The 69,711-nt window shown below is 45.6% G+C and overlaps 6 protein-coding genes and 1 pseudogene across 8 annotated transcripts in view; 4 read left to right on the top strand and 3 right to left on the bottom strand.

Annotated features, from left to right (window-relative positions):
• Window positions 1-3,995, top strand: part of LOC146627452 (cGMP-dependent protein kinase 1-like) — a 77,359-nt gene extending 73,364 nt beyond the window's left edge. Inside the window, exons 11-18 of the mRNA XM_085361727.1 lie at window positions 615-754; window positions 1,217-1,306; window positions 1,617-1,758; window positions 1,893-2,056; window positions 2,135-2,257; window positions 2,334-2,396; window positions 2,792-2,858; window positions 3,839-3,995. Coding sequence (XP_085217853.1) covers window positions 615-754; window positions 1,217-1,306; window positions 1,617-1,758; window positions 1,893-2,056; window positions 2,135-2,257; window positions 2,334-2,396; window positions 2,792-2,858; window positions 3,839-3,937 — 888 coding nt within the window. The 3' untranslated portion in view covers window positions 3,938-3,995. The remainder of the gene's footprint in view (window positions 1-614; window positions 755-1,216; window positions 1,307-1,616; window positions 1,759-1,892; window positions 2,057-2,134; window positions 2,258-2,333; window positions 2,397-2,791; window positions 2,859-3,838) is intronic.
• Window positions 3,996-9,416: 5,421 nt separating this feature from the next.
• LOC146627451 (protein FAM13C-like) lies at window positions 9,417-17,935 on the top strand. Its single transcript, XM_085361118.1, has 11 exons — window positions 9,417-9,630; window positions 12,096-12,408; window positions 13,002-13,137; window positions 13,244-13,325; window positions 13,550-13,610; window positions 13,773-13,893; window positions 16,290-16,373; window positions 16,486-16,581; window positions 16,826-17,037; window positions 17,575-17,676; window positions 17,818-17,935. The coding sequence occupies exons 1-11, from the start codon at window positions 9,417-9,419 to the stop codon at window positions 17,933-17,935; spliced, it is 1,539 nt and encodes a 512-aa protein (XP_085217244.1).
• A 1,669-nt stretch (window positions 17,936-19,604) lies between these two features.
• asah2 (N-acylsphingosine amidohydrolase 2) lies at window positions 19,605-30,909 on the bottom strand. 2 transcript variants are annotated; one of them, XM_085361116.1, is made up of 20 exons: window positions 30,751-30,909; window positions 29,637-29,717; window positions 28,419-28,562; window positions 27,587-27,760; window positions 27,241-27,368; window positions 26,902-26,979; window positions 26,698-26,818; window positions 26,287-26,412; window positions 26,110-26,196; window positions 25,717-25,821; window positions 25,281-25,362; window positions 25,080-25,195; window positions 24,637-24,731; window positions 24,492-24,531; window positions 23,251-23,349; window positions 21,541-21,636; window positions 20,772-20,921; window positions 20,614-20,670; window positions 20,412-20,500; window positions 19,605-19,803 (listed from the first exon to the last, which is right to left on the bottom strand). In XM_085361116.1, the coding sequence occupies exons 1-20, from the start codon at window positions 30,907-30,909 to the stop codon at window positions 19,605-19,607; spliced, it is 2,226 nt and encodes a 741-aa protein (XP_085217242.1). The 2 variants fall into 2 exon arrangements, with proteins under 2 accessions (XP_085217242.1, XP_085217243.1); XM_085361117.1 differs by having other exon boundaries at window positions 29,637-29,725; window positions 30,780-30,909.
• A 10,355-nt stretch (window positions 30,910-41,264) lies between these two features.
• Window positions 41,265-44,225, top strand: LOC146627449 (neoverrucotoxin subunit alpha pseudogene; annotated as a pseudogene).
• A 4,031-nt stretch (window positions 44,226-48,256) lies between these two features.
• LOC146627447 (microfibril-associated glycoprotein 4-like) lies at window positions 48,257-61,018 on the bottom strand. 2 transcript variants are annotated; one of them, XM_085361113.1, is made up of 6 exons: window positions 61,001-61,018; window positions 53,523-53,672; window positions 50,647-50,685; window positions 49,194-49,290; window positions 48,920-49,087; window positions 48,257-48,510 (listed from the first exon to the last, which is right to left on the bottom strand). In XM_085361113.1, exons 1-6 carry the CDS (start codon window positions 61,016-61,018, stop codon window positions 48,257-48,259), a joined length of 726 nt encoding a protein of 241 aa, XP_085217239.1. The 2 variants fall into 2 exon arrangements, with proteins under 2 accessions (XP_085217239.1, XP_085217241.1); XM_085361115.1 differs by lacking the exon at window positions 61,001-61,018 and adding an exon at window positions 53,906-53,941.
• LOC146627448 (leukocyte cell-derived chemotaxin-2-like) lies at window positions 57,741-58,352 on the bottom strand (the record flags this gene model as incomplete). Its single annotated transcript, XM_085361112.1, has 3 exons — window positions 57,741-57,907; window positions 57,995-58,146; window positions 58,231-58,352. Coding segments are annotated over 3 exons (441 nt in total), but the record flags the coding sequence as incomplete, so codon positions are not given.
• A 1,455-nt stretch (window positions 61,019-62,473) lies between the features above and the next one.
• slc16a12b (solute carrier family 16 member 12b) overlaps window positions 62,474-69,711 on the top strand; it is a 7,822-nt gene continuing 584 nt past the window's right edge. Inside the window, exons 1-6 of the mRNA XM_085361111.1 lie at window positions 62,474-62,586; window positions 67,740-67,843; window positions 67,917-68,060; window positions 68,137-68,391; window positions 68,467-68,800; window positions 69,638-69,711. The exon at window positions 69,638-69,711 is cut by the window's right edge and continues 186 nt beyond it. Coding sequence (XP_085217237.1) covers window positions 62,474-62,586; window positions 67,740-67,843; window positions 67,917-68,060; window positions 68,137-68,391; window positions 68,467-68,800; window positions 69,638-69,711 — 1,024 coding nt within the window. The remainder of the gene's footprint in view (window positions 62,587-67,739; window positions 67,844-67,916; window positions 68,061-68,136; window positions 68,392-68,466; window positions 68,801-69,637) is intronic.

Here is a 69,711-nt window from a genome sequence, read left to right as displayed (position 1 = left end):
TTTTGGCGTGAAACCCCTCCAAAATGTCTGGATTCAACAAGAGGGGCCAAAGTTCCCCACAGTGATGAGAAAGACTCACACATCACAAACACTTGATTGCAGTTCTTGCTGCCGATCATGGCACAACCAGTTATTACCAGTATAAACATCCATGTGCTTCGGTAACTTTTTCCCTGAATAAATGAAAAGATCTTTTAAACACTGTTTGTTGTATTTGCTCTGTTGTCTTTGTCTGATATTGAATTTTGTGATGATCTAAAACATGAAATGAGATGTGAGAGCACAAGACTGTGGACCAGTAAGTTTTTCAAAATAAAACAAAAACAAGAGTAGCATGCTTTTTTAGCTTGGAGATATTATGAAAGTGGCGCGATACACAGCGACTGAATCGCAGTTGTTCTAACTTTAGCCACATTTTGTTAAACTTTAGCCCAGAGGGTACGTCACCATCTCTGGAAGTGTTGGACCTCCTCTAGAAAATAAAGCTTCCTGGGTTTGACTGATGCAGGTGTATCTAGCTGCGTCGCTAGCTCTTTACGCCCTGTGCTTTTAGATGTTTTTACCAGATCAGGCTGTGCGTGCATTTAAAGGAAGGACCCGTTGTGTTTGTTCAGGTGCAGCTGAAGAGCGAAGAGGCAAAGACGTTCGCCATGAAGATCCTGAAGAAGCGTCACATCGTGGACACGAGGCAGCAGGAGCACATTCGCTCTGAGAAGCACATCATGACCGAGGCGCACTCGGACTTCATCGTCAGGTCGGCACAACAACCGTCACTCGAGGCTTTGTGTTTGATGGAAACAATGAAAGATGCTTTGCAATACATACTTTAATTCAAAGATGAATTCTTAAGTAAAATATTCAAAAACACTTAATTGTTTTATGACATTTTGTATCAGGCAAAAAAACCTCATCAACCTGCCGATCAAAGTCATGTGACCAGAGTTTAACATTGGTGTAATATTGTGTAATATTTATATTCATGCTCTTTGATATATAAACTTTGTGGAAAATTTGCAGTGAGAAAAAAGTTTTACAAAATAAAATCGTTGAATCAGATTTCTTCTTTCTGTTTCTGGCTTCTAGACGAAGCCTCGTAAAAAGTAACACAGGCTGGAGTCTGGCAGGAAAAACATTCATGTTCGTGGGCTTTTTAAAAACCGACATAAACACAACGTAACCGTCAGAAAGATGAGCTGCTGTTGTTCTTTGTGCTCAGGTTGTACCGCACCTTTAAAGACAGTAAATATCTGTACATGCTGATGGAGGCGTGTCTGGGCGGAGAGCTGTGGACCATCCTGAGAGACCGGTACGCGTCACACTAAACTCTCATCATGTACAACTTTACATATTTTAATAAAATGTAGTAAAATAGTTATAGTACAAAACGGTCAAAAAATCTTCATTTAGAACAAAATCAATGAAACCGTCATTTGTGAAACATGAGACGAAACTTCTGATGATGTCACCTCAGACTGAAGGATCGTGTCTAACCTTTTATTGGCTAAAGCCCAAATAAGAAACGTGCACATTGCAGCCTTTAAAACTTGTCAGTGAGTCGTCACAGAGGCTCAGGACGTGCTGAGAGCGCCGTCACAGCTCTTTAAACTCCGTTTCAGGGGCTCCTTTGAAGATTCCACCACCAGGTTCTACACGGGCTGCGTGGTCGAAGCGTTCGCCTACCTGCACGCCAAAGGCATCATTTACAGAGACCTGAAACCCGAAAACCTCATTCTGGACAGCCGAGGATACGCCAAGCTGGTACGCACTAGCACCTCCCTTATTTTTGACAAACAATCAGACGTAAGTCGACGAATAGCGTCAGAAAGGAGGATGCTGTAAATTTGTCATCACATTCACATACTGTGAAGAGCTCTTCGGCCTGTTTTTTTCAGGTGGACTTTGGCTTTGCTAAGAAAATTGGTTTTTGTAAGAAGACGTGGACGTTCTGCGGGACGCCGGAGTACGTCGCTCCAGAGATCATCCTCAACAAGGGTCATGACGTCTCTGCTGACTACTGGTCTCTGGGTATTCTGATGTACGAGCTGCTGACCGGCAGGTGAAGATCCAACTCGGTGCTGGACGTTTTATTTTTTTGCTTTTGTGTGTGTGGTTCAGTGTCTGCTTGTGTCTCCAGCCCTCCGTTTTCAGGTCCAGATCCAATGAAAACCTACAATGTCATCCTGAGAGGCATCGACATGATCGAGTTTCCAAAGAAAATCACCAAGAATGCCGCCAGTCTCATCAAGAAGCTCTGCAGGTAGGGGGCGCTGTCTGAGCCACAATTCATTGTTTTCATCTCCAGGAAAAGTATCTAACCATAGCTGTGCTGGCAGGGATAATCCTTCAGAGAGACTCGGCAACCTCAAAAATGGAGTCAAAGACATCCAGAAACACAAGTGAGTGAGCTGCTCACAAAACATTCTCATGAGGATGACCTTTGACCTGTCAGTCTGAATATGAGACAAATCTGTGTGTGTGTGTGTGTGTGTGTGTGTGCGTGCGTGTGTGTGCGTGTGTGTGTGTGCGTGCGCGTGTGTGTGTGTGTGTGTGTGCGTGTGTGTGTGTGTGTGTGTGTGTGCGTGCGCGTGTGTGTGCGTGTGTGTGTGTGCGTGTGTGTGTGCGTGCGCGTGCGTGCGTGTGTGTGTGCGCGCGTGTGTGTGCGTGCGCGTGCGTGTGTGTGTGCGCGCGTGCGTGTGCGTACGTGTGTGCGTGCGTGTGTGTGTGCGTGCGTGCGCGTGTGTGTGTGTGTGTGCGTGTGTGTGTGCGTGTGTGTGTGCGTGTGCGTGCTCAGGTGGTTTGAAGGTTTTAACTGGGAGGGTCTGAGAAAAGGAACGCTGACTCCGCCCATCACACCAGATGTGAGTAGAAATAAAAATTCACTTTTTCTTCTTGAATCGTCAAAGCCTGAAGATTCCCTGCTGATTTTTAAAGTTTAAAACAACAAGTTATTTTGATTGTCTCCTGATGTTGGGAGTCTGCTTCATGTATATTTTATTTAGTCAATGGTAGTTTTCACTCGGACACAGAGGCACTTAATGACAAGTTGGTAGGAATCCTGATCATCAACTTCTGTCCTGCACTAAAAATCTGATTTGATGTTGTTCGTGCTGTAGACCGGCTCAGTATGTAGTGTTAAAATCAACCATTTTTATCCTCACTGAGAGAAAAACACTTTAGCAAAGACACCCTGATAATAAGTCTTATGTTTAGTTGGACATGATTTCGGTATATTCTCTAATAAATGAAAGAATCAAACTAAAACGGGGATTACCATCCCTGCTAGAACAAGTTTATAAGTGAAATTATTGAATTCCACCCATGAAAGTTAGTAAACGGACCTGTGAGTTTATCTCATCACTGTGAAACGGACAGCTCTCCATATTTACATGGACCCTCAGCCATGAGGTCAGTTTTAGTTTGGGTCTTGACATTTTGTGCACATATTACTCGTGTTTTACTCCTCTCATTTCCTGTTTCTTCGTCTCTCACAAAAAGTACCGAAGAGAATGAAGGAACGTAATCGAAGGCAAATTTATATTTGGTGCATGTCCAACCGGGAAGAACCCAGATGGAACCAGGACACGCTCCAGAGACTGAACCTCTCGGCTTTTCTGGTGTAACTTATACGTATTCAAACTGGCACAACGTTAAATCTGTTGTGAAGAGTTCCTTTAGCTTCAAACAGGTCCTCCCCATCGTCACCTCGAGCTTCTCGGTCGATTTCTCTCTCCACCCCTGTAAAGTTGTGACTTCTGTGTAAACTGTTAAAGTCATTCAAAGTTTGCTTTGATCGGTCTGCAGGTTTTAAAGGGGTTTTATTGTTTCACCTTCTGTCCAGGTCTCCTCTGCGATTGATACGAGCAACTTTGACAGTTTCCCTGAAGACACAGATGAACCACCACCAGATGACAACTCTGGGTGGGACTATGACTTCTAAAGTGGCAGCCATCAGTTTACACCAACACCCAGAGCTTGACACTTTATGAAGAAGACGATGACTTCTCAGCGGGCTGAACGAAGGCTGCGTGGGCATCTTGGTGAAATATCCTACCTGAAGTGATTGTGTTGTTCTAAGCATGGCTGTAAACTTCTAGGAGTCAAACGCTGAGGATTTGAGGACCTAGTGCATGGAAGTTCATAAAGGGAAATGGACTCCAGGCCTTTCCTTGGTCGAACTGGTCAAGCTGGTCTCTGCTAACAGGAGGAACCCACCCACCATCACACCTGAGAGCAGGAAGCTGAAGCAGTTCAGGCATCAAACAAACTGCCTCTTAACATCACACGTTTGTTCTTTTTTCATATTAAGACAATGTAGGATGATTTCTCGAGGCACTCGGGGCACGAAGTCAGTCCTACAAACATCTTTTGCTTTGAGGGTGATTTTCAGCAAATAGATAAAAGCATGTTTTTAACTTTTACAACAGAAATGATGTCAGCTTTTAGAAACCTGTCGGGACCCCGGGAGGTTAACGGTACAGCTACAAAAAAGGATCTACAGCATAGAAAAAGTCAGTGATGCCTCTGAATATCTCATGAACCCAAAGAAGCCTGATTCCTTGTTTGGCTACAGATGAACTTTGGTCATGTCCCTCCAACAGAAGTCAACGACCTGCGCAGCTCTATCTTTATGTGCCATTTACTGCTGCAAGAGTTTCTGTCCCATATGTTGCTGTAAAACAACTTCTTTCAGCCCTCTGAAATCAGGAAATGAGTTTGATTAACACATAAACAATTTCTCGTTACGTTAACCGGCTGCTCCTTCAGCCTGTATACAGCAGCCAAGACTGTGCAGTAACTTCATCCACACAATACAGAAGAAATAATTGGATGTTCCTTAGAGACAAAACAAATGCCTTGAGTTAGTGACACCGCACAGGCCTTTTTGGATCCTCATTCAACCGACACGTTTCACAGGAAGTGATGTTTACCATAGATCTGATGTCTGCTTTCATCAAAGATACCTGACATCTTGACAGTTCAACAAAATCATCCCAAAGTGTTTCTGGCAGCAATGAACAAGGCTAGATTACCAACCTACCAAAGTGGGGAACTTCTCCAAGGCCCCAGATCCTCCGTGGTTCCACAGACCGAAGGACTTATTTATGATAATTACTTTTAGTAACATCAACACAAGGTTACCCTGTGAGGACTTAAACCAGAAGCCCTCCTGCATACTTCCCCTGTGACAGCATCACTTTCACAATCCGAGAACAACGTCGAGTCATCCTTCCCATACTTCCTGAAGACACTGAAGGCATCATAGTCCTGCTTTTCCTACAAGTGGAAAACTTGTGCTTCTCTCAAGTGGCCTTGATAACTGACAGTTGAACTTTGACCCCCTCAGGGGGAGATCACTCTCCTACTGCTTGCTGTTTGATTAGGTGGTAGATTTGGAAGGTTCTGGAGACCCTCACAGAGGGCTGGAGGACGGTTATGTTCCTCTGTGGCGTGAAGAACCGCACCGAGTGAAATAAAGACAAACTGAGACCGAACACACAAACCTGAGGTCACCATGATGCCTTCACTTCCTGTTTCATTTTCTGGAACTTCAGATCCAAAGACGGATAGAAAGAAAACAATGCTGGGCGTAGTAGCGATCTTCACCCCCAAAGGATGACGGGGTAGTGATGCAAACATTTCTTTAAGCTTTCCTTTCTGTCATTCTTTATATTGTGAGTCTTTGAATTGCTGCATGAGAACTGATGTTTTGAACAATTTTCCAAGACTTCCTCCATGTTTTTTGGACATGAATTAGACAGCGTGCTTTGATTTCTTCTGAGCTGTTGGTCTGAAGACGTTTAAAACTGTGCAGGTTTCTGGAGTGTTTCCATTTTTTTGCAATGCATCAAAACCTTTTTGTTCAGAACACGTTAGGATGACGCGTCTACGACTTGGCGGTGGACAGGTGGAGAAAAAATAGCTTCCGTTACGTCTTCATGCTGACAGTAACTCCGTCACAAAGTGGACCTCTAGTATTGTTGAGTTGATGAGTCTGCAGTTTGTTTGCTTCCAAACATGAGATGAAAAGATCAAATTTGCAGTAATTTAAATTTGTACTGATGACGTGTTTTTGTGGCCTTTTGTAAAAGCAGCTAACAGTCTCCAGTTTGTTATGAAGTCTTTATCTTCAGCAGTCGGATTTCGCTGTGGTTTTTCTGTAGAATGATCAGTGATGTGACGTCTGTGAGTTCTGCATGACAACAACAGTATGTTCAGTTTTCACCGGCAGAGGGCAGCACACAGTCAGACTTCCACAAAGTAGCCTGTGCTGGGCTTTTCCAGCAAATATTCCAGTGGAAAAACATGAAGGTGGGAGTCCAGTGAGGGATGGAGACCTCACTGATGGTTTCTGGGATGTGGAGAACAACACCACCTGCGAGCCTCGCTAATTATCAGTAATTTCCTATTATATCTGAGTAGTTTGAAGTGGAGGACGACTTCATAGTCTAAAAACCTCAAACTAGAATTTTCAATCACAGGTCATACTTTACTCAAAACGGAGAAATATCTGTTTCCTCTGACTGACTGGCTCCATCTGCTGGACAGAGCTAAAATACTCCTGATGGGGACAATCAGAGTCCGACGACAATAAAATGCACAAAATAAATAAGACACGTATTTGGACCAGAAGGAGAAATATTCATGTTTATATCAAAGTCATGATGCTTTGTGTTTGTGTGATGAAGCTCAAGTGTCATTGGTTTATTTGTATATACTGGGGATATTGTGTTTTGATGATGTTTTCAGTTGTTTGTTATTATTATTATTATTGTTATTATTACCTTTGCTACAGTGGCTGTTGCAGTAGCTGAAGAAGCCTTCTGACTCTTTCCGTCTCTCAGTGGAAAAAGCTTTACGGTGATGACTGTTAACAGAAAAACTCTTTGCCAAAGCTGCTCAATCTGTTTAAAAAAATAAAAGCTGTAAAAAAACAACGTTTCTGTTTTTTATTTATAAAATGAAGCAAAAGAAGAAAATGACATTCAAAATTCTGACGTTGTTCCAGCCCACAACACAATAAAATATATTATTAACATGAAATATGGGAGTGTGAGGAGGGTGCACAGGTACTGGTGCATTTAAACACCTGAAGGAGGCGCAATGGTGCTTGTGTGTTTGTGAGTCCACACCGGGGTAAATGAGCCTTCAAGTGTAGCGCTTCATGACACCCTTAAGACGAGATTTCCAAGCGAGACGTGGCTTCATGGCAGTTATCGCCAAGTTCTCAGCATGAACAATTAAGAATACTACATGTGAATCCAGGGTTAAATTACATCTTTATTTAAAGTGAGAATTACATTCAGGTAGAGATCACATTTACAAAGCACGAGGAAGACAAAATAAAATGTATGAACAGCAAAGTTCATTAGTTAAAATACACATTTACAAATGTAGGTAACATTTATAATGTCAAGAAGCTGAACATTTGTTGCTTTGAACAATAACTAGATGGATGTTAGTGAAACAGTGCTGAATTATTGATCGCAGCCAAAATAAATTCATCATTAATTATTAAATATCATCCTAAAATCACAAGTCAGGAAAGGCAGGGCTGGAAGGACGGACTCGAACCACAGACCTCAGAAACTGAACAGCAAAGAGATGGGTTTGCAACTTTTATTTTGAAACAACCTCCGGGTGTTGTCGCCTGAGGTTGTAGATTTGTTTTCTTCCAGCAGTCACATTTCTAATCAGTATGAAATATTAAACACGTGACATGATCCAACAACCCCGCTGATCAGCGACTTTATGTCGGTAGAAAATTGAAAATTGTTGAGTTGGCGACTTTTAATTTGAAGGACAGTACCGTTCTTCCCGCCGTTTCTCCTCTGTGAGCTGATGATGGCCGTATCAGCGGAACTCCGCTCAAAAGCCGGCGTAGTGAAAGGCACGGGCGCGGGTTTCCGAGCAGATGTAAAAAATAAATGAGATTCGCGAGCTTTTCTGGAAGTATTAGGTCATATTCTGTAATTCGGCCAACAACACATCATCCATCTGAGAGCTCCTCTTTAAATACAGCTGCCATTTTATCCCCGCGTTTTCCCGCTTCTCCCGTCTACACGATGTGGACGGAGAGCGCTGCAGTACCACTCTCCGCCTGAAGTGAACAGAATGCCTGGGTGGGGGCGCTGTTTCACCAGATCATGACAAAAATAACGAGTAATACATTTTATGAATGGCATTTTAAAATGACCGATAAATAAATAATTGCGAACGCTTCACGACCGTGCGTGTATTCCTCGCGCCAGTGACCATGTTAGTCTCCTCTGTTTCGTTCCCGCGTGTGTCACAGGCAGAAACACGTCACCTGTGGGGCTACTTCTGTCATATGTAGGGGCGCAGGTGACATGCAGCCCCTACATATGACTTACTCACCGGTTTAAAGTTTGCAATTGTTGGGGGCGTGGCCTCTGTGACTGGCAGGTGTCGCCATGGATGCAGGATGATACAGGAAGAGGCTGACGAGCCTCCGTCTTTTATGTACAGTCTGTAAACGGTCGCGGTGTGAGCGCCTGACACGTCAAACTCGTACAGCATGCAGTGTTTCCATAGAAACGCTGTGGGGACGTGTCACTGCGTGTTCAGTTTTTGGATGTGTGAGGAGAAGCACGTAACTGCTCCTCCTCTCCTGTTTTTATGAATGAGAATTAAACACGTACTCACACACGATGATGTCAGCAGGAAGCCCCTCCCCCACCGATGCGGGAGAAGCCTCATGACCAGAGAGAGAGCGGCATCCTCCTGTCTTCAGATGTCTCTCACCCAGCCGTCTCCTCCTCAGGGGGAGAGAGAGGGCAGACATCCCTCTCCCCCTCCTCCTCCTGCATCCTTGCTCCCTCCTCTCCTCACGAGCCTGAGGATGAGTAATCCAAGCAGGGAGGAAGGGCGAGAGCTGCAGACGGAGTGAGTGAGGGAGGATACCAGCATCATCATCATCAGTGAACGTGCAGAGGCAGAGGATGAAGATTCAAACCCGTCCTGCAGGTCTCTCACTGCTGAGCGGCGTCGACCCGGGGATGGCTAATTCCTGGAGTGGGAGAGAATCAGCGGAGTGAATATTTCTGCATGCTGGTGGATTTCACCTGCACTGGCTAGCTCCTGGAGAGTGTGTGCATTTGTCTGTACGTGACTAATATCTGGAAGAGCTGGAGGGAGACGTGTTTTTCTGGATGGTGCTGGTGTAATTCCTGGAAGGGAGGCTCATTGACTTATGCTTTAAAACTGTGGGATAAGACTGTTTCCTGAACACTAAGCCCCCGCTCTGTGCTTCCACATGTGACGTATCAGAGATCTGGCTAATATCTGGAGTCTTTCATTGTAACAGTGCCTCACTGCCCTACATTCACCTCACACACAAACACACACAGACACACTGCGCCTGGAACCTGGTTAATCTCTGGACCAGCGTGTCTGGCATGTTCTGCTTCTGCCTGCAGAGTTCCCTGCAGAAGCTCCAGGCTCTGGAGGTGGAGGGGGGGACATCGCTGGGGTCATCCCCCGAGGAGAGCCCCCCTCCTCTGGGCAGCAAGGAGCAGAAGAGCCCCCGTGGTCGGGCCGAGCTCGGAGGGAAGGAGGCGAAGACGCTGGCGCTTTGCCACGGCGTCCCTGCAGACGAGAACAGCCCGCCAGGTACACACTAGTGATGGGATTTCCGGCTCTTTTTAGAGATCCGGCTCTTTCGGTTCGGCTCACTAAAAAGAGCCGGCTCTTTCGGCTCCGAACCGGCTCTTCAGGTTGTTTTGTTGCTTTAATTAATTTATTATTAACAATAATATAAAATTATGCACAAAAGGAATTACTAACGTAAAAACAAGTGGTTTTATTTATATATGTTTATATATAAATATATGCGGTGGCCCCTAGAGACAAAACACGTATAAACTCCAAAACACATTTCTAGCATGAACGGAACTTCCAAAGCAGAGCTACTAGATCACTTAAATTACACAATTGAAAGCATATGTGTATTGTTTGTGTATTTATACACAGGCACTCATATATATATTCAAATAATTTTAAAAAAAAGTTCATTTACCTGTTACTACCACACACCAAATCCGGTCGTTGGTACTTGCTGGCTTGTGTAGCCACAAGATAACAAAGGCTCAACACTGCGCCCAGCATCCTGGAGCACTTCTGTTGTCTTTTGTACGTGTTTTGAGTTTTTATGTGCTTCTGAGTTTTTATATGCTTCTGAGTTTTTATATGCTTCTGAGTTTTTACGTGCTTCGGAGTTTGTACGTGTTTTTACGTGTTTTGGAGTTTTTACGTGTTTTGGAGTTTGTACGTGTTTTTACGTGCTTCGGAGTTTGTACGTGTTTTGGAGTTTTTACGTGTTTTGGAGTTTGTACGTGTTTTTACGTGTTTTGGAGTTTGTACATGCTTCAGAGTTCGTACGTGATTTGAAGTTTGTATGTGCTTTGTCTCTAGGGGCCACCGTAAATATACTTTTATTTATTCACTCCACATAAAATGTAATAAATAAATCATATAATACAAAAATCAACTATTCACATTTCAAGTTTTAACTATTTAAATTTTCAGCTTTTTCCTTTCACAAATTTAAAGTGAAAAGAACACAAAACACTGCAAACCACAACACAATTAAATATAAATTATAATATGAAAACTAAAAGAACATGCATATTCTCTGTCATATGGACCTGCATGAATAAACTTTCTCAATCCTTTATCATCTGCAACCGAAAATAGTTGTGGATGATTACTATACCTTTCTAATGTTGTTGTCCCTGCCTCTCTTTCTCTCTCTCTGGCTCTGTTCCTGTGCTACTGAGTGTAACTACCGCCCCTCCCCCTCTGCCCAGTGTAAAGCACAAGGCTCGCGTGCAGAGTGAAGCGGGAAAAAAGTGCGAGAGAGAGGCTGAGAGAAAGAAAAGAAAAAAAAAAACCCCACGTGACGGCTCGCGATAAGGAGCCGGCTCGCGTCGTTCACGTCAAAGAGCCGGCTCTAAGAGCCATTTCGTTCGCGAACGACCCATCACTAGTACACACACCTGTCAGTCTGTGTGTGTTTATAAACTGTTGTTTTGTATGTGTGTGTGTTATCATTGGAGATGATCCAGACCCTGTACGCAGACACACACACACACACACACACACACACCTTCCAGTTTACCTGCACACGAAGCATTAGCTGAGATAACTGTTCACACACTGTGTGTGCGTGCGTGTGTGTGTCTGTGCACGCTGCTATTACAAACAAGCTTCTGTGAATTTACAGAAACGTTTGCACAAAAACTTCATTTCTACAGTCAATAGTGAAAAATGGAGCTTGTAAAACTTAGAGGAATACAAACATCCATCATTCCCTCACATCCAGTGGGCCGGTTTAGAGTCTTTAGCGGGCTGATTCAGGGCCCTGGGCCTTATGTTTGACACCTCTGCTACATGTGGTTCTCAGTTGGGTCCAGAGGTCCTGGAAGGTCGTAGCAGTGGTGAGAGTGTTATTTTAGTCATTTTGACTGTTCGGCAGCTGCAGGCTTCTCGGCATTCTCCGAGTTTCAAACACTTTTTATTGAATCCGCTGAAAACAATAGAAACAGGCAGCAGACTGAGCTTTGGCATTCGGACCCTTGTTGGAGTGATGATGACCGTTGACAGCACAGAGGAGCAACGCAGTGATGGAGCGCGCCGTCGATGAATGGGCGTGACAGAGTTTTGATGTTCTGAACTTCCTGTCCTGATTCTCTAAACTCGGAAACTAACCTGTTAACTTCCTGTCGTTGGCCTAAAACAGCTGTAAAGGTATAAGCGGGTAGGATTGTGTCAGCACGATGGTATCAGCTGTATGATGTCACAGAATTAGAGAGTTCAGCTTCACTGAAACACGGCTGAAGGTAAAACTGGATCAGTGTTAACAAATTTCCCACGTGTGGGACTAATAAAGGTTATCTTATCTTATCTTAGTGTTCGATTAGCTAACTGTTCCCACAGCTGCTCAGCGTTAGGCTGCAGTGATATATATTTACATACATGTGGTATATAAAGCAATTTAGAGATAATTATAGTTACTGTAAGCTGACAGCACTGCTGGGAGGAGGAGGCTGACCTGATTGTGTTTTGTGTGTCTGCAGAGCTGCTGACGTTCCTGACCAGACCGCCACAGTCCCCGCGACACCCGCCGTTAACCGCCATCCACCCCGGCCAGCAGCCCCCGACCCCCGACGTAGTGACGCCGCCGAGCCCCCACCACTCCCCCTACTCTCCTCAGAGGAGCAGCCCCGGAGGTGAAGGTGGACACGGCTCAGATGGAGGCGGAGCTCTCCTCCAGCTGCTGGCGGGAGGTGCCAGCCCCCTGCCCTCCCCCCGCTGCTCCAGCCCATGTCAGAGGTTTAACTCGGACCCGGACTCCGCCCCGTCGCCGCCGTGCAGCCAGCAGTACATCCTGTGAGTGCTGCTCTGAGGGGGGCGCTCTGATGTTCATCTGGACTTCCTGCTTTGTTTTCCTTTAAATGATGTCTGTGTACGTTTATGTCTGCTTCCACGCGTGCTGCACAGCCTGGATCTGGACCCTGGTGGTCCTGGATCTGGACCCTGGTGGTCCTGGCTCCAGGACCAACTGGACTCTTTGCTCTGGTTTCCAGTTTCAGGCTGCTTGAAGCTGTTTTGTGCTCGATGTCATGTGATTGGCGGGGAGAGTGCAGTGGAGTGGTTTGTGTTTGACCTGCATTAGTGCGGCTTATATAATCCGTCCTTCATCATCATCGTCTTCGGTTTGTGAGCCACTGCCTGAAGCTGTGACCCAGTTTTCTCGTCTTTGTTGTTTCACCGACAGCTACTTCCTGTCTGTGTCTGTGACACGCTGGCGTTGGATAACGTGACGGTTCCCGCGTTCAGGCTCAAAGCCGTGTGTGTCCTGCTAATCTTAAAAATGTTAAATCTCTTTGATAAATATATCTGGATATATCCCTGTGGGGTGGTGGCGTGCTCGTACCCGATGATGCCCGCCTGCTGAATCTGAGCGCTGTGTTTGTGTTCAGGTGTCGGGGCGACAGGACGCAGGACTCGGAGGGCGAGCGTCCCTCGTCCGTGCCCTTCCTCACGAGACACATCCAGACCCTGAAGAAGAAGGTCCGCAGGTTTGAGGACCAGTTTGAGCAGGAGATGAACTACAAGGTAGATCCAGGAGGGGGCGCTGTCAGACTCACGGCACAGCGTTAAAGAGTCGTAAACGTCATCGCTCTTTACTGCATCATTTGATTTCTGTCGTCTTCTGTTTCAGCCGTCCCACAACGACAAGTACTCGAACCCGGAGATGATCCGAGTGATGGGCGAACTGGCCAAGGCTCGCAAGCAGCTCAAAGGTGACGGTCGCAGGCTCGGCTCAGGTTCAGCGTCTGTTGTGGGCGCAGGCTGCAGCCACGTGTTTGACAGCAGCAGCTGGAGTCTCAGTAAACGTGCTCATCAGCTGAGCTGCGATCAGGCTCCTGCCAAACTGACAGTAAAACTGTGACCTCTGTGTTTCTGGTTTCAGTTCACTGACTGCTGAACTGGTTCATGGTAATGTGTGACTGTGTTTCCTCTGCAGAGCTGAGACTCAGGCAGTCGGTGTTCGAGTCGAAGGAGCAGGAAAGCGCAGACGTCTGCAGGTAACCGACTTCACTAACCCTGTGCTGACTCAGTAACTGTTCGAGTAGTTTGTGCGCAGAGTTACTGCAGCAGAGCTGGAAGGTTTTAACATGCTGCCTCTGCTGGATGCTAGAGGAACTGCAGGCTTTGGTGCTTCAGTGACGGCTGCCTGTATCCTGCAGGTACGGCGCGGGGCAGCAGGGGGCGTCGGAGCACAAACCGGCTCTGGAGGAAACGGTGGAGTCCCTGTTCAGGCGGCTGAGAGAGAAGAGGCAGGCGCTGGGTCTCCCTGACAACATGAAGGTCGGTGCTCGGCTCTGCGTGAGCGAACGCTTCGATTCATCAAAGGAATCAGGTTTCATTTTGTTTCACTTTGAATGTTCGTTATCACGCGCACAGACTCGACTCTGTTAGAGGTCAACCAGTCCCATATACAGGATCCGGTCCCATCCTGGCCTCAATGACTGGATCCGATATCGGGGAGAAATAAAAATGTAACCTGATCCAATAAATATCACAAACAGGAACTCCGCCTCCATTACAGACAGTAGAGATCGACAGACCACGTGACTTTCGCGCGTTGCATTGTGGGTACGAGTGGCAACAAAATCAAAACACTGCATCAAGCGCCAGCATTTCCAGCACCGGTAACCATTAACTCTGCGGTTTAATCCCCACTTGCATTTTATTTGCCCCAAAAACAGTTCTGTACAAAACAACGGAGAACTCGGCAGCTCCGCACGAAGACAGACGTGACGAAGAGTCAAAGAAAGTACGAGGAAGAAATCAAAGGAGTGAAAGGGTCAGACCCACACGAGCACAGAGTGGAGTAAGGACGTCAGCGTGCTGCACAACTTTCATCACGTTTATTATTATATGGTCCTAAGTGAGAGCGCACACACTCACAACATGTTTGGTAGCATCAGATCCTGCAACAAGCCCAGCTCCAGTTTACTTTGGTGGTTTGGACGACTCCATCTCACAGCTGCTGTTACAGGCCAACGCATCTATGTGTCGTTTCAGGTTGTAGTGTTACACAACATTTTCAGATCCAATAGAAATAAAATAAGTGTTTGGTAATTCATTCAATTCATTGTCTTTATTTATTACTGGCATCATTGTTTCATTCTGTTACAGAATCTCACAGCAAAGAGGCAACATTGTAGAAATCCATCAGCTTTATTAGCTGCTTCGCTGAAAAACAAATCAACAATGCAAAAACAAAACATCAAACAACAAACTGAGACAGTATCACTTGCTTCATACAACACTTGGGCGCATATATGCAGACGTGGCTGTTTTGATCTCGCTCTCTCTTCACCAATCAGATCTGGCTGTGGTAGCAGCTTGAAACCCAGGCTGACAGAGGGGCCCAGTCTGGATCGCATCCCAGCATTTTGTAGGCTGCTTTTCCTACAAAGAACAACAAACATTAGCCCGCAAAGCCACAGTGAACAAAGCAGCAAAGCAACGAATTCAATTCAAATTAAGACTTATTTGTAACCTACATCACCAATTATGATAAATGACGTAATAACTACAACAGCAGACTGACCTCTGTGGGAATGCTTGGAGCAGACTGACCTGTGAGCTGCAGCGTTCTGGGACGTTATATTTGCTCTTCGAACGGCTGCAATCCAGGCCGTCCGTCGCCTCTTTGTTACTTCGGAAACTCGGTTTGAACGATTTTTCTTCAACGACGGAATCTGATAACAACGATCTCTTTACCGTCGGCTTCCCGTGGCTGTCATGCGACCGGCTGTTGCAGCTAATAACACAACAGCTTCTTGCCATTTTTTGTTTCTTTTTATCGCTGTGTGACCGTTTTCACGTGAAAGCCTGCGTGCGCTAGTACCGCTTACCACTCGTACCCACAATCCTTTGCGGTTTTACCCCTGAATGACGTCACATCTCTATTAGACGTGGAAGTAGTGTCGTTACATTAGCATTCAGTTTGAGGGTTACAACAGGAAGTTATATATTTGTTGTTCTCTCGTGACGGGATTATTTACCAAACGACTGATGATGATTTTTATCCTCCTGTAACTTTGCTGTACAAAGAGCTCAAACTCCAAAGTTTCAGGAGGAGTGTTGCTGAACTAAAAATCAAGAATGTGGGGTCCTGTTTGGACAGCCCGGCGTGTGCGCCCCACGCAGGGGAAACAAACCGGCACGACGCCTGGCCAGTTTCATGGCTCGAAAAAACTATGAAAAACACTTTTTTCAGTCTTTAGTTTTGTACAGAAATGACACAAAATTCAGTCTCAGGTTAAAGGTGATAGAAACACTGACATCATCCTGATCAAACATGAGTGTGTTTGTTTATTGGCTTTAAACTCTGTTTATGTTCAGCTGTAAGTATAAAAGGCTCCATTTGAAGTTTTTGAGTGTAAACATGGTTTATAACAAAGTTTTTGAAATCTGCATTAAATTGCATTTAAATGACTTTTTGAATTTTACTTTAAGTCCTTCAAGTTTAAATACAAACATCAGTTTGGCTGAACTGTGAAGTACTTTGGGTGCAGCGTATGTTTGTTTAATAAAATTATAACAGAACAGCTTTAATGTTCTGTTTCTTAAACTGGAGCATGAAAAAACAGCGTTATTGATTGTAACTATATCAGGTTCACATCCATATCAGCAGATATCCAATTTTCTGATATCAGACGTATGTGGTGCCATCTCTGGACTGTGTGCAGGAGATGACTCAGGCTCAGATGGTGCTGGAGAAAATCACTCTGCAGAAATGTCTGCTGTACTTCGAGAGTCTGCACGGCCGGCCGGTGAGTCCTCCCCCACACACACCCAGCAGGATCGAAGCCCCTCGTTTCCAACGCCGTGTTTTTATTCTCCAACTCCACGAGAGGAGCTTATTGACACTTTGTTGTGTCCCAGGGAACGAAGCAGGAGAAGAACCTGGTGAAGCCTCTGTACGACCGCTACCAGATGATCAAACACTTGCTGTGTGCCAGCCCCACCATCAGCACTATCGTAAGACGCACACCTGTCGTGTTTTAACATCAGCAGCAGCGATTTCATACGTGCGAACTAAACAAAGTTTCGTCAGAGAAAAACGGAAACGTGGGGTTTATCGTCCTCCTGCTGCAGCGCCACCTTCAGGACAAACTCACTGTGACAACAGCAGCTTTGAGTTGTTTATGTAGTCGAGATGATTTTACATAAGAGCTAAAGCTTGATGGCGTTTAAGTACAAGGACGCTCTGTTTCTGTCTCAGGAGGAAGAGGATGGTTCTGATGAAGACTGCGTGAGTTCGTTGGCCGTCGATGAGCTTCCTGTCCCGCCGCCGCGCAGACCGGCCCAACCAGCAGCCGGCGAGGAAGACAGCGACCGGGACAGCGACCCGGCCTTCGTGTCGCCGTTAGACGAGGTGAAAGCCGTCCGGCAGCAAGATGCTCTCACCACAGCGAACCTGCACGAAGCCTCCAGGTGGGTGAAAAGTGACGTGCGGCGAGGCTTTGAAGCGTCTGTGACCCGAGCCGGTGCCACAGACGCGTCCGGTGCGTCCCAACGCATCTGACCTTTTACTGTTACACGGCTGCTAACAGGAAGTTTCTACTCAGCAGCTCATGAAACGTGACAAACACGCAATAAACACGTCTGAGTGCTCACCTGCAGCTGGTCTGTGCAGCTCCTGCAGCTTGGTGTGACACGATGTTTACGTGGACGTGCTGCGGTCAGACGACAAGTCCTGCAGGCGTAACTGCGCCTGCCAGACTGAGCTCAGGGTCCTCACAGTCAGCCTGCAGCATGGCGCTACTACAGTCTGTATATAAAAGATGGACGCAGCTCCTTCTGAAAAGTCTGCACTCTGTCTAATGACCAGCAGGGGGCGACTCCTCTGCTCAGCTGATCTGAAGCAGAGGAGCGTGATTGGCCATGAAACACCTCGACGGAGCCGCGTCCATCTTTCGTGTGCAGTAAATCGCTCGGCGGCCGGTTTTCAGTTTCTGTTCCTGGGTCCAGGTCTCAGCTGCTGGACTGTCTGCGGGAGACCCGGGCCGAGAAGAAGGCGAGGCGGAAGGTCCTGAAGGAGTTCGAGGACGAGTTTTATCGACAGACCGGAAGGTGAGCACAAACTTTACTAACAACAGGAGCTTTTAACGCAGCGGCAGCTGGTTTTATTCGATGATTATACGAGCGACGTGTGCGGGCAGCAACCTCGTTAACTCGCTCCTGTGTTTCCTGTCATTTGTGCTTGTTGGACAGAATCTGCCAGAAAGAGGACCGAACGCCGATGAAGGAGGAGTACCAGGAGTACAAACAGCTGAAAGCCAAACTGCGCCTGCTGGAAGTCCTCCTCAGCAAACAGGAAGTCGCCATGTGAGGAAAACCCGAGTTAAACCGAGCCAGCATCACTTCTCCCAGTCCGGAGGGAAACTCGTGAAACTCGTTTTCCTCACACGTTGAGCTTTTTCATATAAACTGAATGTGCTCGAGTCCAGGTGGAAGCTGTGGCGATAGTGGAGGAAGCTAAAAATCACAAAGTGTGTGTTTGTTAACCATGTGAAACACACTCAGGAAAGCAATAAGATCAACAAACAGCAGCTCGGCGCTGAAAGACGGCAGAAACCTCCTGAAACGTGCTCATTGGACACAAACCAGGAGGGCGGAGTTTAGCCGGCGTCACGAGACAAAACATCAGCTGTTTAAAGCGACCGCGTTCTTCTGCTTTATGGTGTTTTGCAGAAACTCCACCTGAAATATTTAATAATCAAATGATTTTATTGATATTAGTGCTGAGCTCAGTGAATTCAACACGTGTTGAAATCAAACAATGGAAAACGACGTCTCTCTGGAGGTGAAATCTAGTCTGTCAATCTTTCAGCGTGTCGTCGCGCCTGATCGCACGTCAGAGCTACAAACTGCATGTTCGTCCAGAGGTGGAGGCTGTACAGGTCGACACCACCAGGAGACCCGGAGTCGCTGCTGAACGCGACTTCTTCAATCATTCATGATGAGTTTTAGCACTGAAGCTACCAAAACGTGTTCGGGTTAAGTTCACAGAGTTAAACACGCGCGGCCATTTTTGGTGAGCGCACACTGAATCTTCTCATTTCATTGGTTTCTTTTGTTCTGTCAGTTTCGCTGACATCTGGTGTGTGTTGCCGTGGAGACGGAGGAAATGAAGCGTTTGCGTCACTGAAGCGGGACGTTCAGGCGTCACTCGTGCCGGTGCAGATGTATTTAAGTCAGAGCGCTTTATGCTGAAAAAGGACATTTAAGTTTTTTCAGGTTGCTGTTGTAGCGACGGGTCGCTGCTGGAGTCTGTCACGGTGCAGGCACATGCAGGCGCGTGCAGGCGCATGCAGGCGGTACAGGTGCAAGCAGGCGCGTGCAGGCGGTGCAGGCGGAGCTCCTGTAGAAAAGAGAGCCTGCAGGGCAAGTAGCTGAAAACTGCAGCGCTCTTTAACATCAGAAGAAACCCCGCCGTGTGCGTTCGAGGAAACTCTCAGAACAACCGAGCGAAAAGCTTCCTGATGTTTTGCACGTTACACTCTCAGTGTGTCGGCGGCGTTCCCGGGATTTAAGGTCAGTATTCAGAGCAGAATCCAGCCTTTCCAAACACTTCTCCTGAAACGTGAGATGTTCTGTGTTTCCCCGACGTCTCTGGTGAATCGTGTTAATGTTGTCGTTTGAATCTTAAAGCCGGCTGAGGTTGAACCTCCCGCTCTGAACGCTGAGTGCACGTTAGACACACAGGCTCTGCTGTGGTCATCAACTCTGTCCCGTGTTGTGCAGTCCTGGTTGAAAAGCATCTATAAAGACAAATACTGAATAAATATTTTTGCTACCAACGCGACTCCAAATGTTTGTGTCGGTTTCTCTTTGTCTCTCACAGAGTGATGCAAACCTTCACACAGAACGTTTAAACGCTTTATTTGGATTTCACATATAGTCTGAGTTATTTTTCGGCACATGCAGCCTCTTAAAATCTGATGAGTCCTGGAGGACTTGGCGCTGGATGGTGGTCGGCCGTGTCGTCTCAAACCGCTTCACTCGTAGTAGAAGCTGGCGGTGACCGCGAAGACGTCCGACGAGCCTTCGTACGGCGTTATGACCGGCTGCAGGCCTTTCAGCTCTTTGTAGTGGCCAAAGTGTTTGATCCTGTAGGAGCCCGCCGAGGCCGTCGGGGGAATCTGCCACTCCACTGTGGCGTTGCTCTCCCGGTTTGACCCCTTCAGCCAGTGAAACCTGCAGCAAGACAAGCGACTTTAACTCCTCAAAGGACCCTGAGTTAAAAGAGGAACGTCTGCAACCTGACTTTAGTTTCTGTTTGTATGTTTTGTGATTACAGCTCGTGAAAATCAGAAATCCAGGTTCCAGAAAATTTAGACTTTGTGTTCTTTCAGAGAGGACACTTAACCTACAGGTAGACAAAGGTGCCGGGTCATCTGCTGGTATTGGTACTGGTTGCCGATTCCACCTTCTCACAGTGCCCAATACTATCAAATAGCTTGATGATATTGTTAGTGTTTCTGATTGGTCAGGAAACTCACCTGACCTGAACCCTGCAGACACAATCAGAAAGTCTGGAGTGGACGAGAAACACTCGACCAGCTCCAACCAAAGCAACCCGAGCTTCAGTAACCCGTCAGCAGCACCGCAGGCTGACGGGTTACTCAAACCAAGTACTGAGTGTATAAATCCTTTGACCAAAGGAAATATTCTAAAAATCAGGTTTCTGCTGAATTTCATGAGCTGTCGACCTTTTTTTAAAATAAAATTACAGAAGAAGGTTTTTTTGTTGTTTTTAAAATCCTGATCAGATTTTTGAGATGCACAGCTACACATTAATCTACCTGGTCTCCCATGATGCATCGTTGTGGACAACCTCCCAGGTTTCTGTTCTGTTGTCAAAAATCTCAACAGTGACAAAAGTTTTATCCCTCTGCAACAAACGAGAGGAAGAGGTCAGAAAGACGTTTCAAGTATCCTAACAATGCTAAGCTAACAGTGGCTGAAACACTAGGATACAGGTGGATGAAGAAGAAGAGTTCTTACAATATCTCCAGAGTTTCTCGGGTTTCCTGCTACAAACGTGACAGTCACAACATCACCCTGAAAACCACATTAAATATTTAAGACTCATTTTGTCCACATGCACACAGAGCGGCGTCATCAGCGTGGACCCTGAGGAACACAGTAAGAGTGTTTCCTACCTGTCTATAAACAGGGTAAACCTGCTCCAGGACGTCTCCAAAGCTCATATTCTCAGGTTTTCTGTCAAAGAGCGCCAGGGGCACAAAATTAAAGAGGTTCTCTGTGAAGAAGGGAGGCTGAGGGCCGGCTGGCAGCTCTGAGACTCTGTCCTGGAAACACGATTAATGTCAGCAAGCAGTGTTACATAGGATTGGCTTCACACTACAGTGAGGGTCTGCTGTTGACTGTTTGCATCCGACTGGCCCTGGCTTTATGAAATATTTCTGCTGCAACCTCATTCATTCATTCAGGAGTCTTTATGTGTCACATGCGAGTACAACACGCAGCGAAATGTGTCCTGACTGATGGAACCTTTTCACTGTTTCATCTGTTTCCACCTCACATGAAGTAAAACATGTTCAGAATATGAGTTTGACGGACGTTTAGCCGTCTGACTTTGGTTCAGTTTCATGTTTTATCTCCATCATCTTTATATTTGGAAAAGATTTTCCTGTGATTTTCTTTTGTATAGAGTAAGTAACATGTAAGCAACGTTACAGAATAATTCCTGTGATGAAATATTCTTCTGCTCGTGTTTCTCTGGCAGAGAGAGAGAGTCGGTCTCACACTGCAGCTCGTTTCAGATAAACTGGTGAAAAATCTGCTGTTTAAACTGAGCTCTGTGGGCTGACCTCGTTTTCTTTCACTAACTGTTCTGAGGGAAACGTGACCCCGTGTTTCCAATGTGCTCATGAATGCTGATGAAAGGTGTAATCCATCCATTCCCACCTGAGCAATGGCTCGGGCCAGGCCTCGATACTTCTGCAGGTAGGCACTGAGCGTGTGCGGGCCGTATATGGTTGAAGCGCCTTCATACCGCTGCACCTGAAAAATAGACAATCAGACTAAGTTTCCACCCTGCTAAATGTCCATTAATATATACACACACACATATACACTGAACAAAAATATAAACAGCACTTTTGTTTTTGCTCCCATTTTTCATGAGCTGAACTCAAAGATCTGAAACATTTTCTACAAACACAAAGGAGCCATGACTCTCAAATGTTGTTCACAGATCTGTCTAAATCTGTGTGAGTGAGAACTTCTCCTTTGCTGAGATCATCCATCCCTCCTCACAGGTGTGTCAAGGCGCTGATTAGACAGCATGAATATTGCACAGGTGCGCCTGAGACTGCCCACAATAACAGGCCACTCTGAAATATGCAGTTTGATCACACAGATGTAGCAAAACCAGTCAGTATCTGGTGTGGCCTCCATTTGCCTCACGCAGGCAACACATCTAATGGAGATGTGCTGCCTGCGTGAGGCAAAAGGTGTGCAATGGGCATGGAGTTGATCGGGTTGTTGATTGTGGGCTGTGGGTCCACTCCTCTTCAACACTTGTGCAAAGTTGCTGAATATTGGCAGGAACTGGAACTCGCTGTCGTATACGCTGAGCGCCCCAAACATGCTCAATGGCTGAGTATGCCGGCCATGCAAGAACTGGGATGTTTTCAGCTTCCAGATGTCCAGATCCTGGCAATATGGGGCCGTGCATTATCACGCTGTAACATGAGGTGATGGTCACGGATAAATGTCACAACAATGGTCCTCAGGATCCACCGCCACCACGGGCCACTCAATCCACAACGTTGACGTCAGCAGACCGCTCATCCACACGAGGCAACACAAGCTGTCTGCCATCTGCCCTGAGCAGTAAAATCATCTGCGAACAGGACACCTCTCCAATGTGCCAGACGTCATCGAATGTGAGCGACACTCGAGTCGGTTACGATGACGAACTGCAGTCAGGTCCGGACCCCGATGAGGACCACGAGCATGCAGATGAGCTTCCCTGAGACGGTTTCTGACAGTTTTTGCAGAAATTCTTTGGTTATGCAAACCAATTGTTGCTGCAGCTGTCCGGGAGGCTGGTTAGCACTGTTGCCTCACAGCAAGAAGGTCCTGAGTTCAATTCCACGGGCAGGCCAGGCTCTTTCTGTGTGGAGTTTGCATGTTCTCCCCGTGTTTAAGTGGGTTTCTCTTCAGGTACTCCGGCTTCCTCCCACAGTCCAAAGACATGCAGTTTGTGGGAACAGGCTAAATAGAAACTGCTCATAGGTGTGAATGGTTGTCTGTGTCTATTAATTAGACAATTGATTAAAAATCTACGAACAGATTAATGAAGAATGAAAATAATCGTTACTTCCCTCCCTGCTATGAAACTCATGTTTAGATGTGATGATAATCTGTTGGCATCACAGGAACAGTGTAACCACCACAGGGACACCTTTAAAAGTTTGTAATCATTTACACAGGTTTGCTTTCCACCGTCTTACTAATTTTACTCTGATATTTCATTTAAGTAACTGAGTACTTTCTCCAAATCTGACTGTTTTATGTCCAGTTGATCTTATTTAAACACTGATTTGGATTTTACAATTTAGCAAATGACTCTAAAAACTACAAATCCTATGAAGTTCAGCAGATGTGTACCTGGTACTCTTCATAGGTGGTGATGTAATGAGTGTACACGTTACTGAGGCCGGCAATCACCACCTCCATGTCCTTTAGAGTTCCCTCTGACTCCAGCTCCTGGCTCACAGTAACAACAACACAGTAAACACACAGTTATAATCCGAGATGGGCAGCGTTACTGTAATCCGATTACTTTTTTCAAGTAACGAGTAAAGTAAGGGATTACTATTGCAAAAACGGTAATTCGATTACCGTTACTTTCCCGTAGGAACGCTGCGTTACTGCGTTACTAAAACCGTGATTTTTTGCGAGAATGTCTCATGACAGTGACGTAAGCGAGTGCGACGTTGGTGACAACAGCTGTGTGCAGATCAACAATGGATCACATATCGAGTGCAGAGAGAGTATGAGCGTGCAGCGTTTAAAGCGTGGAAGTACTGACCTTACTTTGAGTTTGATTCCATAAAAAGTGACAAAAACATTAGTGTCCGCTGTGCGTGGGAAGAAAACTTCTTTTTACAGCGAAAAAACCCCTAAACTTCCAACAAGCACCGAGTAGCTACGACGTAATGGGAAACTCACAGAGACACTCGCGGATTCTTCCACTGACCGCGGCACACCTGCACCAGGGTAACCCTCCGCCTGCCCCACTCCTGCTTTACAGGTGAAAATAGAGCAACAGGACCGCTGAGTCTTTGACTTTATTTATTTTCTGCTGTGTTTTACTTGCATCTATTTGAAAGACTGAGTGTAAACACACAAAATATTTTATTTTATGTGCTGGAATGTGCAGAAAATAGGTTTAAATGTTAAACTAATTTATTCAACTCAGAGAATGTTGCAGATAATTTAATCTTTGCTTGATGCATAAAGTTAAAAGATTAAAACTAATAAAACAAGTTTTAAAAAAAGACTTTTCCATTTGATTACATTTTGTATGATGATTATGTAGAAAAAGTAGAATTGGGCTGAAAGATCTATCACTTTATCAGCTACTCAGGTTGTAAATCGTGTTTTTAAAAAGTAACTAAGTAACTAATTACTTTTGAAAATAAGTAATCAGTAAGTAAGCACCGAGTGCGCAACAACGTAATGGGAAACTCACAGAGAAACTCGCTAAACTAATTAGTTACTGATTACTTTTTTCAAGTAACTTGACCAACACTGGTTATAACACGGTAACAACATAGTGATGTGACCTGTGAAGATTCGGTAATAAGAACTGTTTTCATATGAAGTGTTGATGTGTCGTTTCTCACCTCTTTGATAGCTTCTCGTAACCTCCGCCCTGACATGGTGCTGTTGAAGAAAAACACACATATATGCAGCAGAGTGTTATTACTGTGTTATAAGCAGCTGTGTTATCATTGGCTGCATTAACAGCTGTCGGTAAAACGTCGTTACGTCATTTCTCCAGGAACAGCTACGACAGCCACAGAGCCGATGGTGATCATCTGAATGTCGACGATCTGAGGATGCCAGGGCAGAGGCCAGTTCATCTGCACAGACAAACACACCACGACAGCCTCTTTACCCGTTTTATTTTATTCAATCCACCTCTCAGGTTTTACCTGCTTCTAGTAGATTTGTTCTGAGCCCTGTTCTCTTTAAGCCCAACTTTCTTTTAGGGTTTGAGCTAGTTGGACCTCACAGTCCAGATTTACAGTCCAGGTTCTTTCCTGAAACTTAAAGTCAAGCCTGTGGGGAGCTGGATGAAGCATCATAACCTGTGTTAGTGTCAGACTGTAGTGATACACTGACTGTGGGTCATTGTCTGACGCGATAGCATAAATGTTGGATCCATGTTCATCACAGACTGTATTTTGTACGTGTGAGCCTCGCCTCACCTCCCCTGTGCTGAACAGGATTGGTTTGGGATGATGACATTCCTTCGTCTGATTGGACGGTGGGCCAAGCAAAGCGTCTCTGATCCCATCCCAGAAGGGGTCTCCTTCCACAGCGCCTACATGCACAGAGATACGCAGTCAGGTTATCACAGCCCGTCTCAGCAGGCTTGCAGCCCAATGTGAGCTGAGGGACAGAATCACCTTGGGTGAAGTTCAGGCCTCCGCCTCCATCTGTTGTTCCTGCTGCAAAGCTGTGACCCAGAGCTGGTTTACATGTGCTCGCCTGAAACACAGACAGCGTAGCTTCTATGTGAAACAGAAGCAAGAACGTGCTGCCACAGCTTTTCTCTGTGAGGCGTTTTTACCCTGTGTTCACATTAAAAAGAAACTAACACATTAAAAGAAGCTGAGTTATCTGTTAGGAGCTGCTGTTTGTCCCACACATCGCAGAACAAGAGAAAACATGTCTGTAAAATGAATGAATGAAGAAACGATTAAAAATTTGTTCCTGGGAAACATGACATCAAATTTTAATTATTATGAATAAAATTTCTAATCTAAATTTCTTAATCTGTGTGTGTGTGTGTGTGTGTGTGTGTGTGCGTGTGTGTGTGTGTGTGTGTGTGTGCGTGCTGACCGTGTGTGTCTCATTGATCTGAACAGTGACATCAGTCATGTTGACCCACTGATGAGCATGATGAATAAAGCCGGTCACCTCCTCGACTGCATTTGCATACAGCTCCTGCAGGGGGCAGCGCAACAAGCACACAGTCGTGACTTTGTCACTCGTGGGGATGCTAATGGAATTCCTTTCAGGTTTAAAGGAACATTCATGAAGCAAAGACAAAGTCAAGACAGAGAAACAATGAATATTTGGAGGGTCTGACTTTTGTCCCCATAAGCAGTGAGTCCCCACAAAGCTCCTAACCGACACACGTCCCGATATGGCAGTGAATACAAGCACAAAGCTTGTCAGATTTTTTTATCATTACGTGACGCTGTGTTGTTTTCTGAAACGAGGCACACGTACCTTGGCTTTCAGGTAGACGTTGTGTCCGATGATCCGAGTGCTCTCAAACATGTCTTCTCCAGGTCCGGACGCCAGACACATTGTAGTCTGGCAGACACACATTTATCGGTTTCCTTCTGCGATTTATTAACTATCTTAACGAGTCTGTGTGTGTGTGTCTGTGTGTTGTGTATTTACCCCTCCTATGGGACAGGAGCTGTTCAGGTAGTCACAGGGCAGCCCAGTGTTCACACAGTACGGTCCTCTGGTGTTCGGAGTGACGTCACCGAGGTTACTGGAGGAGAAACCAGCAACGAAACTTCCCTGAAACACACACACACACACACACACACACACACACACACACACACACACACACACACACACACACACACACACACACACTTTAATTATATACCCAAATAAACCATAACGAGTAAATGTTCAGCTGGAAACTCATCTTTCAAACACTTTGTTACCAAAATGACCAAAAATGCAAAAAATAATTTGCTTGTTTTATCTTCTGGTTTCTGGTTTTTACTGAGTTTATGTTAAAAATCACAAACTCTGAGACTGTGGTCGGGCTTTGATGCAACCTCTTCAGGTTACCTGTCCAGGTAGCCCTCCGGGGTTCTTGTCCTGCTCCAACAGGTAGGAGGCGTAGCCCATGTTGTCGCTGCTCACCATGCGGTTGGTGTAGTTCATGCTCACCGCGTGGACAGCAAACCAGCTGTCAGCAGCAAAGCTCAGTGAGAATAATGATGGTAACAAACGATGGCAGCATTATTGAAGGAGTGCTGTGTGCGTTTGTACCTGATCATACCGATGCCGTCTCCATCCTGATCGGTGAACTTCAGCACCAGCACCTGTTTGTCGGTGTTCCACTTATACCTGAAAGATCAATAACATGAACACCTGATCAAATCAGCCAATTGCGTGGCAGCAGTGCAGGTGAAGATCTGCAGATGTTTCCAGCAGCCTGTCTCTGTGAGAGTTTACGAAGCTTTGAGCTTTACAGAGGAGAGCATGTCTTCAGGCTGTAAAGCCTAGAACGGCTCTCCTTATGCTGTGGAGCTGATCTATAGAAGCGACAGCAGAGCTGCAGGGATGTACTGATAGAAACAAACCGATAAATCATTCATTATTATCTACCTGCGCCTCTCCTCCTCGGGGTTGTTCAGGTACGAGTGAGGACTTCTGTTCAGGCTGCTGTCGTCCAGCTCTCCTCTGTTCCTGTAGATCCTGCCGGGCTTCATGTTATTGTGGGCTATGTCTATACTCTGGAATCAGGGTTTCAATTATGAGTACACAGTTCATCGGTACGACCTTACCCTGACAGATAAACATTTCTAATAAAAGTAATCATGTAAAAGTGCATTCTCCATCCCCCCTGAACTACCCAGTGTGTCTTTGCTGGGTAGAAGAATAAGAACTGATTAGGAACACATAGGAATGTGTGGGAGTTTACTGTGGTCCATCAAAAAACACACACACACACCTTAACAATGCCGTTGACCAACGGCTCGATGGCAGCCTTCATGTAACCGCCTGTGATCATGAACAGCGTGTACTGGAAATATCCACCGAGTCCACAGTGAGTGTGAGTCCCACTCAGAACAACGTTGTCCTGCCGGTATAGATCCCCGTACTTCACCTGCAGTGCCTGCAGAACCTGCACACACACACACACACACACGTACTGCTTTGTGAAGACCTCTAACATGAGACACACTGGTCCCCACAAAGACAGATGTACAAGTCAAGCACACACAGCAGCGATCAGAGGATAATGTCTCCACACATTTGTGAGACCTTTAAGACTCTCTGATGATGTCGATGCATCATCCTTGAGAACAATAAGAACAGCGGTGAAACTACAGCGTGAGGTTAGCTGAGGTAACACCCAGCAGGGGCGGGGGCTCCCAGCACTGATCCCAGACCCAGATAAATGGGAAAGATTGTATCAGGAAGAGATTCAGTGTAAAATCTCTGATAAACATGCAGGTCATAAAGAAGAAGTCCATCAGAGGGACCGCTCAGAGTCAGAGAGGCTGACATGGTCTGAGCACGTGCAGAGGAGGGAGGGTGGAGGATGGAGGCAGGATGAGGAGAGGAAGACCTCAGAGGAGATGGATGTAGTGAAGGAGGACATTCAGACGGTGGGTGAGAGAGAGGAGGATGCTGGGATAGGAGGAAGTGGAGGCAGATGATCTGCTGAGGAGACCCGCTTCAGCCCAGAAAGTAAAACTTTGAATAGAGTGTGTGTGTGTGTGTGTGTGTGTGTGTGTGTGTGTGTGTGTGTGTGTGTGTGTGTGTGTGTGTGTGGTCACCTCGAGTCGGAGCCTCTGTGAAACCATTCCTATGTCTGCCGTGACGAACACCACCCTGCGCTTGCCGTCATCGACGATGAAGGCTCTGCTGTACAAACGGGTGTGTATGCCTGCAGCCGTCTGCTGAGGGTTTGCATAGCCCATCTAAACACACACATTAAAACCTTCTCAGCAGGTGAGATTAATGAAGTTTCACAGTGATTTCACAGTTGTTTATGTTCCTGTTAAAGTGTGAGTGGGCAGCTCGCGTCTGCAGGATCACAGACGTTCACACAAATGTGACTGTGGTACCTGAACACACACACATTCTCACACAGAGTGTGATCTGTGTGTCTTTGCCTTCTACGACGATGAAAGTCATGCTGGCTATAGGATGTGTTTCATGCCAGAACCCAGATTACAGACAAGGTTTTACAGACGATAATCCTGCTGCTTCCAACAGACTCTATATGTTCCTATTCACTAATGTTTTTATGACCGCTCAGCGTTCGGCACTTAGACCATAAAGATTATCAGTCCAAGCACACCCAGTCGAACCAGAGCGGCAGACTTTGGAGTTTGTTCTCTGCAGGTCCTCTGCTGCTGTTTTCATCTGCACTCATTTACATGTCAGAGTTCTGGGTCTGCTTGACAGGAAGTTCAGAAATGTTTACGGCTGGATACGCCCAATTCCCATCGCCTGTGGTTGGTTGAAGTTGAGGAATGTCATTCAGTTGTGAAGGTCCCGGGTGCAGCTTCCAGTGAGCAGCTCTGATGCTGCTGGAATCAGAAATAGTTTAAATGGCAGAGATCGGGTGGAGGTGGGCTGCAAAGTGGCTTACAGAGGCAGCAGCAACTACTGACTATGAGCGCCACCAGCTGGATGTGTGCTGACACTGAGATCATCTCTTCAGATGCGTGAACGAGAAGTTGTGCTCGTATATTGTTAACGTGGAAAAAAATGAACAGTAACTTGGCTAACTGTTACTTCCCCAGCTGTTCTCTGAAGTTCTGAAGAAGAACTCCAGAGAACAGCTGTGACCCACCTGCAGGAGCCCGGAGAACTGTTGCTCAACAGCACTTTAAAAATAACCACAAGGTCTGTCTCTGTAGAAGCAAAGCATAAAGAACTGAGCTGTGGCTCAAGACTTTTGCACAGTTCTGTGCACATATGGGTGACTTCATGTTAAACGCAGCACGAGTCCCTGAAGGCAGCATGAGTGAGTTTGTGGTACTGACCATAGAGACATCAGCCGGCGGTCCGGTGCAGTCGGCTCGGCCCACGCCGATCAGGTAAGGTGTGTGCTGAGGGGGCGGAGTCTCTGGATCTGACAGGACGACAGATTTGAATTCATTACGACCTCAGATGTTGGTAATATTTTCATACTTTAGATCTGCTGTGACAACACTGAGAATGAACCTGATTCAGTGTTTTATAATCAGACAGCAGTTTGTGCCACAAATCACTGAATCTGACCAATCACATAAAAGCAGAAGCTCAGTCAGGAAGTAAACTGCACATCTGTGTTCATGTGGCGCTCTTAAAGGTGCCGGTCTGTAAACATGGGTGTTTAGGATCGTCCCCATAGTAACAGTTGGTCGGGCGTGTCGAGCCGTTGGATGGTCAGTTGGATGGTCAGTTTTTCCTGCAAATGTTTTTTGCTCCTGAAATTTGAATCATAGCTGCTGAAACATAAAACAGACATTTATGCACGAACAAAGTTTCCTATTAACTGTTATGTTGATTAGCATTAACAAGCACTCAGAGGACAGCTCCGCCCTGACCTGACCCTAACCTTTGACCTGTGACCTTGTGACTAAAATGGTGCATTTTATCTTTGGCTTCTATAAACTGCACAAACTTGAGGTTTTAAGATATATTCATGCAGTGTGCGATTATGATGTCACATTAAAACAATAAAAAGTGCTGGTCAGCTATCTCAACGCCCTTTCATACGACATTGACTCCATATGGTTCTCAAGGTTTTTCCAGGTCAGTTTTGACCTTCGACACTAACAATGAAGGTCAAATGTTTGACCAGCGTGGGCACTCGTGTCCCCGGGACCGTTGTGGTGAAGATTGAAGACAATTCTTAAAAGATTGTGGGTAACACAGTTTTTACTCATTTTCATATTTGCTGTGACCTTTGACCCTGACTCAATATCACCACAGTGAAATCAGCTCGAGCTGTTGTTGGTATCACCATCACACAAAATTTTAACATTTTATCTTGAAAACTGAGGACGCTAGACTGCTAACAGACAAACGGACGACCAGAACCAAGGACGTCCGTCCTCCAAACACGCTGTCGGAACAAAGTCGACAAAGCTCCGAGTACACGACAGCATGAACATCTGAGGTTTTATCGAGCAGTTTCTCACCTGCGTGCGTTTCCCTGGTAACGTACAGTACAACCAGCGAGATGCACACGCCGGTCATAACGACGAAGATGACGCCGAGCGTCACTTCCAGAGCTGAAAACCCACAGCACAGCGACTTCCTGCTTCCCATTCTGTCTGTAGGAAACACACTGAAATGATTTTACCTTTCAGAGCTTCATATCATCAAAAACACGATAATACAAGAAGAAGAATTTCAGAGTCGGATCTTCTCAACATGTTTGAAGAAATGAATCATGGGAACAACAATCCGTCTGTCTGATGACTTCAGAGCGGTTGATGCTCATCAGGCTAAAGACCAGACTCCATAAATCTGCCTCAGACCTTCATCAGGTTTTTCCATTAAAGGTCAGACAGCCAGAGTCCGTCCACGAGTAGAAACCAGCAGCGAGGTTTCACAGATCAGACACTTCGGATCATTTTGCTCATTAAATCAATCAATCAATCAATTTTCCTTCTGTTTGTTTACTTTGTTTCTCTTTTTCTGCTTTTTGGGGAAATATAGAAAAGAGTTCACAAATGTTTCCAGCTACACATGGAAGGAAACTTTATATGATTTCTTTGATTTATTTGTTGCAGATGAAAATGATTATTATCTTTTAAAGCAGGTGACCGTCTCTGAGTCTCCGTCAAGCTCACGTCTGACAAACGCTCACATTCAGGCGCGAGACGAGCATAAAGACACGACTCACCTGGAGTTGGAGCTTCTGAGAAAGTGTCTGTTCTGACAGTCTGACAGCTCAGAGCAGCTCGGCTCTTATCTCTCTGATAAACACGAGTCTGCAGGTAAAAAGCTCCAAAGGTTAGCACAAAGGTAAATCACAGATGCTGATCGGCGATTGCAGATAAAAACAACCTCGATGGTAATAAGACAATAAATTTGTTCCACCTGTTATCAGACTGATACTTTGAGTTTGATCTCTCAGCACCTCGAAAACAGCCGTTGAACTTCTCTCGGCTCGAGGATCGCTCACCTGCTCGTAGGACAGGCGGTCTTCTGCAGAACCCTGAGTGATCTCAGAACCAGAACCCGGTGCAGCAGGGAGCCATGAGGTAACACGCCTCAGTCCTAATCCCGTCATAGCTAGAAGCAGCTGAAGCTCATGTAAAGGTAAACGTGACAATATCACAGTGAGCTCCTCAAATAACAGGGTGTCCAACATGGGGCCAGGAGCCCACATCTGACCTGCCAAAGGTCTAATGCGGCCCAGCAGATGGAACCTCAAATATTTTTCAATAAAGCACGTTTCTGCTCCTCGTGTAATAACAGCTGGGGTACTACTCGAGCCTTACACTGCAAGGGAGCTAACATATATCTATTATATACAGGAAGAGGGTGATAGACCATCTGAAGCAGTCAGAATGAGACAAGGCTATTGACCGGACCTCATAGCACAGGCTGTACCCAGGGGAGTCTACACCAAGTCTGTATGGTTCACTGAAGATACATAACCAGGAAGCACCTTTAAGACCGATTGTCTGCATGATCAACTCCGTTACCTGTAACATCTCCAAGTTTCTGGCTTCAATCCTCAACCTGCTGGTGGACAGCTCTGAACACCACATCCAGAACTCTTTGGATTGTGTTGAGAAGGTGAGAGATGTCATTATGGAGGCAGATGAAACCATGGTCTCGTACGACGTTACATCTCTCTTCTTTAACCGGAAGGTCGCCGGTTCGTTCCCCCAGCTCTCTCTGTCCTGGTCGTTGTGTCCTTGGGCAAGACACTTCACCTACCGCCTACTGGTGATGGCCAGAGGGGCCGATGGCGCAATATGGCAGCCTCGCTTCTGTCAGTCTGCTCCAGGGCAGCTGTGGCTACACCTGTAGCTGCCTCCACCAGTGTGTGAATGTGAGAGTGAATGAATAGTGGCATTGTAAAGTGATTTGGGTGCCTTGAAAAGCGCTATATAAATCCAATCCATTCACTTGCATCCCAGTCACAGAAGCGTTGGAGGTAGTTCGTAATAGATTACAGGATGACCCCAACCTCAGCAGCAGGACCGCTCTCAGCATCGACAGTGTGTGTTTGAACTGTGTCTTCATTCCACCTACTTCACATACAAGGGTCAGTTCTACAGGCAGAAACATGGGTGTGCCATGGGCTCCCCAGTTTCACCCATCGTGGCCAATTTGTACATGGAAGAAGTGGAAAAGAGGGCTTTGCTATCCTACCCTAGAACACCACCAAGCCATTGGTTCAGGTATGTGGATGACACCTGGGTTGAAAATCAAATCTCAGGACGTGCCACATTTCATGGATCACATTAACTCGGTGGACCGACACATCAAATTCACCAGGGAGGATATGAACAGTGGCAGGTTAGCCTTCTTAGACTGTGAGATTTCCATCAGTAATGGGGGACATCTAAAAGCTGACGTGTACCGTAAACCTACACACACGGATCAGTATCTAAGGTTTGACTCTCATCATCCACTGGAGCACAAACTGGGTGACATCAGGACGCTACAACACAGAGCGAACACCATCCCCACTGACACAGCGGACAGGGAGGCAGAAGAACATCAAGAAGGCCCTGAGTAACTGTGGTTATCCCAGCTGGACTTTTGTCAAAGCTGGGAAGGCTCCTAAAGAAAGCTGCAGATGATCCAGGAGAGAAGGACAACCGCTGCCCAAGTGAAAACCTGCAGTGATCCCGTACGTGTCAGGAGTATTGGAGCAGCTGAGACGCATTTTTTCTAAACACCAGGTCTCTGTGGCTTTTAAACCCCAAAACACGCTGCGCCAAAAACTGGTCCACCCCAAGGATCGGGTCCCCGACACAAACAGAGTAACAGAGTGTACGCTGTTAAGTGCAGGATTTATACATCGGGGAAACCAAACAACCTCTGGCTAAGAGGACGACACAACACAGAAGAGCCACCTCACCAGGCCAGGACTCTGCAGTCTATTTACACCTACAGGCCAGTGGACACTCTTTCAATGATGAGGATGTAACATCCTGGACAGGGAGGAACGCTGGTTTGAGGGCGGAGTCAAGGAGGCCATTTACGTGAAAAGGGAAAGACCATCTCTGAATGGAGGAGGGGCCTAATGGTACATCTGTCACCATCTTACAATGCTGTGATTGCAGCCATTATAGCAGTAATATTATACTGAGAGATAAGGTCTGTAATCAAAGGAAATGCAATAAACAGAAAATACAGCAGTGTAAAAACAGCTGGAGCATGCGCTGCCACGGCACAGGCTGTTAACGAGTTTCACGGTTTCTGCTCTGCACGTTTGTTAATCACATCAAAGGATCACTTGGTGTCGCAGCTGTCTGTAGCTGGGCTGTCATAAAGGTTGGAGAAAATAAAGCATGAATGAAAAATGTGTTTATACACCAGAGGAATCTAAACGATCCTCATCAACACTCATAATTACTCTGAAGGACAGAAGCCATAAAGCAGACATGTCACAGGTGTAAGACACACAGAGCGCGGTGAACTCAGAGCTGCAGGGCAGTGTGGGAGTGTCGGTGGACCATAACATTACCTCTGCTGTGCTTTCTGTGGAACAGCAGCCGTTATTCCAGGGAACACTGAGGCGTTCCCACACGCACATCATGGGATGTTCAAACTTGTTTACACGGGTTATGTCACGTTAGAATATGATGGTTAAAAACTAAAAAACAAAGCTAAACTTACTTATGAGAACTATGTTAGGACAGTTTATTTATTACAAGTATGCATATCTAAGAATAACTTGATGCATCTGACTGTTTACAAACTGACAAACATTTCAAGTTCTACTAAACTAAAAACAATTTGTGGTAACTTTTTTTTTATCATTGTTGAAATTTCTAGAATAACACTTATATTAATATAACACTGAATGCAAATATGAGTCATGTTTGACCAGGACATGTCCTTCAACGCACATATTAAACAAATATGTAAGACTGCTTTCTTCCATTTGTGCAACATCTCTAAAGTTAGAAATATCCTGTCTCAGAGTGACGCTGAAAAACTAGTTCATGCATTTATTACTTCCAGGCTGGACGACTGTAATTCATTATTATCAGGATGTCCTAAAAACTCCCTGAAAAGCCTTCAGCTGATCCAAAATGCTGCAGCAAGAGTCCTGACAGGGACTAGAAAGAGAGAGCAGATTTCTCCTGTTTTGGCTTCCTGTTAAATCCAGAATTCAAAATCCTGCTCCTCACATACAAGGTCTTAAATAATCAGGCCCCATCTTATCTTAATGACCTTGTAGTACCATATCACCCTATTAGAGCACTTTGCTCTCGCTCTGCAGGCCTACTTGTTGTTCCTAGAGTATTTAAAAGTAGAATGGGAGGCAGAGCCTTCAGTTTTCAGGCCCCTCTTCTGTGGAACCAGCTTCCAGTTTGGATTCAGGAGACAGACACTATCTCTACTTTCAAGATTAGGCTTCAAACTTTCCTTTTTGCTAAAGCATATAGTTAGGGCTGGACCAGGTGACCCTGAATCCTCCCTTAGTTATGCTGCAATAGACGTAGGCTGCCGGGGATTCCCATGATGCACTGGGTGTTTCTTCTTCACTCACTATGTATTAACAGACCTCTCTGCACTGAATCATATCTGTTATTAATCTCTGTCTCTCTTCCACAGCATGTCTTTGTCCTCTTCTCGATTTCCATTTTGACTTTTAACGACCGAAACTCTGGCAGAAACACACAAAGGTCTTTTAAGTAGATGCCTAATAACATAATTTACACTTTGAATATCTTCTGTGGGCTCTGAACAACAGAATCCTAGACACATCAGAACATCAAACAGTTATATTGCCATCACTGTTATAATCTCACAATGAAACACAGTCTCAGATTTAATTATTCTGAAACTACGTTTAGGCCTACCACAACGTTGTTTTATAGTTACTGATATCATCAATATAAACATATTTATTGTTCTGTCACAAGTGCAGTCTCTAGTTTAAACAACACATTTGTTTTTCATTCCAACACAGGAGCTCGAACGTTGTAATATTTGAAGGATGGCTTGTTTCCAGTCCAGGCATTACTGCCTGAATGACTGTCATGGATCGAGGTGATGCAAATGTAAGTGCAGAAGAAAGTCTTTAACTTCCCTTCAGCACAGTGGCAGTGGATGTGGGTTGGAGAGTCAGTGAGCTTGAACCTGACCATCTTCACTGACCATTTGTTTTTTGTTTTGTTTTTTTGGGGGGTTTGTTTGCCTGTCCCATTTGGTTCTTTAGCCATCAGAATTGTTGTCTGAAGACCAACAAGGATACTGTGAGATTATTATATTATCTTATGCCATGTTATACCCCTAATTAAAGATTGTGAAATTATTATGTAGTTTTAGTTTGTAGTCCTCTCCGTGAATCGCTACCTTATCGTGGTGGAGGGGTTTGTGTGTCCCAGGGATCCCAGGGGCTATGTTGTCTGGGGGCTTTGTCCCCTGGTAGGGTCTCCCATGGCAAATTGGTCCTGGGTGAGGGACCAGACAAAGAGCAATTCAGAAGACCCTTATGAAGAGAACATCGAGGGAACAGTTTACCCCTCCCGGGATAGGGTTACCGGGGCCCCGCCCTGGAGCCAGGCCCGGGGAGGGTGCCCGAGGGCGAGCGTCTGATGGCCGGGCCTTTGGGCACAGCCCGAAGAGGAGACATGGGCCCATCCTCCCGCAGGCCCACCACCCGCAGGAGGCGCCATATGGGTCGGGTGCATTGTGTGCCGGGTGGCGGCCAGGAGCGGAGGCCCTGGCGGACTGACCCCCGGCTGCCAAGACTGGCAATAGGGACATGGAATGTCACCTCTCTGGTGGGGAAGGAGCCTATGTTAGTGCGTGAGGTTGAGACGTACCGGCTAGATATAGTCGGGCTCACCTCTACGCATGGCTTGGGCTCTGGAACCAGTCTCCTGGAGAGGGGCTGGACTCTGTCTCAGTCTGGAGTTGCCCCTGGTGAGAGGCGGTGGGCTGGGGTGGGTATTCTAATATCCCCTCGGCTTGCTGCCGGTACGTTGGGGTTTTTCCCGGTGGACGAGAGAGTTTGTTCCCTGCGCCTTAGGGTCGGGGAACGGGTCCTGACTGTCATCTGTGCTTATGCGCCGAGTGGCAGTTCAGTGTACCTAGCCTTCTTAGAGTTTGGAAAGGCCATGGAAAAAGACTTTCAGACTGCCTCGAAGAGATTCTGGCAAACCGTCAGGCGTCTCAGGAGGGGAAAGCGGTGCTCTACCTGCACTGTGTATAGTGCTGGCGGAGCGCTGCTGACATCCTTAATCCCACTGACACATCTTCCGAGGAGGAAGCAGAGTCTGGGGATGAGGGGAATGACCCGCCAATTTCCGGGGGCGAGGTCACTGAGGCAGTTAAACAACTCCTTGGTGGCAGAGCCCCTGGTGTTGATGAGGTCCGCCCTGAGTTCCTGAAGGCTCTGGACGTTGTAGGGCTGTCCTGGTTGACACACCTCTGCAATGTTGCGTGGAGTCTATGCCAGGGTGCTGGAAAGGAGAGTTCGTCCGTTAGTCGAACCTCGGATACAGGAGGAACAATGCGGTTTTCGTCCTGGCCGTGGAACACTGGACCAGCTCTTTATCCTCTCCAGGATACTTGAGGGTGCATGGGAGTTTGCCCAACCAGTCTACATGTGTTTTGTGGACTTGGAGAAGGCATTAGACCGTGTCCCTCAGGGTGTCCTGTGGGAGGTGTTGCGGGAGTATGGGGTGTCTGGCCCATTGCTACGGGCCATTCGATCCCTATACAACCGTTGCAAGAGCTTGGTTCGCATTGCCGGCAATAAGTCGGACTCGTTCCCGGTGGGTGATGGGCTCCGCCGGGCTGCCCTTTGTCTCCGGTTCTGTTCATAATTTTTATGGACAGGATTTCTAGGCGCAGCCAAGTGGTGGAGGGCTTTCGCTTTGGTGGCCTCAGAATCTCATCTCTGATTTTTGCAGATGATGTGGTTCTGTTGGCTTCATCGGGTGAGGGCCTCCAGCTCGCACTGGAACGGTTCGCAGCCGAGCGTGAAACAGCGGGAATGAGGATCAGCACCTCCAAATCTGAGGCCATGGTTCTCAGCCGGAAAAGGGTGGAGTGCCCACTCCGGGTCGGGGAGGAGTTCCTGCCCCAAGTGGAGGAGTTCAAGTATCTCGGGGTCTTGTTCGCGAGTGATGGGAGAAGGGAGCCGGAGATCGACAGACGGATTGGGGCTGCAGCTGCAGTAATGCGGACGCTGCACCGGTCCGTCGTGGTGAAGAGGGAGCTGAGTGTAAAAGCGAAGCTCTCAATTTACCGGTCGGTCTACGTCCCTACCCTCACCTATGGCCACGAGCTGTGGGTAGTGACCGAAAGAACGAGATCGCGGATACAAGCAGCGGAAATGAGCTTCCTCCGAAGGGTGGCTGGCCTCTCCCTTAGAGATAGGGTGAGAAGTTCGGCCATCCGGGAGGGGCTCAGAGTAGAGCAGCTGCTGCTCCACATCGAAAGGAGCCAGCTGAGGTGGTTCGGGCATCTGGCAAGGATGCCTCCTGGGTGAGGTGTTCCGGGCATGTCCCACCGGGACGAGGCCCCGGGGAAGACCCAGGACATGCTGGAGAGATTATATCTCTCGGCTGGCCTGGGAACGCCTTGGTGTTCCCCCGGATAAGCTGGAGGAGGTGGCTGGGGAGAGGGAGGTCTGGGCCTCTTTGCTTAGGCTGCTGCCCCCGCGACCCGGCCCCGGATAAAGCGGATGAAGATGGATGGATGGATAGTTTGTAGTATTCTCCTGAATTAGAAGAAGGTGATAACTATTACAGTTATTAAACTGATTTGTATTAAATTGCTGATTCAGTGTGAATGAATGATATTGTTTATGATGCATTATACTGCTGAGTTATAAGAAATACTGTTTGCAGAGAGTCAGAACACCTCACCCAGGAGGCATCCTGGGCAGATGCCCGAAGTACCTCGACTGTCTCCTTTCAATGTGGAGGAGCAGCGGCTCTACTCGAATGACCAGCCACCCTTGGCAGAAAGCGTATCTTCTAAACTTGTAATCACGATCTTGTTCTTTCAGTCACTACTCAAAAGTCCTGATTGTAGGTGAGGGGAAGGATGTGAATCACCTGGTAAATCGTCAGTTTCGCTTTAACGCTCAGCTCTCTCGGACCACTGACAGTGTAGCATCCTTATCACTCCAGCCGCAGCACCAATCCGTCTGTCCATTTCCCGCTCACCTTTCCCCTCACTTGAGAGCAAGACCCTGAGATATGTTCAAACTTAAAGATGTCCACAAGTACACCTGGCACCAGCTGTCCCGACTAGCAGGGCAAGCTGTGAGGAATTTAATGAAGGACCCAAGATGCAGGCAGCTTTCAGATGCAAGTGAGTTTTATTAGGGAGGTGAAATAAATAGAAACGCAGTAGGCATGAAACAGAACCCGAGGATAACCTAAACTGAAGTAAACTAACAGCAACAGCCCTGAAAAGGAGATGCAGGGAGACTCAGGGAAATACACAAACAAACCTGCAGAGCACACGAAAAAACACAGGGTTTAAATACACACAGGGCAATCAGGGAATGGAAGACAGGAGGGAGACAAGGCTGGGATTAATGGGACGAAAAGGGGAAGCAAAACTAGAAACATTGACAAGAGAAACAAACCTTAAAATAAAACAGGAAACACCAAACCTCTAAACACGCAAACTTAACACAGACTGGGGAGACAGAACATAGGAACTTGAAACGTGGAACAGAAGAGCACAGAGGACACAAAGCACTAGGGATAATCACAAACAACCCAACAGAATATTAATACACTCAAGCATAAACACCAAGTCCACAGACTCTGGACCATAACACCAGGACAGTTTGAATGTGGATATCCTGGAATGAAAGCTGCAGTACTGTGCTGTAAAACTGAGTGTCTGCACATTATGCCCATGTCCATTTTAAAGCTATAATTGGAATATGCTTCAGTAAACAGTTAAAAAACAAAACTTTTGTCAGTGTCGAGGGCCGGTGTCCTGCAGGGTTTAGATGTGTCTTTCATCCAACACAGCTGATTTAAACGGCTAAACGACTTCCTCAACATGTCTTTAAGTTCTCCAGAGGCCTGGTAATGAACGAATCATGTGATTCATGTGTGTTGACCCAGGGTGAGATCTAAAACCTGCAGGACACCGGCCCTCGAGGCCTGGAGTTCCCCACCCCTGGATTATAACATCACATCTAAACCTGTTTTTAAACCAGGCTTTTAAAAACTCCATACAAGCTTCCATTGGTACTGCAGTTCCTTTCTTGGCACCCTATCACAGGGCTGGCTATCGATTTCGATTTCTATAACTGATTCGAGTCAGATTCACAGAGTCGTGAGTTGATTTGGTTTTGACTCAGACAGAAATATCACATAGATATAAAAATGTGGATACGTATAAACCAAAGCTGACACTGTGAGACTTCATCAGAGGTGTGAGCATCACAGCAGAGGCCTCTGTGTCAAAGTAACTGAGTATAAAACACAGAAAAACATGAAGGAGATTCTCTTGTCCTCACTTTTTATAGCAGATAACCTTGAAAATATTCTGCAGTAGAACAAAAACTAAGAAAACCATGAATCAGCAGGTGAGCATTACCTGATGCTGCTGAGGTGACAGAGGTTTGATTAGAGACACAGCTAAGAGTTTTGCAGTTTGGCATCATTTTAAAAAGTTTACATTTCTTCAGTATTGAACAGCAGAAAGGAGAATTTCTTGTCAGAAGCTGTCAGCACTAAACACAAGAACTGTGAGATGACCCAAAAGCTTGATTCTGTTCATCTGGATATTTTCAGTGGGAGAAACGTATCATCATCATCAGGTGACGTCTTCAGTCTCAGCTGACTGCAGGTTTCAACCTTATAAACAGGACATTTGTATAATGACTGAAACCACTGAAGGAACAATGGGCTGGAAGGTCAGCTCCTTCATCATTAATATGCAAATTGTCATGATCATTGATCAACAACCTCTAATCAAAGATCACTGATCAAAGACCATTGATCAAGGATAATGGTCGTTCTGTGGTGCATTATGGGTAATCTCGGCTTCTTACTGAGCGTGCTCCTGTGATTGCCCAGCATGTCATGGTGTGGGTGGGAGGTATTGTCCAGTATTGTCTTTATCTTGGACAACATTCACCTCTCAGACCCTAATGAGGGTGATGAGGACTCTGACTCATCACCCTCACTGATGCATCCAACCACCGCAGAGTCATCAGAAACCCTACTGATGATGGAGGTCTGTGTGCAGTGGCTGAAGTCTGTGGTGTAGAGGGTGGAGGGGGAGAGGACGGTCCCCTGTGGTGCCGATCACCTTGTCAAACACGCTATGTGGAAGACGCACATATTGTGATCTTCCTGTAACAACAGGTAACAACAATCCAGGACACCAGAGCAGCATCCACCTGCATCACTGTTAGCTGATCACCCAGGAGGGTCGGCCTGATACTGTTGAAAGCACTGGAAACGTCAAACACGACCATCACAGTGCTCCAGATGGGTGTAGGCACGATTGAGCAGGTAGATGATGGTGGCCTCAGCGCAGAGTCGGGGCTGGTATGCAAACTGAAGGTGATCCTGATGTGGTCTGATGGGTCAGAGCTGGTGCAGGAGGAGTCTTTCCGGGGTACTGGTGCATGACTTGGGAAGTCAATGCCACAGGCCATCTGTAGCTCTTTTTCAGCATGAAGTCACAACGCTGCTCACTGAGCATCACTTCACTCCTTACCCTACCTCCAAAAACTCTTTCCCATATCTGCATGGTGTGGCTCATCGGCTTTATTCCTACTGAATCAACAGAAATGTTAATAATTTTTTCACAAAAACATTTCCTTTTTGTGTTTTCTGTAGATTTCACTCTGTGGGACAGAGAAACAATTAAAAGGTACAGCACTAGGCAGAATCAGGCCAGCACCACCTACGAAATTACTACATCAGACTCCATTGAGACCAAGTCTTCTCTGCTGGATGTAGATACATATTCTAAAACTAGTTGGTTGTGTGGACTGACTGAAAAGAGTGGGTCCTGCAGCTTTCTAAATGACAACAAGAAGTTCAAGAACCAGAGCAGAGTGACGCTTCAGTTCAAAGCTACGACTGCATTTGAACGGCTGGCAATGACTCACCTTGAAGCAAAAACCACACAAATACAAGACGTCATTAAGAAAAGCAACGCAACACACGTAGTCACAGGCATCCAATATGGAGCACATGCTTTCTTTGTGTTTGACAGCGAGAAGCTGGAGAGCAGCAGTGTTCAGCAGACGAAGGACCGCATGCAGGCAGCAGTTAAGATGATCATTGTATATAGTTCTGAGGCAAAGGCTGACGTCAAGCGGAGTAAAGAAGAAAAAGCTGTGACTGATAAATTCTCCTGCAAATTCTACGGAGACTTCATTCTCGACAGCAACCCTTCAACATTTGAAGATGCAGTGAAGACCTACTCACAGCTTCCAAAGCTCCTTGGAGGAAATGGAGAGAAAACAGTTCCTGTCAAAGTGTGGCTGACACCGCTGAAGAAACTGGACCCAACCGCTGAAGAGATGAAGGGAGAGATTTGTGTCGGGTTACTGAGGAAAGCTGAGAATGCTCTAGAAATCATCAAAGAAATGGAAATGAGATGCAATGACTCTCTGGATGAAGACGTGGTTCAGAGTTTTCCACAGATTCTCAAAAAGTTGAAGCATTTCCAAAACCTCTGTGAAGATAGTGGAAAGCAGCTGAGACAGGCTATGATGGAGACATTCCCTTCCATTCTTGAGGGTAAAGATGACAGTTCACTGGAGAAACTCTTAGACGACCAGGAGAAGTCACCATTCAGTCTGGAGAACTTAGACAAGTGGTTAGATAATACAGAGAGAGAAATCAACGTCATCAGGTCCTGTGTGGAAGCAATGAAGGGGATAAAAATCACTAAAGATGAGTCCGAGTTCGACAGAGCGGTTCTTGCTCAGGATGTAGACGATGTCCTGAGCTTTGTTTTCACCTCTGTGGAAACTGACGACCCCTACCTGGACCAGATGTACAAATACTTGCGTTGTCATGACAGTTTCACTCCACCAACAAAAGACCACTGGTTCTTCTCAGCTGAAGTGGTAGCCAACCTGAGACAGAAAGCTGAAGAGTTCTGCAGCATCGCCAAAGGCCTGAAGAGCAGCAGCAGGTTTAGCTTCATTGTGGCATCAGAAACAAATAAGAAATACAAAGGAGCAACCATCTACCACTACAGGAAGGGCCGTCGGGTCACTGAAGAGTTTTCAAAGCCTGCTGTTCCTTGTGTCGCTTCTGTGAAAGACAGACAAGAACTCCTCTGGTGTAAGTCCATATTTACCTATTTGTTTTCATGTTCAGCAAAAATATATGCAATGCTACTAACCCGAGGACGAGTGGAAAATGATAAGGTGATTGGCTGGACTTTTTCTACGAGTTAATTCAATAGATTGTCAATGTTAGGAACTTTCATCGGTGTATATATAAATTTACAAAAGTGGGAAAATATCAGATATACTCAGTACTTTTCAAAGGTTTAAGCACCAGAGGTGAAGTACTGATTATACCTTCAGACACTGTGATGCAATGCAGTTATCAGTAATATCTTCATCAGTAACAGAATATTAGTAAGAGGAGACAAACGTATTCACTGTGAGTGTGCTTTACCTTTAAAACAAAACCTGCTGAGTGGACATCAGAGGAAATGCAGGACTTAACTTTGACACCATGTTTGAAACCTGGTGGCTTCTTGGTTCTCCTACATGCCTGATACAAAAGGCCAGGGTACATTTGCAATCCCAAATCTCACCACAAGAAGCCTCTAGACCCCACTCCTCTAAACAATGTGCTGGATGTGAGTGTGCCGTTGTAAAGTGGACTGTGTGGTAACGACTGCCGAACGGTTGTTTTTTCCCCTGTTGTTCAGACGCCTGTGATCTCACCTTGGACCCAAACACTGCAAACAACTACCTGATTCTGTCTGAGGGCAACAAGAAGGCAACGTATGGAGCATGGCAGACGTATTCTGATTGTCCTGAGAGGTTTGATACAAAGACTCAGGTTTTGTGCAGGGAGGGGCTGACTGGGCGCCATTACTGGGAAGTGGAGTGGAGTACTGGTTCTAGTAATAACGTTGGTGTAGCTGTTACGTACCAAAGCATTGTAAGGAAGGGGAAGAGTGACAAGGCAGCGCTCGGTTGTAATACCAAATCCTGGTATTTTGGTGTGTACGAGCAAGAGCTCAGTGCTTGGCATAATGGTAAAGTGTGGAGCGAAAGTCTTCCCAGTACCGGCTGCAGCAAAGTCGGAGTGTTTCTTGACTGGCCTGCTGGCACTCTGTCTTTCTACAAAGTCTCCCATAACACACTGAGTCACTTCTACACCTTCCGCACCACCTTCACAGAGGCTGTGTACCCAGGCCTCTGGATATACAACACATCCAACTATGCTGCCCTAAGCCCAGTTTAATTAGAGCAGCAGAGTCAGTCACACAGAGTTAGAAACATTTAGTATCATGCTTTCGAAAAATACCTTTAGCTTCATTCTATCAAGCAAACATTTACATCTTTGGTGCTGGGATATTATTTCACGCACCAGCGAGATAAACCCTGCCTACCATGCTGCCGGTCTGCCCGGTAACAGCAGCTTCCTCCCGTCCCTGAACTCTACCAGACCTCAGAAGGTCCTCTGTGGTACCCGGTGGCCTAACCTCAGCAGCTCCTTTCAGCCTGCTGATTGTCTTGTTCTCACAGGGCATCACTTACAGAAGAAAACCCCAAACGTGTACCCTGCTGGCCACGTAATGAAAAAGAAATGTGGACTGTCATTAGTCTGAGTTTATCTCGCTGCTGCATATGTTATTTTTTCTAGAATGATAGTGAACTGTTATACTGTTCTTGGTCTTTATCACAGCTTTATGACTCACATAGCATGAAATCATTATTAAGGGCTTTTATGGATAATTCAGTGTAATCGCATTATAACAGGTGTTACTGAGGGAATCTTATATTTACTCTAATACGTCATAATTAAATACTTGTTTTCTCTTATTAAAACTGCTGTTATCGTTACGGGGACGCTGGGTATGAGTAACACACTTAGCACGAGCAGTCTTTTAAAAAAATGTTGCTGGGGGTGGATTCCTGATGTGATGGTTTCAGTTTCTCTTACTTGGTTCAGTGTTTGCTGGGTTCTTATTAACAGTAACATGTGTAATGTACATTTAGATGCTAACACTGGCAGATCGAGGTCGATGATGAGGCAACAGGAGTCTGAGTCCTTTCTGTGAGCCAAGAAAATATCTCGAATCAAGATGTTCCCTGAGTGCAGATGCCTTATTCAACCGTTGAACCAAATCACTGTCATAATCATTTAAGTGCGTTATATTTTTCTGATTTCTTTGTCCTAAAATAATCAATATGTGCCGCTCGGGAAAGCTCTGGGTAGTGTGTCAGAACATCTTCCTACCAAATTCAAATTCAAATTCAAATTCAAATTTTATTTGTCACGTACACAGTCATACACAGTACGATATGTAGTGAAATGCTTGGACAACTGCTCGTGACCTAAAGAAAACAAAAAAGGAAAAGGCTATGAATAAGATAGGAAATAAATATGAAAAATTAAAAAGGGTAAATTTAACTAGGAAGGAATAAAATATAAATTAAGGTTAAAAATGAAATAACTGTACAACACAAATTAGAATGAAGGGTAAATTTAACTGGGAAGAATAAGATAAAATATATAAATTAAAGTTGAAAATAAAATAACTGTACAACAAAATACACAATATAGAACTATATAAGAATGTATGAAGAAATCTAAATATAAATAAATATATACACAATAACAGCAGCTGTACAAGTATTAACCGGAAATGAAGAATATAGTGACCAGTGTTGTGCAAAACCAAAGTCCAGAAAGTCCAGTGTGTGTGTAAGAACCATATGTGTGGGTCAGTACTGTGTGGTGGTGTGATTGAGAGACCGTACCATGACCCTGAATCCATCCCAGAGTCCCAACATGCTGTTAACGATTTCGATCCGTTCCTCACGTGTTAACCTCTTTGACATGTCAATGGTTGTGAACAAAGAGAAACTTGTAAATAACTCATGAAAGAATAAAGTTACGTTGAAACCAAGCACATCATTGTTTTTCTTGTGACATTACCAATAAGTTTGATGTGTCACATGGCCCTCTTCCTATTGAAAAACAAAAGTTGTATCCAAGATGGCCGACTTCTAAATGGCCACCATGGTCACTGCCCACCTTGAGGAGTTTGCCCCCTCACATATACTAATGTGCCACAAACAGGACTTTAATATCACCAACCATTCCCCTGTTATTACGCTGTATCCATATAAATGGCCCACCCTGTAGATACACAAAAGACCCATGAATCTCAAATCTTCATAAATCTGTGTTAGTGAGAACTTTTCCTTTACCAAGATCATCCATCCCTCCTCACAGGTTTTGCTTTAAGGTGGGGGCAGAAAAGCAGTCAGTATCTGGTGTGGCCACCATTTGCCTCACACAGGGCAACACATCTCCGTTGCATAGAGTTGATCAGGTTGTTGATTGTGGGCTGTGGGTCCACTCATCTTCAAAACTTGTGCAAAGTTGCTGAATATTGGCAGGAACTGGAACTCGCTGTCGTATACGCCGATGCAACACAAGCTGTCTGCCATCTGCCCTGAACAGTAAAATCATCTGTGAACAGGACACCTCTCCAACATGCCAGACCCCATCGAATGAGAGCATTTGCCCGTCGGTTACGATGACGAACTGCAGTCAGGTCCAGACCCCGATGAGGACCACGAGCATGCGGATGAGCTTCCCTGAGACGGTTTCTGACAGTTTTTGCAGAAAATTATTGGTTATGCAAACTAATTGTTGCTGCAGCTGTCCGGAAGGCTGGTCTCCACCTGGTCAACCATCCTGGAGGTGAACATGCTGGGTGTGGAGGTCCTGGGCTGGTGTGGTTACATGTGGTCTGCAATTGTGAGGCCGGTTCAATGTACTGCCAAATTCTCTGAAACGCCTTTGAAGACGGCTTATGGCAGAGAAATGAACTTTCATTTCACAGGCAACAGCTCTGGTAAACGTTCCTGCAGTCAGCATGCCAACTGCACGCTCCCTCAAAAGCTGGGGGTCCCACTGGTTCCCCTCACCCAACTGCTGCTGCTCTGAATGGCACATGACTCAACAACATCACACATTGCACTCAGGAGATCCACCTCACTCTGCTGAGTAACTATGTTGAAAAGATCAGTTTATTTCTGTTTAAGGCGCCTGGTGCTCCCCTGGTGCTGGAGTACCTGTGGCTCACGCAGCATAACACTGAGGGCAGGGTTTCTAGCTGGAGTACGTGGAGCCACGAGCATTGTGTATATTCATCGCATTAGTACTAGAGTGAAATTATGAGAAGTCATGGGTAATAGATTTATTATTGATAATAGATATTAAATTAATCTGGAAACTTAATATTTGCATTTTTGCCCCTAAAGAAGGTGGAGCTGTAGTTTGTTACTGTGACCACTAGAGGGCAGCAAGGAATGACACAGGAGACAACAAGAGACGTTTGCTTCTCATTTATTATCAGCATGCATCTGATAATGATTCATATCAGGTATCAGAGCTTCATCAAACACACTCACAGTCTGACTGCTGCTCTGAAACATTCGTGTCATACTGATTCTGAAAGTTAAAGATGCTCTGAGAACCTCGACAAAACAGTGAAAAACTGGCATTACTGCTGGTTTATGTTTTAGTAGAGCAGTGATGTCAGGTCAGTTCTTTACCTGCTGTCACTGCAGTGAAATCAGACATTTTATTTTGAAAGGTTACTGGTGGATCCTGGCAACCATCTACAATCTGTTATAAGGCCTCCATTGGAAAATTGTGTATTTGATACTGGAATATGATACCAACATGTAATATGAAGATAACACGGAGTATTTCAGTGACCAAGTAGCATTGGGGTAAAAGTTATTGAACAGTGTTGGAGCAAAGTGAGAAAATTGTGATGGATTCAAATATTCCAGAAGCTCAAATGACTTCATCAAAACATGTTTCAGTCACATTTAATCAACACTAAATGCTCAAGTTTATTGAATATGAATCACTTGTGTTAATTTAACTCAACTGTTTAAGGTCCTGCCAACACAGAACATCTGTGTGCAACCAATGTCCACTGTTGAATGAAGTAAATCCAACATGCACACAGTATGTCATGTATGGATAAACAGGTTACACTGTTAAACTGTGAAAACACACATTAAAAATCTGCAACAGTCTCACGTTTTACTGTAACTGCTTCATATTGTGTGCTGCTGTAGTACAATTTGAACAGCCTTCATATAGATTTATTTGGTTTAAGTTTCATACAAAACACACAAAATGTTAATGCATCAAATGAACAAAGTACAAATTTGAAAAGTCGTGTGTAAAAGATTTATAGTTATATATTTAATAAATGCCTCTGTGTTTGTTCTGCGGATTTACTGCACAGGACGGATCTTCATGCTGATGGTCTTCAGGGAGTAGTCAAGACCTTTCCACTCGAACCAGTCCACACCAACAGCATAGATAGTATCATCAGCCCCCCAACGATAAACCCCGTTAGGGTTTGCATGGTGACAGATGTTGTACCAGAACGCCCCCAGATGTGATTTGGCACAGTTCCCTGGCCAGCTGTCCTGGTCTTTGTCAAATGTGGAGAACTTCTGTCCGTTGTGATAACTCAGGGCATCTCCTGCAGAAACACAGATGAATGAGCCCAACATTACCACTAATCCCAGTCAGACTGGTTAGCAGGTGTACTGGGAGTGTTCTCAGTGGACCACAACCCAGACTGGACTCAAAGCAGGTTCAGCTCCCTGCTGATCCTGTATGTCTCCGCACCACCTGATCTGTGGTGGGATACAGCTCCAACCTTTTTATCTGTTTCCATGGAAACAGTCAGCAGAGCCCTCGGTGAGCGACTCCTGTTTGCACAGCACGAAGGTCACATGATGCTGTGATGACATCATCAGTAAATGGAACAGCTGGAACATCTCTGGAACTAAACTTGTTGGAGGTTTCAAACTAAGCTTAAACGAGGAACCAGATGTAAGACCTGACACTTATTCATCTTTCAGAGTCAGAGCAGAATACTTCCCCACCTGCCCCTCCGTTAATGAATCCGGACACGTGCAGTCTGTATCCATCGGACTCTGGATTGATGGAGAACGAGGAGTAACGGGCAAACGCCACGTTTCCACTGAAGTCCTCCATGTCGACCAGCAGCTCGTACCTTTTCCTCAGAGTGAGGTGGAAGAGACTCTCGAGGCCTATAAACAACCAGAAACATGCACAAGTCTCTGATATGTGAAGCTTCTCTGGTTCAACATGTGTCCACAAAGTCACATCAGAGTTTCAGCTTTGCACTTTGCTCACCGAGCCAGTACTCTCTGGCAGGGTTACCGAAGCCCATCTTGTATTGACTCCAGGGTCTGTAGAAGTTCACCGAGCCGTCCGTCCTCCTCTGGAACACCTGGGGACGAGAAGGTGGGTAACCAGCTGGACATACACGGCATTCAAGATTAGTCAGAACCACAGACAGGTACCACTAACGCCCTGCGACTTTAGTTTGGACATCGTGCAGACAGCTGGGCTGATTCCTTGTAGCCTCCAACAGTGAGTATCTGGAAGCCTGCAGCAGTGCAGCCAGACGCCTGTTTGCAGGTTTTCCCCACACCGCTGCTCCTCTCTGCTTATTACAGAGAAACTCTGGTTTTCTCTCAGATGACAGCAAACAGTACATTCACAGTCTTTTACACACTTTAACTGTTTCTACAGCACTGTATCCTTTCTCCACACACGACCACCTCATGTTCTCCACCATCAGGTCATCATGAGCTGGTTGTGCTCAACACCAGGGTCAGTGCTGTTCCTGTTACTGAGCTGGTCACCGCCCATCCTGCTCCTGCACCACCTGACCTCCTCGTTCCTCAGGAGGAGACATTCAGGGAGACTGCTGTTCACATCAGTTGCCTCAGCTTGTCCTAGTAGGAGTTCCACCTCATTCACCTGCTACCGTAATCATCTGCCTTCCTGTGTACGACCACTGTGATCACCAAAGATGTGGGCTTCACAGGTAATTGGGAAACTTTCTGGAGGAAACCTGGTCTTGTTAGGAGAGACAGTTATGCAGACTGCACGTGTCCATCAAAACAGTGGTTTGCTGCATGTATATTTTAACTTTGCTTTTTATTTCATTTGAGGGAGACCTTCAACTCAGGGTGTCTTTTTACAGAGTTCAGAATGTTTTCTTTCATAAATAAAATTTCACCAGCAACTTTGAGTGTTAAAGGTTGCCAACCCCTGCCTTAGGGATGTCATTAGAAGACATAGCATACATTTACACTGCTATGCAGATGACACCCAGCTCTATCTGTCCATGAAGCCAGATAACACACACCAATGAGTTAAACTGCAGGAATGTCTTAAAGACATAAAGACCTGGATGGCCGCTAACTTTCTGCTTCTTAATTCAGATCAAACTGAGGTTATTGTACTCGGCCCTGAAAAGCTTAGAAATATGGTATCTAAGCAGATTCTTCCTCTGGATGGCATTACCTTGGCCTCCAGTAACGCTGTGAGGAACCTTGGAGTCATTTTCATTTCATTTTAAGTCATTCCTGTTAAAAGGAAGTTTTTCCTTCCCACTGTCGCCAAAGTGCTGCTCATAGGGGGTCAAATGATTGTTGGGTTTCTCTCTGTATGTATTATTGTAGGGTCTACCTTACAATACAAAGCACATTGAAGCGACTGTTGTTGTGATTTGGTTCATAAATAAAACTGAATTTTACACACAAAATGAAAATAAGCTGGGAGTTCAAATACTCACAGTCCAGCGTCCATTTAGTGAGTCCATGTCACAGTACACCTACACACACACACACACACACACACACACACACACACACACACACACATTAATGAAACATCTCAGTGTGTAATACTGATATCAGTTTGATTAGAAGTATCAGCAGGAACTGGTTGTAACTGGTCACAGTTTAACCTCCTACTGAGTGCTCAGCTCAGACTTTATAAATAAATTAGTATCATTAAACTGTAAAAGTATTTTATTAAAAACTATTTCATATACATTTCACAGAATATTAAAATATTATTTTAAATACACTGAACAAAAATATAAACACAACTTTTGTTTTGTTTTTGCCCCCATTTTTCATGAACTCAAACTCAAACAATTTTTCTACAGGGTGGGCCATCTCTATGGATACAGCGTAATAACATGGGAATTACGTATCGGTGTCGGTCTGATACTGACCTAAATTACTGGATCGGATAGCGGAGAGAAATAAAAAATGTAATCGATCCATTAAATATCAAAACGTCCCACACGGGTAACTCTGCTCATAACCGTAGCTCGTCGCAGCAGTGTGGTCACGTGATAGAGCAGCTGTGTGTGTTTGTAGCCTCAAACCAGCATTTCATCTCCGAGGAAGTGATCCCAGAGAGAAGTAAAGCAAGTGTGCAAGTCCATCTCTGAGTGTTTGTAAAGCATTCCAGCGTTAAGCTTAACAACTAATATATGGAGCGACTGCCTCTCTCTCTCTCTCTCTCTCTCTCTCTCTCTCTCTCTCTCTCTCTCTCTCTCTCCTGCTGCTACTTTGAAACTGCTTAATGATCAGCTGATCAATGATCAGCTGATCAATGATCAGCTGATCGTCTCTCTTGTTTGTTTTTGACCCACTTTGCACCAGAAAGAGGAAACCAGCGGCTGAACAACAGAAGCACGTTTAAGCTTGATCAGCTGTTGTTAGAATGTATTTAATATTACTTTCTACTCCAGGATCTTTTTCTACGTAGCTGACGGCTGTAACTGTGCAGGGGCGGATCTAGCAAAGTTTAGCCAGGGGGGCTGATAGGGCATGAACAGGGAAAAGGGGGCACAAAGACATACTTTTCTTTCTTATTCTCATTTAAAATGTCTCGCTTTTAATAAATAATTATCTGACACCCAAAGTTTTAATCTGATGTAAAATGAATAGAAGTCAATTACTGTATATAGTAACTGTTAAGTCTAATATACCCTAGTAAGCTGTAGTACTTTTTCCTTTGGGAAGGAACCATCTGTGCAGTCTAGTGATGTGTCGATCACGAACGAAACGTCTCTTAGAGCCGGGTCTTTGACGTGAACGATGAGCAGAGGGGGGAGGGGCGGTAGTTACACTCGCAGTAGCACAGGAACAGAGCGGGAGGGAGAGAGAGAGAGCCAGGGACAACATCGTCACATTAGAAAGGTATAGTAATCATCCACAACTATTTTCAGTTGCAGATGATAAAGGATTCAGAAAGTTTATCCATGCAGGTCCATATGACAGAGAATATGCATCTTCTTTTTGTTTTATATTATAATTTATATTTAATTGTGTTGTGGTTTGTAGTGTTTTGTGTTGTTTCACTTTCAATTTGTTTAAAAGGAAAAAGCTGAAAATTTAAATAGTTAAAAGTTGAAATGTGAATAATTGGTTTTTGTATTATATGATTTATTTATTACATTTTATGTTGAGAGAATAAATAAAAGTACATTTACGGTGGCCTCTACAGACAAAGCACGTACAAAACACAACAGAAGTGCTCCAGGATGCTAGGGGGCAGTGTTGAGCTTTTGTTACCTCGGGGCTACACAAGCCAGGAAGTACCAACGACCGGATTTGGTGTGGTAGTAACAGGTAAATGAACATATTTTTTTAAATTATTTGAATATATATGAGTGCTTTTGTATAAATACATAAACAATACACATATGCTTTCAATTGTGTTTGTTTTTAAACTTGAGTTTGAACTCATACAAAATGCAGCAAGATATTTTAAAAAAACAATTTTATTGATTAAAAAACACTATATCGGATTCATATCGGACATAAAAAAAGTGGTATCGTGCCATCTCTAGTCCAAACATCTTTAGCTGCTTTAGTGTGACTCTAGGCTAACCTTGACTTGTTAAAGTTAAGCTCTTATTTGTTAAATCCAGTTTCACAGACAGAGTTAAATCTGCGTCACTCTTTGGGACTCCACAGAGTCAATGAGTCTTTATTCTTGTCACCCTTAATTGTTGGATGTTTTTCATTTTATTCCTGTTTTGTAGCCCTTTGAAGAGAAAACTGTTGTGTTGGTTTTCTTACATTTTCTGTTGCGTTGTTCCGGGACAGGAAGTAAGTGTGTTGTTAGTTTAAGAGTTCTGGCTGTAAAACAAACCTCGTCAGGATTAGGATTTTATTAGGATTTTGTGCCATGCCGATACAACTAAACTGGAATTAATTAATGTGTAGTTTTAAAGTGATAAAGTGCTCTCACAGCAGAGCAGACTTTTAAATATTTAAGAACTAATATGACAAAGTGAAACGTGGTAATGTTGTATTACTGCAGTATTATGGGATTATTATACAAACTAAAGCTAGTGTTTAATTCTGGGTGGTTTATCATTATTATATTAATTATGGAATAAAAGTAGAAGTTTGATTATCAGAACCGTATTTGGCCATATTATTAGGCACATGTGAATGTGCTTTGTTTCATATAAAAAACAAGATTTCATGTACATTTAAACTAAAACAAGTATATTTTACTCTATTGTCTCACTAGAATGTAGTTTAATTATGAAAATTCCCATATTTTGACAAGCTAGTGAATTTGTGGTGTAGCTGTAGCTCAGGAGGTGCAGCAGGTCAGTTCCAGTGAGCTCCAGTTTACCTGAACAGCAGACGTGGCTCCGATGGGATAGATGGTGTACACGCCGCTGGGTCGGCTGCTGTCTTCGTTGTAGATGTCGCTGCAGTCCAGCGGGAGCACGAGAGGAGCACAGCTGCTCAGCAGAGGCACCAGGAGGAGGACTGACAGCAGCTGGAACAGACATTCGCATGTTATTCCAGCATCATGTAGAGCTGCTGCATTTCTGACTGTCACTCAGCAGCAGTGCAAACTCAACCTCAGAGCCAACGTTCTCCGATTTTATGAAAACATGGTGAAGATCAACAATTTAAAGAAAAGAATAAAAAAAGAAGATTTTGATTTTTAATCTAATCAAATATCAAATTACTGGTGAATGTTTCAGATGTTTGAAGTTCTGAGCTCACCTTCATCGTCATCGTTCTGCTGAAATGATCTGATGAAAAACCTCAAGTCTGGGCTTTTTATGTGGAAAGATTAATAATTAACTGATCCGCTCTGTGTGGTTCAATCTGGGTAAGATGACTGTATGTGATTTATAACCCTTATTAGCTCTGACATGGTCCTTGAGGACTTTGACTTATTGTCAAACTTGAGCTTTGAGTTAGATTAATTATTCTGGCACATGTGGAGCAGGGAAATTATTTTACTGCTATTGTTAAATAATAAATATAATCTGGAGTTTATATTGCATTCAGGGGTTGAACAGTGTGTGTCTTTCAGAAAGGCTAAAAGTAACAGGACAGGAAACAGGCTTGCAGAGAGTTTGCAGAAGCAGGAAGTTATTTTGAGCAGCAGGCTAAGACGAGGCTTTAACAATGTAACAGATAGCTTTAAGAAGGCCTTAAGATGTTATGCATACAGTTATTATGTTGACCTTGTATTTCAGGTGCAGTTATGACTATTTTATACACAATGCATATCTGTGCTTATTAAAGAGTTGGAGCTCGGTCAATTAATTGGGGGTTGGAAGCTTTGTTCGGCGCGATGTCCGGACAATCTATTGTGCAAGTGACTTGGAGCCATAGAAGGAATTGCAGTACATGCTTACAAAACACTTATATATCAGGTCATTTCATATTAAGGTTTAAGTAGAGGTTCTTGGTTAAAACATTTATTTAGTAGAAAACATACATATAGTCTCAGTGAGCCTCTGGTCTGGTAAAAGGTCAGAAGTGCAACAGGTGAATTGAGAAAGAGCATGTGAGGTCGTGACACACACACATGAGTTAGATTTATTTAGAGGAGAAATTAGTCATGTCTCGGCAAGAAAGAGGAACAATTCACTTTAAGACAAGAACGGAAAGTACCAGCCATGAAAATAGAAGATGATCTTCTGGGTTAAAAGTCATTGTGGTGTTGATCTGATCTATGTATAAAATGTATCTGTGACGCATGAAGGGGCGTCAGTAAATCAAACCCTGATGCTATAAAATATCTGTTTATGCTTTGATTAAGTCGGAGATCACTTGCTGTCGGCGTACAGAGTGTTCTTCCCACACGTGTGTAGTCATTAAAATCATTGTTTGACCAAGACCTTCTGGACCATGGGTGGTTTGTACTCTCCTTCCTCAATTTTGAACCTTAACACACATTAGCACAGCCTCTGGATATCCACTGTCCTTCAGATCAGCCAAAACCCTGTCAGTATGTCGGACAGAAGCAAGAAACATGGGAATAAATTATCAGAATGATTGATCACACACGCAGAGCTTTACAATCTGTAAACACGTTCTAGACCAGAAGATAATGTTTGTGTTTTTCTTCTATCGGTCCAACAAAAACACGTTTGTACTTCCTTGAGCGCTGCTATAAAACTACAACAATCAGCCATAAAGTCAGAATTAGTACTGAGTTACTGACACAAACAGCTCAGACCAGAGTCCTTAAAGAGGGAGTGTGTGGACACTGCAGGTTATTATAGCAGGTTGGTTGGTTGGTTGGTTGGTTGGTTGGTTGGTTGGTTGATTGATTGATTGATTGATTGATTGATTGATTGATTGATTGATTGATTGGTTGGTTGGTTGATTGATTGATTGGTTGATTGGTTGATTGGTTGGTTGGTAGTCATTAATGTATTGTGAATGTGGAACACCAGACTCTTTCCTAAAGCTGAAGCTGTTGTGGTTTGCAGTAACTGGGATTAAAGTGAAAAACACAAATAAACACATGAAGGTCTGAGTGGAAAGTAAACCACTGACAAACAGAAAAACAGCACCCAGAACACGTGTGCTGTCAGGCGCAGGCCTTACTTTCAGTATCACACTACGTTATCTGTAATGTTTTGTACTGTGTGATAACTGTAAGGGAACAGATCAGTGCATGACTGCAGACCACGTGGGGCTGATGGTCCAGCCTCTGGCCCAGAAACAAACTTCCTGACACGTGCAGTTTGTAGAATCTGGGCCACCCGCGGTGAGTGTTATCATCCCGCCAAAGCGCTGTTATCAGGTGAAGTCATTCCTGGTAATGTTTGTGGGAAACACCTTCATGTACTTTCTGGAAGTCCACGTGTTGTATCGGCAGTCGTGAACAGGAAGCACATCAGAGACAGAGACCGTTTGCTTTAAGCCAAAGCAGCCGGACGACAGCAAGACTCCAGAGGAAGGAGTCATGGATGAATTAAAGCTTTGGGAAGAAACGCAGGAAATAAAAAGGCACTGCAGCAGTTTGAAGCTTGCACACACAAAATCAAGCAAAATGTCAGGGACACAGTAAGGCTGGACAATCAGGACAACAAACTGAAGACAAAAGCACAGAAACTTCAAGAAGCAGAACTGCAGACTGAGTCAGCACAGGGAGAACTGGCAGATTCATGTTTATCATAAAGCACCAAATGACAACAACAGTCACCTGGAGGGGCGTTATACTGCAAGATAAACTCTACAGGAGAAAACCCAACAATCACACGACCCCCAGAGCTGATCAGGGTGGGGCAGCCATCTGTGAAGGCGAGGGGAGGAGGGCAGAAGGAGGCAGGTCAAAGGAATACATACGCCCCTTCCATTAGTACCTACTAGAATCGATTCGGCACGGTTTGCCACAGTTTTCACAGTTTCCCATTAGGTCACAGTATCTGCTACTATTTTAGTACCTGCTCGGCCGGGTTCCAAGTGATCCGAGCAGGCACCAAAATGTGATGTCTTCCGACTGCATGCCACCGATTGGCTGGTCAGTGGCGTCACTCGATGAGTTGTGAGAGCTTCTCATTCAGGAAAATGAAAACTGCCATTTTTGGAACCCGACAACGAGGGAAATGTCTCTAAAAACAAAACTGTGGTCCCCGAGTGAGACGAAAAGCCACAGACTGAGCAGCAGGTACATCATCGCCTCAACGTCCACCTTTGTTGTTGTCGTGTTGCATACTAATGATGTCACTGGATTCTCTGAGTCGAGCCGAGTAGGTACTAATGGACACGGGGCTATAATGATGCACGGCTGTGGATCCATCCACAGAAGAGGGGCCTGAAAACTGAAGGCTCTGCCTCCCATTCTACTTTTAAATACTCTAGGAACAACAAGTAGGCCTGCAGAGCGAGAGCGAAGTGCTCTAATAGGGTGATATGGTACTACAAGGTCATTAAGATAAGATGGGGCCTGATTATTTAAGACCTTGTATGTGAGGAGCAGGATTTTACAGCTGAGCTCTTCCTTCATGCGTCTGAGAAGCTGAAGTCGGTTGTAATGGCAGCGACCGGCCAGCAGAGGGCGCCGTGCGACAGACCTGTGGTGGACCAGCTGCTCCCTCAGCTCTTTAATGAAGAGTCAGGATGAATAATAAGAACTTGGATATAAAGCACAGAGATTTTACGACATTTTTCTCTTGACTGTTTTCACGGCTTTGGCCTGTAATTCGTCGTGCAGTTCTACCGGCAGGGCGGTTGGTGGGTGGAGTCATGCACCAGGTTTTACAATATCAGGCTACTGACAGCTGCACAGTCTCAATAATACAAACTTTAATCTTCAATACAATTTTAGTTGTGAACGTTGGACACTGATGATTGTCTCTGACCCCAGTTGCTCTGTTTATTATTATACAACACAAAGTAAAGTGAAATTTTATTTACTTTATTGTTCAGTTTATTATGTGATTCTGATCAAACGTGTCAACTTGTTCGTATTCTCAGTTTAAAAACACAGCAGCACTAATTTTTCTTTCACTCAATAAAAAAGCAAAGACAGGGAAGCAGAAAAAAGCTGCGAGACGTCCTGGTTTGTTGGATCAGGTCCTCGGTGAGGAGATCAGAAGTATGGTGTGGGGTCGCTCCTGTCGCACATCTGGACGTGGATGTGTGAGGTGATTCCCGGATAAACGCTCTGCATGGGCAGCATGGTGCCGATCCTCTGCCCCTTCCTCACCGTTCCTGAGGTTCGGTCCGGCCTCACGTAGAACAGCTTGAAACAAAGACCTGCAGGACGCAAACGCAACGCCTCGATCAGTGAATCAGTACCAGGATCAGTAACTCTGTTAGTGCTGGCTGCGCGTGATGACCCACCCTGTCCTGACAGGTTGATGCCCTCGTTGATGGCTGCCTTACTGGGGTCGGTGTAGACGGTCAGTTTCCCGTTAAGAGTCACGTCAAACGGAGCGTAGACAGCGGCGCCGTCGCTGCACTTGATGTCCAGCCCTTGGTGGAGTCTGGTCCCCCTGTAACCAGCAGACATCCAGCTGTGAGCAGCTGTGCCACATCGTCCACACCAGCCTTACAACAAAAACGTGATCTCTGAGTACCGTCCGGCTCCGTACTGTCCCTGTCCCCATCTGTCCGACGTCCTCCGGCTGTTGCTCGGGTTACTGCTGCACAGCTGACCGAACTTAACGCCGTCACACACCCACAAAACAGCTGGACACACACAGATTTAGACTTTTATGGACACAGCCTTGGGTTTTCAGTTAGGAGAAAATAAATAACCAGAATTATTGCATATTTATTCAGACCAAATATTTTCATATAAGTTAAAACACTAAAAGATGGTCTTTAAGTAGTTAAACTCAGTTTAGGACAAAAGTCTTCAGATTTTCTCTTTTATTCTAAAGTTTAACGTTAATTAAGATTTTTAAGTTAAATAATTTGTAACGGTTCATATCATTACATTACTAAATTTAATCATTTTATTCCCTTATTATTCAAATGCAAAGTTAAAAAACTCAGATCTTCAAACAATTACAGATAAAAGTTTATGACATTTCTGAATAATCCCAAAACCTCGAGGAAAGTTTGATGTTTGCATTGTGGGGACCTGACGAGTCTCCCTGTCCTCAGTGAGTCCTTATGAGCCGGTCCCCGTAACACCACAAAGGTAAGTTTATGTTTGTAACAATCAAAATAGTTTTTAAACACCGTCATCATTATCAGGCATGCATGTGGAAAATCTAAAGATTGTTTTTAACAGGTTTATCATCAGTGCAGAGCAGAAAACTCACCCAGTAAAACTACGACGTGTCTCATCTTCAGGTCTTCAGATTTGATTCAGATCCTGAGTTTCTGCTGCTTTTCTCTGTTTTTATAGTCTGAATTGTGGAAACACCAGGAAACAAACACGATCAAATTATTTCACAGGAAAAACATCTTCTTCCTTCTGTGAAGCTGTAAAATCATAATCTGTATTGTAAGGTCGGGCAGCACGGTGGCACGGTGGTTAGCACTGTTGCCGCACAGCAAGAAGGTCCTGAGTTCAATTCCTCCATCAGGCCGGGGTCTTTCTGTGTGGAGTTTGCATGTTCTCCCCGTGTTTGCGTGGGTTCTCTCCGGGTACTCCAGCTTCCTCCCACCGTCCAAAGACATGCAGCTTGTGGGGATAGGTTAATTGATTAATCCAAATTGTCACTAGGTGTGAATCTGAGTGTGAATGGTTGTCTGTCCCTGTGTGTTGGCCCTGCGACAGACTGGCGACCTGTCCAGGGTGTACCCCGCCTTTCGCCCTATGACAGCTGGGATAGGCTCCAGCGTCCCCCGCGACCCTGAAAAGGATAAGCGGAAGCGAATGGATGGATGGATGTATTGTAAGGTCAGAGCTACCAGTAAGACATTAAAGTCGTGTAAAGTGTGCGGGTGGATGTGCTGCAGGAGGACATGGAGGACAGTTTGGTGCTCGTTACTCAGACTAGACTGAGAACAGTTAACCCTCGAGATAAAACCTTAAAGCTACTGTGAGCAGGTACATGCTAGCTGGCTCACTCTCCTGTCACGCATCATTAGTTACTTACCTTTGCTTGTTACAGTCACCTGGATAACGTGAACTTTAAGGTAAACCAGCCAATTAACCCCTCCATCCATCCAGGTGTGATTTTATTAGCAACAGCATTCATGGCCGCTGCAGGGTAGCATCGCCGCGCTGGGTGAACCTGCCACAGACACGAATCATCACATTGTGATGAATCAGCTGATCTCAGACCAGCGGACTTTTGTTCATCCTTCTCAGGATTCCCTTCATTTTATCAGTGGAGTCACAAAAGAAACCGGATCAGGACAAAACCACGGTCATGTCTGGTCATTCACCGGAGACACCGGGAACGTTTGCAGTGGTGGGACGAACCTGTCCTTAAACCCTTTGACCTTTAACCTCACTCAAACAGGATGCAGCAGCTTTTGGACACACACATTTATACACAACTAACAGTCAAAGGGCTCAAACTGCTCCAATAATATGTCTGCATACACGACACTGCACAACCCCGCAGCCCACGCGTTGTTAATCAGTCACTGAAATGTGGTTGTGCACGGTCCAAACAGCATGACAAAGTAAAAGGATAGCGATGATGGCTCTGGCTCTTTCACAGCAGGAGGCCTGACACTGTTAACATTAACTGAGGAGGAGCCACACGACCAGCAGTAAGGCGTCCAAGGGGCCGAGTCACTGCAGTATCCACACAGAGGAGCAGGTTTTAGGGTTTTATTGAACTGCTCGTAATCAGACACAGCCGGCACGTGTCTGTGGAAATGTCACGTTTTGAACTTGGCCCAGTTTTTCTAACTCGTGTTTTTTATCGTGCGCTGACTGAATCACTGATCTAAACCTGGAAAGCCGGATCACAACACCCCGGCTCACATCCTCCAGCGAAGGTGGAGGCCGGTCCTCTTTATTTCTTTACAGCTCTGACTGAGAAACAGAAAGAGCAGCAGACACTGACGTTATCCAGGAAAACACGTTCCTATTGTGCGTACACAGTTTGCAGTAAAGTGCAGTCACACGTGTACAAATGCACACGGATCCAGATGTGAGCTGTCTTTGCAGTTTGCACACATCCAATCCAACTTTATTTATAAAATCGAAGCTAAAGTTCTTTCCAGTAAAACACAGTAACATACACCTCTGTGGAGTGCGCAGGTGCAGAAGGCCTGCCAGGTACGTAGGAGCTCGGCCATTCGAATCTTTAAAAGCAAACATAACATTTTTAAATGAACTCTAAGATAAACAAGCAACAAGTGTTTGTCCCTGTCAGCAGGCGAGCAGCAGCATCCTGGGCCATCTGTAAGCGTCACAGTGAGGCCTGATCACACCGACATAACCTGCATCATTACCTGCATCAGCTGTGTCAACTTTCACTCCAAGCTTGGTGACGCTGGTCTGATGGTGCACACATGGCTCATGCACCAGGTGTTTCACAGGTGATCACACTCAGCGTGCTAATTGGTGGAGGGCTCCACCTGCTGGCCATCTGTCTCAGAGTGATAACACTAAACGCACCAGAACATTTGCTGTTGTCTGAAATGTTATTTGTGTGGAAACCAGTGAATTAATGAACTTTGTACATTTGATTATCACGACACATTCAGTTTCTCATCAAACACATTTCGGTCCTTCTGTCTCAGATCTGCCGGTTTTTGAAGAGTTATATTATTTATAATAAATATTTATGTTAAATTTATATTAAATATAAAAGCCTTTAAATTTGTTTGATCTTATTTATCATGAAAAAAGAAAGAATCTGAAATTTGAGACAGACAGAAATATCGGAGGACTTTAAAAAACCACACAGAGTCCAGCAGGCCATTGTTTTCATTTCAATGTGTTTAGTCACAAAAATGGTGAAAATACTGGTTTTATTCAACCTTCATGCTCTATTAAAGAACACCGCAGACGGTCGTGTCTGTCTCAGATCTCTACATATTCCTTTAAAGTTTGGACGTGGTCCCAGTCTTTGTTCTGGTCCCAGTCTTTGTTCTGGTCCTGGTCCCAGTCTTTGTTCTGGTCCCAGTCTTTGTTCTGGTTCTGGTCCCAGTCTTTGGTCTGGTCCTGGTCCCAGTCTTTGTTCTGGTCCCAGTCTTTGTTCTGGTCCTGATCCCAGTCTTTGTTCTGGTCCCAGTCTTTGTTCTGGTCCTGGTGTATAGCACACCCCTCGGGTGTGACACACACTGGTTGCTGTGGAACACACTGTGGTCTCTCTGGTCTGTCTGACTGGAAATGCTTGTTTGCGTCACCCGACACCTGAGACATCCTCCCTTCAGTCAGCCCCACCCACCCCTGGCCCTGGGGGGAGGTAGGGTGTGGAGAACTAAGCGCTCCCTTCGCAGCAGTACTCTTTGCTGACTCTGCCGTCATCAGGTCCGGGCTGGGGGCCTCAGCGTTCACACAGTGTGGTTAATGATTGAGGGGGGGTGGGGGTGGGGGGTGGGGGGGTGTCACTCATTGACCGCAGGAACTTTTAGACCCACAGACAGAATTAGGGTGGCGGGACTTCACTGTCACTCCACTGGGACTCTACTGGGTTCGACTCAGAGGAAGTTGAAGGAGACTTTTAATCTGCTGGAGACAATCTGAGCGTCTTCCTTTCCTTCTTCTGTCCTTCTGCCACCCAGCTTCACCTGGCCGATCTCCACCCCTCATTGGGGGAGGGCTGAGTGCCCCTGGATACCTGATCACCTGCGGTCCAAGCCACACTTTTACCTTTGTTTTGCTGTTGTGAAGCAGCTGACCAGCTTCAGGTTTGCACCAGAAGCTCCAGGGTCAGCCACCGTGGTGAAGCTGCAGCGATGGCTGCTGGAAAGCAGCGGGACAGCCGGGGGGCGCCGCCGGATGGCGGGTGGGGGTGGGTGATTGTTGGATGCTGCTTCATGGTGACGGTGTGCACACGTGCAGTGACCAGGTAACGCACACACGCACATCCATATACTGGTCTTTATAGCTGTGTGAGGACCCTTACAGTCTTGGTGCACAGAGTGAGGGATCGTGGACGTCCACACCAACACTGCACACAGCCGTGTTAGTGTAGCTACAGATGATGGTGTCTGTTAGACTGGCTGTTATATCAGAGTTTACTGATTTGTGCAAACATAAAAGAGACGGGCAAGAATCGCTTCTGTTGTTTTGCATTTTGAGGTCACTTTGGGTTCATTATGGCCCTGATACACCTTTAAAGAGGCACCTGAGCGTGTATGTGGACATGTTTAAAGAGATCAAAACATTTTCAGAGACAAAATCTTCAGTGAAAGAAGAATCAAAGACATGCAGACAACATTCCTGTGACATGACTCAGTAACGAGGACTTCAGGCCAATTAGAGCGATTGCCAAACAGCCTTTAACCATTCAACAGAAGACGGTCCAGAGATCTGCCCTAAAATTAAAACCAGTCTTCTCACTGTGACACAGCAGCATGTTTCTCTTTGTTACACACGCAACAAAAAAGGAACATTGTGTACTACTTTTAAAAAAACCTGCTGGAGAAACATCTGCCAATTACTGAGGTTAATTATAGGGATGGGTCCCGGTATCATGGCACCGGTTCTGACATAAACGGTAGTAACCAGACCGAAAAGCAGCGCACATTTATTTTTTTTTCCCTGAGATGTCATACACTTTGGATTCTAGCCAATCATTTTACCTTTGCAAGGATAGTAGGCGGGCCCAGGTACGTACGTTCTTTTAGAGCAGAGCTACAGATTAAAAATGCCCAAGGCAAAGTCTGGCTGTACTTCACAGCAAAATATGCAAACTCAGCAGCAACAAGTGCTTTAAGCTGATACTGTGATACTGTCAAAGGAGGTAACACCTCGAATCCGATGAAACACCTGGAGACGTATAGCATTTTGTTAAAAGCCGAGAAATGCGCCGTATTTGATAGCTTGCTGCGAGACCTCACACCGAGCGCATCTACTGCGGGTGGGTTGCCTGTTATGCAACATCCCCCAAAAACACGAAGAGGAGAGTCCTGGCCCCTAGCCCTGCCAGTGTAGCAGAAATGATGAGGATGATGATGCAGCAGCAGCCGTTCTTCTCTGCGTGAGTAGCTTAATGTTGTTCGTGTGTAATTTACGTTGAGTAGGCTAACCACGTTATTACATTAATGCATGTAAGGTGAACTAGCAAACATCATCATAGCTACATGCGGCTGTCTTCTTGTTTGATGGCAGATGCTCCCTTCACCCTGGCCAAAAAGGCTAAAAAGACCAAAGAAAAAGTGGGAAACAGCTGAACATGAGAGGTTTAGGACAAAGTTTGTGTTTTTTCCATTGTTTAAGCACTGCTTCCAGCCAAGAGTGATGCCATATATGCCCCATAGCTGCAGAAAAGGCTAACATTGTTATCTTTTTACAAAAAAAACAGCTGAACATGAGAGGTTTTTGGACAAAGTTTGTGTTCTCCATTCTTTAAGCACCGGTTCGAGCACCGTTTGAGCACCGGCACCGTTTCAAAAGTACCGGTTTGATACTGGTATCGGATAAAACCTAAACGATACCCATCCCTAATTAATTAGTGACGTGGCTGCGTGTGAAAAAGCGTCTGAGGCCTGAAGCTGGGTGGCGTGAAGTAGGGGTTGGCGATATAAACAATATATGATAGAAACGATATAAATTTGGCCAACGACAGAGATTTTGACTATATCGTGATAGGCATGTTGATGATGTCATCAAGCTGCGCCTGTTTTAGTCGAAAGCGTCGCAGCAGCTAAAACCATTATCATCTGCAAATTATGGCGGGCGACAGTCACAGCAAAGAGGCGAAGCACTTTTGAAATATTGGGAAAGCCAAAAACTGCACTTCCGTAACATTGATTCATTAATGTTGAATTCTCTCGCAGCTGCTTTGTTCCCATGTTGTTGCAGTATATTAATGACTAACCTCGTATTGTGGATGAATGATCTCAGTTGTTCTCCTGACTGAACTTTGGCCCACAGCTGTTTAGTTTTCTGTTTTCATTTATGTTGGAAGTGACAGCAGAGCTGTACGTTTTAATTAGCTTCAGAAATCTCTCAGTCAGAACATGCTATGTCATGTTTAGGTGGAAACTAGCGAGCTAACTTCCTGCTAACTTCTAACTCTGTTACATTTAATAAATCCTGTTTTCATGGATGTTAAACTTAATTGTTACACCTGGTAAAGCAGCAACGCTGATGATTTAATTAAAGATGAAAGAATTTAGACCGTTTTTAACTCTCAGTGTTCGTTTGACTTTGGGACGTGAAGTTAACGGAGTTTTGGACCCAGATTACTCCGTGAAGCTCCTCCCTACGGCAGCCGTAATGCTCTAAACATCCATCAAGACATTTTTAACAGATTTCTGCAGCCAAAATCGGTTCGAGGTCAGTAAGCACAACCAGAAGTCATACATAAGGCACACTCTCGATTTTTGAGAACATTAAAGGATTTTAAGTGTGGAAAATACGTTATACAGAAGAAAAGAATATATCGCGATATATATCGTTACCGCACATGCTTCAAATTATACCGCGATATGGATTTTAGGTCATATCGCCCAGCCCTAGCGTGAAGCTGGGTGGAGTTCAGCACTTAGCCAGAGGATGTGTGGGCCAGAGTTCAACCGCCTCTCAGAATCACTGATTCACAATTCTGCACAGAAGTGAGAGCGCACAGAGAGCTGCTGCAGGTTTGTGGATGGTGTTTGTTGCTGGTACTTAGCATCCAAAGTTTTAAAGAGTATGAGTCTCAAACATGCCTGACGAGGTCTACAGAATTCATCCCTCTGCACAAAAAGATGCGACTTCTGCTCCGCCTCATTCACCATCACATCCACACCATCAGTCTGAACGCCCTGCATTAGGAGCATGCTCAGTAGAAGTAACTTATAATTATATTGGGCACCTGTGGCTTGTTTGTTAGAGTGGGTCATCGGTGGGACATCTCGTTTGAATGAAGTGTGTGAAAACAGACTGAGTAAAAAAGCACTATAAGTACCATCACACCAGCTAGTGCTACGTGTTTATGATGAAGTATTACACTCTGCAGGTCGGGGAATAATAACAGGAAAAACACCTCACAGGTATTTTCAGCACATACAGGGGTGTGTCTACAGGGGGGCATGGGGTGTGCACTATTTTACACTGTAGTTCCTCGTTATTCTGCAGATTAAGATTATTAATAAAATATTTAAGAATATGTTATGTAAGCATGCATGTAAGCATGTTTACCGCAGGCCTGCAGAGCACCAGTCAGACCAGGCAGAAACCAGAACACACAGATTCAAAAACACACCGTTTCTCAGCACGTGACACTGATCTGAGAGCAGTCAACATCTAATTATGTGTGTGCGTGTAGCTGGTCTCACTGGGAGATGGGGCTGTGTGTCGGGGTGAACTGGTTTTAATGGGTGGGGGAGGCTGAGCTGGCATTGGCTCCACAGTGCGTGCAGGCTGCTTGTTTCAGGTTCAGTTAATCTTAGTACTCAGATTACTTTTTCCTCGTAAGGAGTAAGCTGCGTGACCGGTTTTCCCTCTGAGATCGTCTCCGAACAGCCTCGCCGGTGTTTGCTCACCTTCTACCCTCAGAACGTCGTTCCAAGCTAAAAGCAGAGCTCTCCAGCAGGAGAGCGTCTTTGTATGTGAAGGACACGTGCAGCTCAAAGACTCTGGAGCTCTGCTGCTCGCTCTGCGCTCGGGGGATTTACAGCCCCACACCCCCTACACCAAACACCTGCACCGCTGCACCACCAGCCGCATCTGTGATGTTGTCGTTAAAGACTCCGCCCCCTGAGGACGGCAGAGCGGTTGACATTTCAGAAACGCCCTGACACTGCTGTCAGCCAAAGGAAACCTGCTTCCATCCAGTAATTAGTGACACTCAGCTGTGCTTCCCGGGTGGACGCGTCTGACGGAGGAGTCCTCGGTGCCCGCAGTGACCGGATCGTCTATGCTATTCCTTTCTTCCAAACAGGAAGTTTACCGGAGGCGCCGGGTCCGCCCTGCTGCGGCCTGGCCCCCGGGGCTGAATGGGTTAAACACAGAGACACGCGGCCTCCTCCTGTGACCTTTGACCCACATTTCCTGCTCCGACCGGAGACCGGCGCGACTGCTGCTGCAGCTGGAAAACTTCTCAGAAACATAAGATAAGATAAGATAACCTTTATTAGTCCCACACGTGGGAAATTTGTTTTGTCACAGCAGGAAGTGGACAGTGCAAAAGTTATGACGCAAAAATTAGAATACAATAAGAATAAATACAGTACACAGCTGTACAGAATAGAATAAAATAATATACTATATACAGTAGAATAAAATAGAATAAAAATATACAATAAGATAAAAATAGAATACGAATGCTATATACAACTGAGTAAAAATACAACGATGCCAGAAAAGATTATTGCACTTAGTGTTATTGCACATGTGTGGATGTGTGTGTTTGTTCAGTTAAAGTCTTTGTTGTGGAACATGAACATGTGTTCAAAGCTCCGCCTCCCCTCCATCAGCTCGCTGTGAAAGAGTGTGTTTGTGCGTCTGTGCGTGTGTTATGTCCTCACAGTGAGGCGAGAGAGCAGGCCCGTCCCCCATGTTTCTCACTGCAGTTATACAACGACACATTAATCCTGAAGTTATGTGTGACTGGCACACGTTACATAACACACACACACGCCTGCCCTGACTATGCTTTGTTTACAGGAAGTGCCGCCTTAAACCCTCCCTACTTCCTGTTCTGACTCTAATCAGCATTAGGGAGAATGCACGTTGAAGACTTAACTTTACGTCCATCTTTATGTACAGTCTGTTTTGGGGGGAGAACTACAATTCCCAAGATGCATTTAGGCAAGAAACATCCAATCAGTGAGCTACAAATCTTTGTGTGCAGCGCTTTGACTGCCTGTCTGTGAAAAGCGCTTAATAAATAAACTTACTTACAAAGTCAGCTGACTGCAAAAGATGAAGAAATTCTATTTAAATCTGAGCAGCAGCAAAGAATGATGGGTACTGTAGTGCACTGAAACTTTTTTCAGGGACAGTCATGGTGTGTCTTTGCAGCCGAGCGTCAAAGGTGGGGGCAGTGTTAACCCTCTCTTGTGTCTGCAGGTGTGTCTCCATCTTCTTCGTGGAGTTCCAGGCTCACTTCGGGGCCGACTACGCCGCCACCGCCTGGATCCACAGCCTGCTGGACTGCAGCACCATGCTGTGTGGTGAGTACCGCCAATCAGACATCACAGAGTGGTTCTTGTGGTCACGTGAGGCTGAGCGTGTCTGTATGTGCAGCTCCCGTCGGCAGCCTGGTGGGGAGCCGCTGCTCCGGCCGGGCGGCGGTGGTGGCGGGGGGCCTTCTGGCCTCCTGCGGCCTCCTGCTCAGCTCCTTCGCCACCAGCCTGGAGATGCTTTACTTCAGCGCCGGGATCCTGACAGGTCAGACTCAGACATGTCCTCCCCATCTTACAGCGGCGTGCTCTTTATCATGCTGACACGTAAAATCTGTCCGCAGGTCTGGGCTTCGCCCTGTGCTACACCCCCGCCATCGCCCTGGTGGGCTGTTACTTCCAGCGGAGGAAGGCGCTGGCGTACGGTGTCGCCATGTCGGGCAGCGGGATCGGGACCTTCGTGCTGGCTCCAGTGGTGCAGATGCTCATCGAGTTGTACTCGTGGAGGGGGGCACTGCTCGTCCTCAGCGCCTTCGTTGCAAACCTGTGCGTCTGTGGAGCGCTGCTCCGACCAATAGCACTGCAGGAGGAGCAGTGTGGTAGGTGTTCTCATCAATCACATGTTCCCTCAGCGGGCCAATCAGAATCAGACTCACCTGTGCGTTCTGGTGCAGGTGACATCTCACAGCAGGACGTGGAGAAACCTCCCAAAGACTCTGTGGACCTCCTAGCTCCGCCTCCTCCACCTGAAAGCTCCGCCCCCAGGCTGAGGAGGATGTGGCGCCTCCTGTCCTGTGGGGAGTACCGCTTCCTGCTGCTGCCTGACTTTCTGGGTCTGGCCGTGTCCTTCCTGTTTCTGGCCAGCGGCTGCAGCCTCCCCTTCGTTTACCTGGTGCCCTACGCCCTGAGTGCCGGCATCAGCCACCAGCACGCCGCCTTCCTCATGTCCATCCTGGGGGTCATCGACATCGTGGGGAACATCACCTTCGGTTGGCTGACGGACAGAAGGTAAGGCGAGTGTGCGCGAGGACGAACACTGACGCTGGCCTGTTCCACACGTTACAGCCTCGTTCCAGAGGGGAACATTCGACACCCACAGCGAGCGCGAGCACGTTTATTAGCCTTCCTGTGACTCTCGGGGCTCAGCGCAGGTGCTTCCTGCTTCCACTGCTCTGGACCTCAGACTAGGGTGAAGGTTCATCCTCCACCAGGTCATTGTCCTGGTGGAGGATGAACTCCGTCCACACGTGACGCTTAAAGACCTGAGGCTGTACCTGCTGCCAAAGGTGCTTCAACTAGGTGCTTTGGGGTTCCTGTAGCTCAGGAGGTAGAGCAGGTCACCGATCAGAAGGTCGGTGGTTCGATCCCTGGCATGCCAAGTATTCTTGGGCAAGATACTGACCCCAGGTTGCTCTCGGAGTGTGGATGTAGTTGGAAAGTGCTTGTGTGAATGGCAGTGATTGGGTGACTGAGCGCTCCGAGTACTCCGCGTGAGTAGAAAAGTGTTAAATGAGAATCAGTCCATTTACCTGACCCAAGCTGCGAGTCGTCTCCTCCATGTTCGATTTTACTTCATCTTTGATACGTTTGCGAGAATTCAAAGCACACGTCCGGCGTGTCGCTCTGTGTTTAGGATTTTGACCTTTATTGGTGCTGTTCGGCGCCTTCGAGCTCGTGCAGGCGTGACTTCAGCATCACAGCGAGCGTCACGATGTTTGCAGGTGATAGCGATGGAGACGCCCACTCGACTTTGCAGCAGAACGCTTTCTTTTTAAAGGGACAGTTCACACAAACATGGCTGACATTTGAGTGCTGATGCCGTCGGGCGTCCTGTTTGTCTCTCAGGTGTTTGAAGCCGCACCGCCTGGCCTGTTACGTCTTCTCGGTGGGGATGGAGGGTCTCTGCTGCCTCTTCACGC

Source organism: Diplotaxodon limnothrissa, linkage group LG8 (genome assembly GCF_057381915.1).
Source record: "Diplotaxodon limnothrissa isolate DT_005_m linkage group LG8, D_limnothrissa_male_GT1.1, whole genome shotgun sequence".
Classification (NCBI taxonomy): domain Eukaryota; kingdom Metazoa; phylum Chordata; class Actinopteri; order Cichliformes; family Cichlidae; genus Diplotaxodon; species Diplotaxodon limnothrissa.
The sequence above is the reverse complement of the archived record's forward strand: the minus strand, read 5'-3'. Positions and strand labels throughout refer to the sequence as shown.

What these genes read in the sequence shown, in the direction of transcription:
- LOC146627451 (XM_085361118.1), top strand. Translation starts at nt 9,417, where the DNA reads ATGTTCTGCTTCTGCCTGCAGAGTTCCCTGCAGAAGCTCCAGGCTCTG. An exon ending in TGCAGCCAGCAGTACATCCT is followed by an intron (nt 12,409 to 13,001) that starts GTGAGTGCTGCT and finishes GTTTGTGTTCAG; the next exon opens with GTGTCGGGGCGACAGGACGC. An exon ending in GGCTCGCAAGCAGCTCAAAG is followed by an intron (nt 13,326 to 13,549) that starts GTGACGGTCGCA and finishes TTTCCTCTGCAG; the next exon opens with AGCTGAGACTCAGGCAGTCG.
- asah2 (XM_085361116.1), bottom strand. Translation starts at nt 30,909, where the DNA reads ATGGGAAGCAGGAAGTCGCTGTGCTGTGGGTTTTCAGCTCTGGAAGTG. An exon ending in GACGGCATCGGTATGATCAG is followed by an intron (nt 26,819 to 26,901) that starts GTACAAACGCAC and finishes TGCTGCTGACAG; the next exon opens with CTGGTTTGCTGTCCACGCGG. An exon ending in TACGAGAAGCTATCAAAGAG is followed by an intron (nt 23,350 to 24,491) that starts GTGAGAAACGAC and finishes ACTGTGAGCCAG; the next exon opens with GAGCTGGAGTCAGAGGGAAC.
- LOC146627447 (XM_085361113.1), bottom strand. An exon ending in GAGCCACGTCTGCTGTTCAG is followed by an intron (nt 50,686 to 53,522) that starts GTAAACTGGAGC and finishes GTGTGTGTGTAG; the next exon opens with GTGTACTGTGACATGGACTC. An exon ending in ATTCATTAACGGAGGGGCAG is followed by an intron (nt 48,511 to 48,919) that starts GTGGGGAAGTAT and finishes GTGTTTCTGCAG; the next exon opens with GAGATGCCCTGAGTTATCAC.